Source organism: Cupressus sempervirens, chromosome 4 (genome assembly GCF_028749045.1).
Source record: "Cupressus sempervirens isolate cs-2001-9-10 chromosome 4, ASM2874904v1, whole genome shotgun sequence".
Taxonomy (NCBI): domain Eukaryota; kingdom Viridiplantae; phylum Streptophyta; class Pinopsida; order Cupressales; family Cupressaceae; genus Cupressus; species Cupressus sempervirens.
In genome coordinates, this window is record NC_143121.1 from 850,666,365 (window position 1) to 850,738,453 (window position 72,089).

The 72,089-nt window shown below is 35.0% G+C and overlaps 1 protein-coding gene across 10 annotated transcripts; it reads left to right on the forward strand.

Moving 5' to 3' along the window:
• The first annotated feature begins 11,472 nt into the window (after positions 1-11,472).
• Positions 11,473-48,691, forward strand: LOC149564049 (F-box/LRR-repeat protein At1g67190-like). Of its 10 annotated transcripts, none has more exons than XR_016364153.1 (5): positions 11,473-11,699; positions 12,513-13,988; positions 14,123-14,194; positions 16,199-16,372; positions 47,577-48,691. XR_016364153.1 is itself a non-coding variant. In XM_089827145.1 (3 exons), the coding sequence occupies exons 1-3, from the start codon at positions 11,792-11,794 to the stop codon at positions 13,793-13,795; spliced, it is 1,146 nt and encodes a 381-aa protein (XP_089683271.1). In that variant the 5' UTR covers positions 11,763-11,791; the 3' UTR covers positions 13,796-14,405. The 10 variants fall into 10 exon arrangements, 4 of the variants coding, with proteins under 4 accessions (XP_089683269.1, XP_089683271.1, XP_089683267.1 ...); XR_016364151.1 differs by lacking the exon at positions 11,473-11,699 and adding an exon at positions 11,767-11,849; XR_016364150.1 differs by lacking the exon at positions 11,473-11,699 and adding an exon at positions 11,767-11,849 and having other exon boundaries at positions 12,513-14,194.
• Positions 48,692-72,089: the final 23,398 nt, after the last annotated feature.

Genomic DNA, 72,089 nt, shown 5'->3' on the forward strand with positions numbered 1-72,089 from the left:
TAAGTAGATTAGTAAAATCCTTTTACAAGGTAGACCTAATAGTCTTTTATAAATCTCTTTACTGAGTGCATACTTAATTGTATGTTTGTAAATCCTTTCACAAGGTGGACCTAGCAGTCCTTATTACTCCTAATAGGGAAGATCATCATAAGTGATCAATGTAAACTTTAATAGGATAACTTTATACTATGGTACTAAATTTTGTGGGTATCATCCCCACCCTAGTTTTACTTTCTATTTGGAAGGTTTTTGGGTCACCAAATCTTTGTGTCATAGTGTTATGAATGCTTTCATGTTTTCAGTTTCTTATGCATGCAATTAGATCAGATTATAAGTGATGGATTATATGCTAATTGGATTATTGGATTAAGAGTTGAAATTGTTGAAATTCTAGAAGTTACTAATTCACCCCTCCCCTCTCAATAAATTAGCATAGTCTTGAATATTTCCAACATATTCCCTCCTTGTGTCATTTCTATTCAAGAGGTTGTGTCTTCCTTGTCCCCACCTCCTAGAAGCATTATGGATGTTTCGAGAACTTGTAAGAAAAAGGTGCATCAAAAAACCTACAATCCCTCACAATTCTTTTGATAAATCTTGAAAGTCTGAGTGTCATATAAAGGTCCTAGATAAAAATAAAAATGACCCACCTACCCAATTGAAATATAAGGCTACCAAAAAGGCCAAGTTTAATATCCAACACATCAATTTAGATGTAGAAATTACAGAGAAAACTACCACTCATTGTCACTTCACATTGATGTTGTTGAACCTTAGGGAAAGGGTAAAAATATAAAAGAGGACTTTGTAGAGGACACAAATTCTAGCAAGTCAAAACCCCATGAGGAAAAGGATACCAGAAAGGAAACTGAACAAATTGGTAATGGATCTTTACATGTCTCTAAGAGCATTAAGACTAAATCTTCATACCTCAACCTAAAAACTGAGCTATCTAGAAAGGTTAACTCCCTAATTGACAACACCTCCCTTGGTGAAATTACCCCTTAGAATGCCAAGGCTACTATGATTGGCAACCATGGTGATGGTGGGATTATCTAGGGAAAATCTGTTAAAATAAAAAAATGATATAAGAAGTCTAGAGAATACGCTCCTTGAGCTATCAAAATTCACCCTCAAGATGATGCATCCCTTGGCCAACACCCTTTATTTATTACAAGAGGAAAATATTGGAGCAAAGGACTCAAAGAACAATGACTTCAAGGTTCTTTTTAAATCATCACTCAGGAATGATCTTGAACGATGCTTTCCAAGCCCAGTTGTTAGAAAAGAAAGCTTAATCCTGTAAGCCACATTTGGTTCCAATTTTTTTCTTGTTTGTGGTTGTGGAAACTCTTCTCCTTTTTGGTTGATAGCTATGGTAGTTTTTAGGATTTTGTATCTTTGCTAGGTTAGCCTTGCTTTACAAATAAATAAGAACTTATAACTATTTTATAATGGTGAAGACTTTAATGGTTTGTAGTGATATCTTAGTTTATATTATTATGGTCATGTATTTTATGTCTTTGAAGGTGTTAGCTATGGACCATTGTTTTGTCACTAACACCTAATTTTTGGGTCTTTATTCTTTTGTATTAAGTAGATGATGTTCTGTTTGTTTTTCTATTATTTATTATTAGTGTGTTGATAATGTTCTATCAAATTCAATGTAATAGATTGATTAGTTTATGCTCATGTGAAAGTTGAAGCAAATCTTTAAAAAAATAAAATATTGAAATAAAAATTAATTCTAAAGTAGTCAAGAAAATGAAATAGAATAACAAAATAATACATATCTTTGATCACCTTTGAGTGTTTTTTTTTTTTTTGGTCAGTAATAATACTTTTATTAATATGAAACAACTTTTACATAAATACATATGTTGGCCATCTTAGTTAGCCTTTTCACCTCTATTACAACTTAAGATATCACCCACTTCCAATATATCCTTTTAACCTATACATCTCTTACCCTTTGTCAAAGGGCAATACATCATTTACATAAAAAAATTGTCCTAAATAGGATTACACATAAAACCTTATATCATTTCTCCCATCTATCTTTTTGCTCATGTTTGACAGCTGCAACCATTTATCTTCTTTACTTGATAACCACTTTAACCTTGGCATATGCTCCTCATTTTCCTATGTAGCTTTGTCCTCTACAAAACACAACCAAACCTCAACTCTTCAATTTTCCCTAATTTTGCCAATTACCCATCTTCATCCCCAAAAAGGCATCCTTTGACTTTCATTACTAGGTTTTTCCTTTGAATCCTTTATGTAAGTTTCAAAATTTTAGCACCTTTCTCTGGTTGTAAGTGGCAAAAAGAAAAAAAGAAAAAAACCTTCATTCAACATGTTATTCTTCCATGTTTACTAGGAATCAAACCCTCACCACCTGATAGTTTTTCCTATTTCTAGCAGTCTTTTGGCATTTTGGATGGAAGACCACAAACCCCATCACCTTTTGTCCCTTCCACTCTATAAAGATGGGAATTTCCTCCACCATTAGCAATGATTCCAATTTAATTTGTTCCTTATAAGCTTCTTTATCCACCACTATTGCCCACTAGATAAAACCAAATTTTCCTTGAGCATAACCTTCCTTTTCATTTCAAAACACTCTCTGTAATTGAACCCCTACCTCAGCCATGCCCATTCCAATAGATATTTTATCCCCACAATCAAGTCCTTTGGGAATACTCTTTTCATCACCCATTCCACCTCTTCTTTTGGAAATGCCAATTCTAGTCCCCATGCCATCACCATTGTAGCTATGTCTACATTGATTTTCTAGTGGTGGATCAAATTTTAGAACAATTCCCTCATTGTTCCCTTCACTACCTCCAAGACTCCTTGTGATGGGCACTTCAAAAACAACCTCAACCTCTAATTTGAAATCAGGTTGTAAAGCATCTTCTATTGTCTTGGCATCCTAAAAGTAAAGGTATCTTCCATCTTCCCTCTCTTTTCTTCCTATCACTTTCACCAAATCTAAATTTACTATTCTGAAATGTTAAAATTTCCTTTTCAGCTATGATATTTATAACATGTTGATATACTCCCATTTTACACTATTTTCCATTCACCAAGAAGCTAAACCATTTCACCTTCTTTTTGTGCATCTTTTCATCATGTGAACATTTATTACAAATCACACAAATCTTACAACCTTACTTTTACTAACAATCCTTTTCCACTTTAAACTTGACTTAATCATTTACACCTTTTTGAAACTCATTTCACTTTTACATCAATCATCCACCAACACTCCCTCCCAATGGCTACACCATTCAAAACATTCTGAACCTTCTACCAAACAATTTGTCACCCACTTTGATAATTGATCTACTTCCCTATTTTCTTCTCAAAAAACATGACAGACTTTAAAGTCCTACAACAATTTTAGCTCCTCATTAAAACAAAAAATAAATTTCCTAAGTGTGAAACCGAGATCAAGTTGCTTCTTAAAGCTTGTACCATTTCCATAGAGTCACCTTCCAACACTACTTTAACTCCTCCCACTTTCTTGGCACATTGAATTGCCAAGAGTGCAACTTGGAATTCAACTTCATTATTAGTGCCATTAGGTAAACCTTTTCCCGCTATTGTCATTGTCTTTCCAACATGATCTCTCACTATGCATCCCATGCCTAATTTTCTTGGATTCTTGTAGGCCCATCAAAATTAACTTTGACCCACCCTTCCTCTGAAGCTTCCCATTTTGCCATTTCTCTCTATTTTAGCTTTGCAAAGCTCTTTCCCTTTGCTCTAGCCTATCTAATTTTAATCCCAGGCCATTCCTTTTAGATAGCTCTATTAATTCCCATAAACACACTTTTTAGAAAATCCTTCTTGAACACTAATGTACTTACTACTTCTTCTATCGAGTGATCAATCCTCCACACAAGTTGTTCCACCATTTTAGTCACCTTTTCAAAAATTCTCCTATTCCTCTCCTTCCACACCTCCCAAATAACAATTGAAGGGCTTACCCTCCATACACATTCCAACATATTTTGTTTACTCATTCTTGGCCATGTAATGAAGAAGTCCATTAGAGAGGAGCTTCATGGTCCTATCCAACCCAGCTTACCTTGAACATGACTCCATCATTTTGTTTCTATCTCAAAATTTAACAAAAGATGATCCACAACTTCTTCCTCTTTACCACATATTACATGTTAGGAATAAGGTGTCTCAACCTTGTATAATTCCTATTTATATTATTTGTTATGTAAATGTATTTTTTGCAAATAATGTAATTAATTGTGAGTGTACATGTCTAGTTGGCATGTTGATGTGTCACTCCACTTGTATGTGTCGGCATCTTGAATTGTGTATAAGGAGATCATGGCTGAAATGGTTATGACAGATTCCTATGATGTGTAAGAGCTATCTCTGGAAGATTTTATGATGGGTGAAGACATGAAGACATGTGGCAATTGATCATTGAGTACTATACACTTGAGTCTCCATCTAGCGCATGGGGTTTGGGGCATCGGCTCAAAAAAAAATTGGGTTCCTACTTTTTTGGATAATGGTAAAACCCTAATATGGTTGTTCTTTGGAAGTTGCCCTAAAAATGGAAAGCACATGGTATAAACATTTTAAAGGGTTGCAGATAGGTGATAGTGAAAAGTGTATTGTTGGTTGCTACTGGATTGGTCTTCTGTGTCCTAAAAGAACTTGCACTACAAGTGTTTTGTAACCTTTGAGTTGAAGATAACACAATCTGTAGGTTTTGGAGGGGTAGGGTTGTTTTACCGAAAGGTTTTTCCCACTGGCATATCTTTTTGTTTATGCATTTTTTCTTTCTCTATCTATTTTATGTATTCATGGTTGACTGCAATATTATTGCTTACATAATAGTGAATCTAAAATTGTAAGGATTTATTAGGAATTTGCACAATACTTTCCTTAAGGGATTACTTAGGAAGTTGTTTCCACACCTGAGTTTCCTTACATTACACATTTTGTTGGTCCTTGAAATCCTAATTTCCTCCTTTCACCAATCAGGATTCTGCCCTAGATCACTAACCATGAGAATGTTCCAGCCTTTGGAAAATTTTCTTTATTCTGACATAAATCACCAGATTCAAAACAAGCATCTTCTTTATTTTCTATTAATTCATAGCCATGTTTAACTGAGAACTTACCTGAAGCTGCAACACACTAATTTATCTTATCCCTTCTTGCAATAATACAAACTTTCCTTCGAGTGAAAATATCTTTAAGAGATTGTTGCTACCTTTGAGACAAACCCTCCACCCTCTATTGGAATTAACAAGTGGGAAGATTTACTTCTGAGAGGGGGAGTGAATCAGAAGTAACTAACTTTAACCTTTTCAAATCCTTTCAACTAATATTATCCACATGCATCTAACTCATCTAATAAACATGAAAGTAAAATACATGCATGAAAATAGATAACACACAAATTTGGTAACCTAGAAACCCTCCAAAATGAGAAGGTAAAACTAGGGTGGGGATGACACCCACAAAATATCACTGCAGCAATGTGTAACTGTTCAAGGTTACAATATTTGACCACTTCCAATGGTCTGCCCTGTGAAAGGCCTATCCTGTTAAAGACTTTACACCTTATTAAAAGTGACCTAGTTAAAGGATTTCACTACCCTACTAAAAGTAGGCCCGGTTAAAGGACTTTAGTACATTCACTTGGAATGACACCATGTTAAAGGATTTACAAATGATTACTAAGCCAACCTAAGTCCATAGGATTTCTATATCTAATAAAATTTCTAGAAAGTATTAGAAGATTTTGACTTGATAACTTACAATCCTTAATTGTTGATCAAAGATCCTTGTTCTGCTCTAATTGACCCGATCCTTACTTGATCTAATAAGTCACTCTTTGAAGTTTTGATACTCTGTTCTTAGTCAATAGAATTCTGTAATGCTACTCTGTTCTTCACTAAGTCTTTTAAACTCCCCTCTGAATTTCCCTATAGTTCACCCATACACTTCTCTCATCTACACATACAATGGAGTTTCATCCTCCTTTTAAAGATTTCAAAGACTTAGGGTTAGGTATGAATCTATGATCCATATTGGTTCTTCAATACCTGCTCATTTCTTGCACTTTTCCTATTGGTTGCATGCCTTCTCCATTTTTCTTATTGGTTGCATGTTGATTACATAGGTAATGTAAAAGATTTTTTCTTATCTTCAAGATCCTTTGAGATTCATCCTATGTCAGCTCCAAAAATGGTTTACATCCGAGTTTGTGAGGATATAAACTCATATGCTGATTCTATGTTACTCGACACTTACTAGTTGCTGATGCTTGAGACATATAGGAAAATTGGCTCACTCAGCTCCTATAGTAATTCCGTTTCACTTGGTATCTATAGTGACTTGACATCTATACTTTGCTCGACACCTAAAGATTGCTCAGCACTTGAAGTTCACTCGGCACCTATTGAATTCTCTAGTTCGACATACACTATAGCTTGACTTCTGTATTATACTCAACATCATCTTGAGAATTTGGTTAAGTGTATTGACACTCAAATGTCAAAACCAATCTGAGACTAGAACACCCTCCAATACTTCCATTCCCACACCTTACCTAGGATTCCTTCCTTCTCAATTACATAATCACTAACTTTCCTTCCCCATAGACAACATAATTTTTGTTTCATATCTCTATCCTAACATTTCTCATCTAAAGTTTTATAGCCATTCCAAGAATCCTCCCAAAACTTTTCTTGATTTCCATCTCCAATCACCCACGAAATGTGTTCAATTATAAATGTCTACAAGATAAAATGAAGTTCCAAATAGTTGACCCCTTCATAGGATTTTGGATTGTTAAAATCCTTGTTTCTTCATTTGAGTCCAAATATTTTTCCCTTATAATTTTTGTCCAAATCTAGTCAGCATCTGTCAGCATCTGCCATACTAATTTAACTCCCCGGGCAATATTCATAAGATTCTAGTCTCTAATTCCAGCTCCCCCATATTTTTTTGGTCTTCATATTTTTTTCCCATTTTAACAAAGGTCATTTCTTACTTTCCCCTACTCTACTCCAAAAGAACCTCCACATTTGAACTTTTCCACACTATTGATTACCTATTTTGGGATTTTAAGGCACATCATTGAGAAAATTGGAACTGTAGACACCATTGATTTTAACATTAAATTTTTTCCTGCTGATGACAACCATTTACCCTTCCTGCCCTCCATTTTTTTAAAAAACTTTTCTGCTAAACCATTCCACACATCACTTTTATTTCTACCTTGAAACAATGAGATCCCCAAATATCTACTCAGAAGTAAACCTTGCTTTATATTAAGAATTTTGCAAATTGCCACTTTTTTACTAACATGGGTAATTAAAGAAGAAGATTTCTATTTTTCCCAATTAATCTTCTACCCTAAAACTTTTCCATATCTCTCCAAAGTTCTTTTCATCATTCTGGCTTCCTACTCTAAGGCTTCCCCTATTAAAAAAGTGACATCCACAAACTACAGATGATAAATAACATCCACTCCCCTTGCTACTTTCACCCCTTTCCACACCTCTCAGATTCTTTTTTCTCTAATCAATCTCTCCAATGCTTTTGCTAAAATGATAAACAGAAAGGGGGACAATGGGTCTCCTTGTCTTATTCCTTTTTTCTAACTCAAAGAAGCCTTGAGGGCTACCATTTACTAAAACCACGAATCTAAGAGAGTTCAAACAACCTTTAACCTAGCTAATGCATTCTTCATTGAAACCAAACTTATTCAAAACTTTGAACAAAAACCCCCTATTCACCTCATCATAAGCTCTCCTTATATCTAGTTTCACAATCATTTTACTTAGCTTCTTTTCTCTTATAGAATGCATCATTTCATGGGCTATTATCACACCTTCAAAAATGGATCTTCCTAGAGAAAATCTACTCTGTTCCTTTGAGATTACTTCATTTAGAACCATCTTTAACCGGTTTGCAATCAATTTGGAGATGATTTTATATAAAGTGTTGCATAAAGCAATCAGCCTGAAATCCTCAAAAGTCCTACAAGCTTCTTTCTTTGGCACTAAGGATATGAATGTATTGTTTAGGTCTTTTAAAACAAACCCTCCTCTCCTAGATTCCTCTACTGCTTCCCAAACTTCATCCCCCAAGTAGTCCCAAATATATCTAAAAAAACTTCTTGTAAAGCCATCTAGACCTAGGCTTTTATCCTTGCGTAACCCCTAAAGAGCCCTTTTTACCTCTTATTTAGTAACTTCTGCACATAACATTAAATTATGCATCTCTGAAACACACTTTGGAATACACTCCAAAACTTCACCTTCTAAAATCCCACCCTTCATCCTCTAGCTTATCTCTATCTTTGAAGAAATCTATGGCCTCCTTCTTAATCTCCTTTGGGTCATTTACCAATCTTCCCGCTAAGTTTTCAATGGAGAAAATCTTATTATGTGCTCTTCGCATTTTGACATAATTATGGAAGAACTTGGTACTTCTGTCACCTTCTTTTAGCCATGTTTCTCTCAATTTCTGCCTCTAATACGTCTCTTCTCTTAATAGGATTTTTTCATACTCCTTTTTAAACTTGTTTTCTTCTAGGAAGTCCGTCTTGCTCATTCCTTGCCTCAATATTCCTTCATTTAAATTTTTTAGAGATAGTTCCAACTATGCTTTCCTCTTGAAAATATTTTAGAAGGATTCTCTATTCCAAACCTTCAACTTCCCTTTGATATGTTGTAGCTTTTTAAATATTTATTCCCTTCCCAAAAAGGGGCATTTTTCCACCATTATTCTACTAGCTCTTTAAAACCATTCATCCTCAACCGCATTGCTTCAAATTTGAAAGGGAATTTATCTAGGGAACACTCTTCATGAATTCTCAAACTTACTAGAAAATGATCTAAATCATGGATAGGTAAAATTTCAGCTTCTACCATCCAATCCAACTATGTCCAGTTGTCTCCTAAGAGAAACCTATGCAACTTCTCTACAATATTCACAAACCCCAATCTTCTGTTATTCCATGTGAATTCACCTTGCTTGAAAGGAATGTTCACTAACCCATTCTAGGTCACAAAGGTTGAGAAGTCTTCTTGCTTTGTCGATCTCTAACCATTCCCCCTTTTTTTCTCCCTAGAATAGAGAATGACATTGTAATCCCCTCCCAAGATTGTGATTTCATCTTGCAAAATCCTTAAAACCTCTCTTAAAGATTTTCACCCTGCACTGAACAAACCCATATACATTGATCACATTGAATTTTGTCCCTAATTGTTTTGAACTTACCTTGATCCATTTCCAATTTTTCTCCTTCTGCATCATTACACCTATCACTGAGTTTCCATTCCATAACACACTAATTCCACTTGAAGCTCCTTCTGTAGCTACCCAGCCACTTTGCCATTTCCCAAATTTCCTTTTAATACCTACCACATCATTTACTTTTATCTTTGTTTCTTGAAATAGAACCACATCTGGTCTTGCTTGATCAAGGCCTATCTTGATCAAGCGAAGCTTGTCAAGGGCATTACAACCCCTGACATTCCATGATAGGATCTTCATCCCTTTCGGGAGGGGTCATTCCCCCTTCCCGATTTTAGCTTACTTTGGCCTCTTGCACTCCTTGCAATTTGGATCAAAGCATTTATTTGTCTCCTAAGAGAGATGATTATTTGAGTCAAAATCAACAAACCAATGATTTTGATACAAGCTACAAGAACCTATGGACCAAGTACCATTGTAAAATAATATAATCTTTCTCCTCCTTAACAAAGAAGAAAACAATGAAAAAAATCTCTTCTTGCACATAAAAATATTAATGTATGTATGAATAGTTGATCTCTATTTTTCCTGCCTAGGTTTTAAATTTTTTACAAAGGTACATAAACTAATAAAAAATTTGATGTCTTAACCTTCTAAGCCTTGTTCATGAATACTTAAAAGTGAATTTGTAGTCTTCCCAAAGTGGATACTTACTATAGGTCCACAATATATTAGTTAACAATTTGAAGTTTTCCAAAAACATTAAAATTATAAATATTCTTAGTGATGTAGGAAGTCAATAGCTTAGAAAGATTTAACCCCTTACCTAATCCAAGAACAACGTAGTTTGTCTATGGAACCATTAGGGTGAAGAAGGTTAACAAAAAATACAACATACTAAGTAGTTTGAATATAAACAAGAAGATATTGCTATAAGATAGTGAGAGTTATTCATAGCTACCAGACAACAACAAAGGAAAGATAATTCAATAAAAAAAATTGCGGCCTCCTCAAAGAGAATATTAATAATAAGTATAATATTCTAGTAGTTAACCATTTGAAGTTTTCTAAAGTTATCAAGATTGTGAATATCCTCAACAATAAAAGGAAGCTAACTTCATAGAAGGATCCAACTACTTATCTTATCCTCTAACAACATAGTTTGATTCTAGAGCCACAAGGCATATAAGATTAAAATAAAATACAACACTAAGGTAGTTCATGGAAAATAGAAGAACCCATTAATTTTTTTAATTGAATAAAGGTGAAAATTTTATTATATAAGAACCCACTCTTAGAAGGTGGGAATAAGTACTAAAAACAACCGTAGGCTTGGGCATGGAATTATGCTCATGTAGAAACCTCCACTTCTCACAATCTCATCAGTCATAATTCTAGGTAGGTGATTATCAAATTTATTTGGAAGTTTCACTACTTCAAAGTCTTCTCCAACACATTCTTTAGATCAAGTCCATTCTAATTTGATTATTAAGACCATTTTGGAGCTAATAATCAGTTGCCAGTCTAGACATTAGTTCTGTGTAAGTTTATAATTGATTCCCAATTTGACACATAAGATGTTTCTTCTTAATATTTATTTTGGTGAGACAATTATCTTTAAATGTAGATATATATAAATAGAAGTGAAGGCTTATAATAAAATGATTGAAAATAAAAGATATCTTATAAAATCATAAATAAAAATTTATGTTAATAAATAAATAATAAATATTTTATAAAATTACTTTTTCATACTAAACTATCTTTATTCATGTGTTATTTATATGTAATATTTAACAATGAATATAAACACATTATTTTATCTTAATAATTAATATATAACAAATTGTAAACTTTAATATATATAATAAACATTAATTTTTTAAAACTTATTTCCACACATAAAAAAATCTCACACTACAAAACAAAATTATCAACAAACAAAATACTATTTTCTAGAATATAATACTTAGAAGATGTGAATTATAATCTTTTAATCTATGAGAGGATAATCACAATATATTAAAAATAAATAAATTTGCAATAAAAATGGCATAGCCCTTGAGAAATAGGAAGATTTGTTGTAGAAGTATCATGTTATTGATAAAATTTGTGAGAGCCAAGACAAAGAGTCAAATAAAAGCTTAGGAAACAATATTGCATTGATGCTTTCCATGCCAAATTCAAATTAAATACAGATTAAAATTTGTGTGGATTGATGAGAGGGTCCCGTGGACCAATTCTTTTATTTTCGTTAATTACAAATTATTTCCCTACATCTCGTTGTCGCATTCAGCTTGGGTTTTTGGTGAGTTTTCATCCAATTTGGTTGACAAAATGCTCCTCAGATGAAAGACGGTTGCTTCTCTCTCGATCTTATTGGCCATCACTTCGCAATTTCGAATCTGTCGATTAAAGTTATCCATCTGCAGATTTATGGTTACTCGGTAAAGTAGTTTCCAAATCTCTTCTTCTTTTATTTCCTTTTTTGAATTGAAGTCAGTATCTGCAGAATTTGAATGTTCTACGACACGATTTGATGGTATCAATGTTTTTCGGCAGCGCCCATTTGAATATATTCTTTCCTTATAGTTGGAGTAAATGTCGATTGCCGCAACTTCTGTGATCCCTCTAAAATCTTCTCTCGTATTGATCTGTGTGATTTTTGTTTATGTCAGTTGGGAGGGATTTTACTTTTCTAATTTTGGTGAATACATCAGATATATGTATATTGTATTTATCAAATTCGCAGGATGTAGCTGTACTAATCATCATAGCATCAGTATATCTGTGATGTTCGGTATTTCTGAAGGTTTAATCGGTGCACTTTTTGTATCTTTATAAAATTGTCCATGAAACCAGATGCGTGAAGATCCATAGAATTTGTGATTTCTGTGTTTTGGGATTTTAGATTTCAACGCTTGCTGAAGCTCTGTTAGGGTTTTTCCCCTCATTTGCCCTAGGTATTGATAAGTATTTGTGTACTTCTTTGTGTTGATTTTCCTTTTTGGCTTGGATAATATCTTTTCGTTTAGACTGCCTCTGTTGACTGCTGTATTTGTTGAGTGTAATCCCTTCCCGTCGACCTGATTTGGTCATTTGTGTTCATCAGTAGAGATTTCATTTCATTTAATTCCAAAACGCACCATTTTGGTGTATGGTAGAGATCAATTCTGATTTCATTTCCTTTCCTTGCATTGTTTTTATCTGGTTACTAGTGGACATTAATAGTTATTGATATCGTCTCTGTATTTTCTCAGAGTGGCGAAGACAAAGGAAAGCTATGGAAGCCCTTCCTGTTGAAGTCATAGGGAATATTCTTTCTCACCTTGCTGCTGCGAAGGATGTTATGGTAGCTTCTGCAACTTGCAGAAAATGGAGAGAAGCAACCAAAAAACATTTACATACTCTTACATTTGACATGACCGACTGGCCCATCTATGGTGAACTTACTACTAGCAGGTTAGAAATTCTTATTACTCAAACAATTTTTCAGACAACTGGTTTGCAAAACCTACATATTTGCATGAGTGAGGGTGGTGAATTTTCTGCAGCCTCGGTCATTGCATGGCTCATGTATACAAGAGATACCCTAAAGAGTCTCTTGTATATGATGCATACAAACCCCAACGTAAACATATTTGAGAAATGTGGCAGGCAAAAGTTGGAAGTTTTGGTTTCGGGCTATACTTCAATAAGTGGTGTGGATCCTAGCTACCAACGGTTTCCATGCTTGAAATCCCTTACCCTTCACAGTGTGAATATTTCTGCATTGGATTTGAGCCTTATGCTGACTGCATGCCCCAAGCTTGAATCTTTCTCACTTGTAAATCCGGAGATTGCCATGTCAGATTCTCAAGCTGTGATGGAGTTGACCAGCCCAACTTTGAAACAGCTTTATGTGAAAGAAATAAGTCTGGACAAATTTGTTCTGGAAGCTGATAACTTAGAGAGTCTTCACTTGAAAGACTCAACAGTGGAACTTTTTGAGCTCATAAGTAAGGGAAGCCTGAAACACATTAGAATGGATGATGTGAGTATAATTCATCTTGATATTGGGGAGAGCACCGATCTCTTAGAGGTTGTGGATGTAAGCGATTTCACAATCATGTGGCCAAAATTTTACCAGATGATATCAAGAGCAACTAAACTGAGAAGATTGCGTCTATGGGGTATAGTATTTGATGCAGAGGATGAGATAATGGATTTGGAGACCATAGCAGTGTGCTTTCCTAAACTAAACCATCTCTCTCTGAGCTATGACTTGAGAGATGGATTACTTCAGCATGTATTAAGAGGATCATCCTTGTTGGAGAATGTTGTCCAGCTGAAGTTGGGATCAGCTTTGATTAATGATATATTTGCACAGTGGATAGGAGGTTTGCTTGAAAGGTGCCCAAATCTCAAGCGGCTTATTATTCATGGATGTGTCTCTGAGACAAAAACTCGAGATGAATGTGCATCTTTGGCAAGGTTTACCTCTTCTATTGTAAGTCTTATGAGAAAATTTATGCATGTTGATGTGCAATTTGATTTTCAGTGACATTTTGTCAGCTTTTATCGGCTGAGATTTGATCTAGATTCCAGTCCTCGTATGGACTGTACAACCATGAAAGCCAACATGAATTGCTCACAGCTCGATACCACACGATAGCATCTAGAAACCCATCTACAAAATGAAGAACTACGGAAGGCTTGGATCTCTGCAAAATCTTTGAAGAGGAGTTTTAATTAGGGTATGTCAAATGTTATATGTATTTTATTTTATTGTTGTACCATATCTTTATGATCTGATGATGGTTGATCAAATTTATTTAAATGGATTTGCAAAAGATTCTGTTCCATGATCCACCTAAAATCTTCTGATCAGGATACTCTGGATGGTGGGGTAAGAAGATGGGTTGAGACTTAAATAATTGTAGAGAACGTTGATAAGCTTCAGGTGGAGTATTCATTGTTTTGTTCCATGTTGTACTGTTAAACATTTTCATATTTGGTAAACTGAGTTTGGGCTCAGTTTGTATTCATGTATTTCATGCTGGGAAGCAGGTCATGGACCTTTTAATGTTGATTTTTGTAGACAACTTGTAGAATATTGTTAATTCTTATTGCTGTATTGCTGGAATTATCCAGAAGGTCATTTTTTTGTTTTAGTTTTGTCTCCATTTCCTTTCTTGCATTCAATTTTTTCAATAAAAAATGTTTTGTGAGAAATTGCTTCCAGAAAACTTGATTAAGAGCTCATCCAAATTTATCCCCTCTATTATGTTCTTTGTGTTTGCCTATATGTTTAAGTGTTTGATATTCAGCCTTAAGAATAAACTTCAAGGCCCAAATTTATGTTTTTGCAGGTTTTCAAACGTGGTTTGTGAATATGAAAATATAAGATCTTTTTACAAAAGAAGTCACATGATATTCATTCAAGAATGTAAAGAAAAAGAACCATGATAGCTCTGCTTAATAAAAGTAATACATATACCATCTGTAACAATAACAGAATAAATCACACCAGCATTTTTTTGGTTTTCCCTATAACAAAAACCTAATTGTTTTGCAATACAATAATATCTCTCTCCTTTTTCATCTTTAAGCATGTGCATATATAAATAGGCACATCAAACTGGTTGCATACATCATACGAAACATGCAAAGGAAACAAGAGCGTTTAAAGCATTGGCAAAAATAGATAAAACTCAAAATACTACTGCAAGGATTTCTCTTCACAATTTTTTGATTGCTAGGTGTTAACCTGTTTGAACTTTTAAACATCAAAAGTATACAAGATCTATCCAACAAAATATAATTTTAAGAGTCACGCTGATATGAGCATCTCCAGTATCACACAGCCTAACCATTAGCCTATAGACTATTGAATTAGGACTTAACAACAATCAGACCCTTAATAATTTGAATAAATTTTTCCAGTAAACAAATGCACAACTATTTTACTTTGCTTGCATTTCTTGTAATGTTGATCTTGTACAACTACGTTTGCATCATCCAAGCAGCTATGATATTTAGTTTTAGATGAATCTGGGCTAAGAACAATATTACATAAACATTCAATAAGAGAAGCTATTGAATTTGAGAAAAGCCTGCTGAATTGAGCTAGGTGGCTGGTTTGGGGTCAAAATTACATTAAAGCTTGTAAAATTGTTCCATTAATATTGTAAGACCGTCAATTAAGGAGAGCGGACACATATTTATTGTGCTAAATTTGGATCTTTACAAATCCATTCTAAGAGAAATGACAGATAAGTCAAATCTGGCCAAAACAGAAGGTATGCAGCCGTTTCTTGAGAAATGTAAAATGATTTACTGTGGAAAAATGTAGCTATTTTTTTCTTCCCATTAATTTGTTTTTATATGTTTTTCTTTTATTTTTTATTTTTTATTTTTTATTTTACTTATATTGAAACAAAGCAGATTACAGTGAATATGAGGTGCAAACAGGTAGCTGAATGAAGTAACTATTCAGCCATAAATTCAGAATGACAAGAAGGTTGAAAGAAACCTTCATTAAAGAACAAAGTTACTGGAAGACTGAAAAGGTCAATAATTACATGAATTGAACAATTTTATTTATAAGGCAATTATTTTCTGGATTCGATTGTGTGTTTTTTAGCATCAATAATAATTGCTTTACAAATGGATTGTGGAAATCTGATAATGTTAACTTTATTTGTATTAACATAGGTATTTGATTGAAATCATGTCACTTACTCTTTGATTTGTTGAAGCTGAACCATGACCTTCATATTCTTCTTGCTAAATACCTAGAGCTATGAATGTGGGAGCTAAGATTGTCAAAATTAGGTGCATATGCAACTTTGATGCAGGTTCCAGGACTTTAGTAATGTTTATTTTTTAATAATTTATCGATTTCCCTGGCATTCAAAATCTGTACTTAGAGGTATACTAACCCTGGCATTATTATGCATCCCAGGTAATGCTGTTTCGATTGGTTTAAAAAGAAATGCAGTTCTGAAATTAAAAAATGTATGGTGTGTTACACTGGTGAAGATGTTCCTCTCTTTATTTAGCAAGTCTGATGACTTTGTGCCGTCCATGCCACTAAAATTCAACTGGACCCCTATGTTGGCAGCTTTGCTATGTTCAGGTGAGGCCTATCAGCCAACAGTTTTTTTAAACCGTAGGACTGGTGCCATTTGCTCAAACTACAGATCTCAAATTCAGGGATTAAAATATTTTGGAATGTTGCTTCATAATGCATTTACTCCATTAGATTCTAAAAACAAAGAAAAAAAATAGTCCATAACTTTTTACATAAGTCATGTTTTTTAACTGAGTCAAAGTAAGAGTACAAAGAATAACAGCTATTTTAAAGTAGCTGAAAGAGAAAACATCACAACATAAAGGGATCACAGTTTTCCATCAAAGGGCAGCACTAACAGCAAGCAGTTGAAGGGATATAAAACATCATAATTATAAAATTTAACAAATGGCGACAGAGGAGGCATTACATAACTTGAACCTTGCAAAAATCTATATTGCATCTGTTATAAAGTTGTTTACCCTAATCCTGAATTTGTCGAAGTCGTGCCATATACAGCACATTTCTCCTGGCTAAGCCTGGAAGCTGTGAAAACAAAAAAGTAACCTGAAAAACTATGTTAGAATAAAGCACTAAAACACTAGTTTCCTGAAAGCAATTGCATTAGGACACAGAGAGCACCTGGCTTTCTGTCAAATCAATCACCTTCAACAAAACATCTAACCTTGATGGCCTAGAGCTCAAACAATAGTTTTAAAAACTCGAGCTGTGAAGCAAGGTAGTGAAAGTTTGAGAGTCGTTCACTTTACCATGCATGAGCTTGAGATTTGCAAAGTTAATCGTAGTAATTACTAGAACTCTCCCATATTATTTAAACAAAAATGTTTCTTGAGCTAAGTCATTTTAATTTTAATTTAAAAAAAATTTCATGACTATATGCATATACAACAATAAGACATGACTTAATAGAACTTTTTTAACTCAGTCATGTCTTTTTGGTGCGTAAGTGCAGTCATGGAATTTAAACAAAATGACTTATCTTAAGAAATATTTTTGTTCATATAATATGGCAGAGGACCTAGTAGTTATTAGGGTTAACTTTGCACCCATCAAGCTCATGCATATTAAATTGGACAACCCTCAAAGTTTCACTGCCTTGTTTGACAGTTTGAGTTTCTAAAACTATTGCTTGAGGTCTAGATCATTAACATTAGTTGTTTTGTTGAAGGTGGTGGATTTGACTGGTTGTCCATTTAATCCATGGGGCAGGTCAAAAAGTTAAATTTGAACTTCCTAATACTTGATTGCTTTCCCGCCCATACCAGTGAGGGCTGATACCCTCACAAATAACTTTCCCCTTGTCGTTGCATAGTATGTAATTTCTCTAATTTGAAGTGGAGTTTTCATGTAGTTTGTATAGGAAAAGTAATCATAACTTTGCTAGGTTTTTAATTTTTTGTCTATTTATTTAATGTTGCAGATCTTGAATCTTTGCAACTTGTTATAAAATATTAGCAAAATTTTAAAAGATATGGGAAATGTGGTTTATGCGGATTTTTGGTTGTCACTTTATTTTAAGATTATCCTTTTTATTTATATTTATAAATAACAATGCACATTTTTTGAACAAAATGGGTATTCATTTAAGCCTATGTAGTGTTGGGTGTTCATTCTCAATCTTGTTACAAGAGTGTTGCTAACAACCATGGTGGTTACAATATTAAATATTGGATATAAGATTATGTCAAATTGTTTGCATATTTTTTATTAAGGTAAAAATAGGGTTTGAAGGGACCTGAAACCTTTTACAATGAGATTACATAAAGATAAATATTAGAGAAACAAGAATGACACTAAGACCAAGAGTTTACAAAGCATAATGTTGGCAATGTGGACAAAAAGCCAACACAAAATCCAAAACCAATTTAAAACTAGCAAAAAGACACAGACATAGCAACATCAAAAACAATCTTAAGAAAAGATTTTTAGAAGCCTTGGTCAAGATCCTTTACCCTCTTACTAAGCCACTAAATATGTGTAGGATATCAGTTGTATTTTTGAACCACCCTTTGTCAATTTGGGAGGCTTTATGTTACGAGGCCATAGGCAACTCTATTAGCGACTTCTTGAAAGTTGATGATTCTACTTCCTACATTGGGAACCATATTGTTGGATGTATTTTGTTTGATATTGACATCTCTAAGCCTTACCATATAGATGTGCTTTTGATAGTTAGGGAAAGGCCTTTGACTCAACCTCTTGATAATGAGTGCACCCTGTTCAAATGTCATGATGCTTCTCCATTGGTCACCTAACTACAAATTGTCCTTTCCTCGTGTCTTAAGGGCTCTACTACATGGTGGAAGGATACTATCAAAATTACCTAGAAATTCATGCTTCTACCTCTTAGTTAGATGACTTCTCTCAAGATGAAAATAGGTCTCTTACTTTTGGCATGACACTATCTTGTCTCTTAGACCATTTTGAGGAACCTCTTGCCTTCGTTAAATTTGTGTAGTTGTGAGAAAGATCTTAGAATTATAATTGTTCATATAATGTGGATGCTTCTTTATGGTTTTGGTTATGTGCTGCCACGAAAATGATATTGTCTTCTATTTCATTGTTTCTTATTGGGAGAGGCTTGTCATTCTTTTGTTATTGGTTCTATCTAGCTGTGAGACATTACATGTCTTTCTTATTGTATTCAAGCTATTTTTTTTTTTTAAGGTTGGTAATAGTTTTTAATTTTATTAAAAGAACATTTTTACATCATTACAACTAGGCTTTTAAAGGTTAGCCTTTCCTTCACATACACATATTTCATCACAAAAAACCTCCTTTCTAAGCTTTCTAAAGCTTTACATCTTTCCCCACTAAGACATACTTCCTATACAAATTTATCACATACAACTTTGCTTTACATAGAAGGAAAACATCAAAAACAACTTATCCGCCACCTGTCCTTCTATTCTTTCACCTTTCTTCCACTTGCAACTTGCACGCATGGCCTTTACGATCATGAGACATCTGTGCATCTTCTTGAGTTTTTGCTTCTTCTACCTCGGCACAAAAAACAACCAAAAATGCCTTCTTCTTGATCACTGAATTGAGTTGCAATAGATATATATTTACGCTTTCCCTTAATCGAAATCCATGTCAACATTTTCATGCTTTGAAGCCAAAATTTAAACCAGACAAAAATTATCTCCTTTACTGTCCTCTTCATTCTTCACTCCTTCACCCTTATAGGAAATTTGACCCGCACCACCCTCCTTTTCCTCCTCCCTACCACACTTCTCCACTGCCTCAGATGGGCAATAAAGAAGCCCAAAACTGTCCTTCCCTTCCTTTCAATAAAATCTTTAATTTCTGCCACCAACTTGGGCCAACCCACTTTTATCTTTGCTTTATAGACATCTTTGTCCACCCCTGTTGGCCACCAAATAAACCCAACTCTACCAAGTTTCTTGCCCTCCTCTATGTTCTCATAACATTCGTTGTAATCAAAACCTTTACCTGGCCATGCCCACTCTAACAGGGAATCAATTCCCACAATTAAGTGCTCTGGAAACAAACTCTTCATAACTCATTCCACTTCTTCCATTGGGCATGCTATCTCCAACCCCCATGCCATTACATTTATCTTCCAGTGGTGAAAGGAGTTTCAAAACAACTACCCCACTGTCTCCTTCATGACATCAATCACACCTAGCGATGGGCAATTTAGCAACAGTTTCAACCGCTTGTCTTGCACCACTCTGAACAAAGCTTTCTGTTGCCTATTTGTTTTAAAGGTAATTGCCGCTTCCATTCTTCCTTTCTATTGAATCACTTTCAATTCTATAAGATGTATTGCTTAGATGTTTAGAAAAAGCCTTTTTTAACTCTTCTATGTAAAGACTTACGATAGTCTCCTAACTTGTAGAAACGTCCCATCAACACTCCTAAAAAATCATGCCTTTCTTGCTTTCGCATCTTGTCATGATGAACACATTTATTACAACTTTTCCAAATCTGTTCATCTTGCTTTTCTGACAATCCTTTATGACCTCAGTCACCTTCCAATCACCTCTTTGTTAAAGAACTCAAAAAACACATCAACTAATAAATGCTTAAATCATCTTCACTAATTCCCTCCCAACGGCTACATAATTCAAAAACTGATCTTTCATCCTCCCTTATACCAACTGCCCATTTTGAAAGGGTGTCCAGTTCTCTATTTGCTCGTCTAAAGATATGATGAATTTGAAATTCCTCAAAGTCATTTAACTCTTCATTTATACACAACAACAATTTTTTTAAGTGCCGTGTTGAGATCGAATTATTTCTAACAACTTTCACTACCACCATCAAATCCCCTTCTAAAATTATTTTACCTCCATATCTTTTTGTGCATTTTAGTGCCAACAATGCAGCCTAGAACTCTGCTTCATTATTTGTTCCATCTGGTAACCTTAAAGCTTCAAAGGCCATAGTCACCCCTAAATGATCCCTAATAATGCAACCTTCTCTTGATTTTCCAAGGTTTCCCTTCAATGCTCCATCGAAATTATTTTTTATCCAACCTTCTACCAAAGCTTCCCACTTTGCATCTTCTCTCTTATTTGTTTTGAAAGTAGATTTTCCTTTTGCTCCTGCAATTCCTATTTTTATCCTTGGCGACATTTTCTGAATAGCTCTATCATAATTAATAAACACATATTTTGACATATTTTTCCTAAACACTATAGCATTAACAACTTCTTCAATAGAATGATCAATCCTTTCTAAAAGCTGGTCAATTGTCTTTGACAATTTTTGAAAAATCCTTCTATTCCTTCCCTTCCAAGCCTCACAAATGACAATTGAGGGGCTCATTCCCATATACGTTCAAATAAAATTCTCCTTCCCAATATTGGCCATGAAATAAAGAAGGCCTTAAAAGGACTCCAAGGTCCAGACCAACCCAATTTGCCCTGAAGACATCTCCAACACTTAGCTACAATGTCACAATTTAACAACAGATGATCAACACTTTCCTCCTCCCTTACACACACAACACATTTTGTAGGACCCTAGAAGCTCATTTTCTTTCTTCTATCCCCTATTTGGATTCGACCTTGTATTGCTAGCCATGAGAAAGTTCTTTCCTTTGGAAGTATTTCTTTACTCCAATACAAATCCCTAGCTTCAAAACACTCTTCCTTCTTATTATCTATAATTTCATATCCAAGTTTAACTGAAAACTTACTAGAAGTAGCCACACACCAGCTTATCCTATCTTCTCTATTAATTATACACACATTTCTTCTTTTAAAGATCTCTCTTAGAGATTGTTGTTGTCCTTTAGAGAGACCTTTCACTCTCCAATCTTTCCACTCCCACCTTTTCCCAAAGATTCCCTCACTTTCCACAACATAGTTTCTTTCTTGCCCTACAAATCACACAATTTCTATTTCAGCTCTCTATCCCCTACCTCCTCATCTGAGGATTTGTTACCATTCCATGAGTCATCCCAAAACTTTGCCCTATTACCATTGTATATGAGAAATATGTTAGCAAGTAATACTAATCTATCAAGAGAACAAAGCATTAACTAGCATAAAAGACATAACATATATGAGAGACAAAGTGAAACCCTCAAATGAGAATATGAGTCATGGAATGGCTCTCCCAATGAGGATAGTCACTTGATTTAGGGATGAGTCTATTTGATAGGATTTGGAATGTATGCTCAAGCTTCAAACTAGCTTCAATGGAGATTTTTGGAATTTTTGGTGTGGATGTATGCAAAAGTATAGATTTGGCTTCAAAATGGCATTATAAATTTACTTGATGGATTGTGATTGAAATGGCTTGGGAGGGGATTCAATTTATAGGCTAAGGACTTGAAGGATGGAGGGCTAAGATGGAAGGAAAGATGAAAGCTTAAGGAGGGCTAGGATGCACTCAAAATGGAGCACATGGATTGTGCTTGTTTAACACCAATCAGGGAGTGACACATGTCACAAGGTGAGTGGATGGAGGAAAGGGGAAGGATGAGTCAACAAAGGAGGCTCAAAGGATAATATCTTCATAAAGACTCTTCATTATGGCTTGTAAGAGCTTGTAAGAGTCTTTATGGCTTTTGTAAGAGCATTCATTGTTGGGTGGTTGGGATATTTTGGAGGGAGTTGAGATTGTTGACTTTCCTTGGCTTAAGAAAGTCTTAAGCTTGCTTAGGGAATGTGATAACATTAGGGGGTGGATTAGGCTTGGGTTTAGGATTAGATTAGGGATGTTAGAGATTTGCAAGTGGATGGCATTCATGAGGGTGGGTGAATTAGTGACTAAGCTTAGTTAGTATGGGTGGATGGGGTGGATTAGGCTAAAAAGAGGGTTTAGGAATAAGTTAAGGGTTATTAGATTTGAGGGTTTTATTTATCAAATAGGTTTATTTAATAAATGAGGATTTTGGATTTAGATAGAAGAATAGGATTTAATTGATAAATAATATGTTATTTGATTTATCAATTAGGACTATAGATGATTAATTAAATTAATCAGCTAGGGGATGGCAAAGGATTAATTAAATAGAAATTTAATTAATGATGTCTTTAGAGATAACTAAATAGGATTACCAAAGCAATGTAATCAAATTTAGGTGTCTACATTTTGCCCCTCTTTGACATAGTGTTGAGACAACACTATTTCAAAGAAGTTTGAATGAAGACGACACGAAAAAGATGTTTCAACAACAAGGTTGCCCCAGTCTCGGATAAGAAGAGGAGAGACTAGACTTAGATGATGCCCCCTCAAGAAGGCGGCAGGGAGAGAAATGAGGCTCGACGACTTCTTGAAAAGTACAAGAAATTGAGATGAGCTAAGACACATGTTGGCAAAGAGAAGGGGCTGAATTAGCTCAAACTCTCACTATGGGAGGATGATAAAGGGAAATCAAGGGCATAAGAGGAAACAAGCTTAAGACTCTTGGGATTGGGGGGAGGATGAAGGAGCAGAGCACTATAAAAGGAATCCAGGATGGAGAGATGGATTAGGGGATTAAAAAGCTAATGCAACAGGATTTCAAAGAGTTAGATTGGCAGAAGATGGGTTTTCGGAGATCCCTAGGACTAGGATTGTGGATCTCGAAAGATGAGGCTTGGTGGATTGATTTGATTGGTGGATCCCTAAGACTAGGATTGTGGATCCCTAAAGCTAAGAGTGATGATTGATTCAAAGAGATACGGTTGCACAAGTTGGGGTAGGAGAGATGGATGCTGGATACGGATGGGGGATAATGGAGATGAAGGGAATCTATTGAAGCTTTTTGAGCGGGGGGATACTTCAAAGAGAAGTACCACCATGTAGTTGAGCACTAGATTTGCTATAGGACTATTGGTTAATTGCCAAGGTTACCAAGAACATCAAGGCCTTTTCACCAACTGTCCAGAGGATTGACGAACTGACTCAAAACAAACACACAAGGATTGCCCCAACATCACACATGAATCCCAGAGGATGCAGTGCGGAACCGACACTGGGTAACCCACAAGCAGAAAACAAAAACAAATGAAAGACTTGATCAAGACCTTATGCTCTAATTGCCCCATTCGCAGCATACCATGATATGGAAGATCTTGGCAACCTTGAGGAGGGAACAATGAGATTGCTTGGAAAAGATACTTCAAGACCCAAAAGGGAATATTCCAAATCAAAAGAAAGTGAAAATTCAAAAGAGAGCCATTTGCCAACGAGATGGTTAGGACGAGGTACTAACGAACCAAGATTAGACATTAGGAAAGCTATATCCTGCAAGGACCTATCGGAGAGCACCTAAGCTGGTGGATCAGGATGAGTGATGCGTCTGGTAAGCTGAACTAAGAAGGATAACACTTTGGTGACAGGAGATCTAGCTAAAGGATGCATTGGAATAGCTAACCAAGGGTTGTGCGATGTGTGCAAGATGCTGATCAAGGACAAACTGACACGAATGCTGGATAGATACAATGGTACTAAGCTAAAGAGGATGTACAAGCTGATGAACCAAGATATTTACAAGCTGAAGCTGACCAAGATAGTTACAAGCAGGCAAAAGCTCAGGATGATAAGATAGCGGGATGGTGCGATGCTGTGCAAGAGGCAGAAGCTAAGGATGAGGTGATAACGAAAGATATGGATTTGGTAGGATGCATCCAATGATGATGATAGATATGTGACCAAGGATAGCTAGAGGAGCAGGATGAGATGGCTGGATAGGATGGTAGATAGCTAGGATTATGATGGATATAAAGAGATGACATTGGGTTTGCATGAGGATAGCCTAGAGCTAGATACCAATGACAAGGGAGGATGGACAAGACAAGATCTCCAAGAAATATAGTGCCTCCAATCAGAAGATAACATGCGAAAGGAGGTCTTATGATGGATGCGATAGGATTGAAGCTAGGATGGAAAAAGCTGAAGGGGCTAGGGAGATGGATGATAGCTGGGATGGTTGGTTGAAGCTGCAGGAGATAAGTGGATGGTGTGAGATGGAAGATGGAGGGTGGAGGATAGGTGGATAGATTGGGAGATGGAGCTGGATGACAAGATGTGACCAAAAGCATGAGGATGATACGCTAAGCTAGGGATGGCAAGATTACGCATGACGCTTGTTTGCCAAGTTTTCATCATGGTACTTGTCCAAGGTGCTTGAATTGCCAAGTTTTCACCAGTGGACGCTTTATTTTTCTTTACTTTTTTGACTTTTTGACTTTGGACTTAGCTGGAATGATTTTGGCTTTTTTCAGCTATTTTTGGCTTTTTCCTTGGGATTTTTCACTAGCTATTGGAATGTTCAATTTTGTTGCTAGCTTTTGGTACACTAGACGTGTGATTTATGCAATAGATTGGATTAGATGGGATTGATGGTAGGAGATGGAGGGGTGAAAAGGTCGGAAAGGAGCATGAGATGGGGATGCTTGCAGGATCAACATTGGCACATGTTGGGATAGGTGTGAAAAGAGCATATGGGGGATAGATGGTAGATGTGGGCTTGATGGTGGATTTGTGGAAGCGCGCTTGGGGATATAGGCACCCAAGATGGAGTTAGGAGATGAGGGACACAAAGCACTAGATGAGGGATTAGCAATGGTGGATGCCATTATGCATTGGGTTTCAACTTTTTTCTTTGGGATCCACATGGTTTTGGATTTTCTTTTCATAGGCTTTTGCATTGTTTTGCATTCTTTGATTGGATTTTTCCTTTTTGGAGTATGTCTTTTAGAATAGACATATGATTGCCTAGGATGTGGATTTTTAGCTTTATGCATTTTGAAGTTGGCATTTACATTGCTGTGGTAAGCTTTGGGAGGATGGTTAGGAGAAGCTTTGTGAGATGGAGAGGATATGGAAGAGCGTGTAGGGGGATGATGATGGATGATGTGCCCTGATATGTGCCTTTGTTGATCTTGCATAGGAATGGAGGGAATAGGATTTGAATGATGGCTGATAGGAGGATGGAGCATGGTATATTTTTGGGACATAGGGACCCAAAATGGATTTAGCAGATGAAGGGGGGATATGATAGGTTGTTTTGGGTTGCAAAGATGGTGGAGGGGGGATGACATAAGATTTCTTGAAAGAGTGATGGGAGGCTGGGATGGTGGGCTTGGAGATAGGCTTGGTTTGGGGGTGTGGTGTACCAACACCTTTAGATGGTGAGCCTTTGGATACAGATCCAAGACCATGAAATCCTAGATTTTTTTGTGCAATAATAGGCTTTCTAATTCCTTGCTCTTGTGGTCCTAAACCTTGACCTTGATAATGCCATCGATTGAGCATTTGAACTAGTTGAGGATACTTTTTGTTTGCAGAAAGTGGTGGAAGTGCTTTATCAGATGTACTACAATTGGGAGATACTGTTCTTAATTCTTCTGCTGAGAGAAGGCCACCATGGATGAATGTAAGTGAACCAAGAGGGTAGATTATAGATGGTGGAATAGCTTGGATAGGTGGTAAGATGGAAGCATGGAGGGGAGGAGATGGTAGGATAGGATCTTGATTTAGCTGATGGGATGAAAAGATATCCTTCAGTAGAGGAGGTATGGCTTGAGGTTTTGGAGATGGAGGGGATGATGACTGCACAATGGATGGAAGACATGATACGATGATATCTTCGTTTATGCTTTGGGAGATGTCAACATGCTTTTGGGAAAGATCTTGATAGGATTGGATTGGGACGGATGGTGCGATAGGAGGTGAAGGGATGGATTCTTCAAAGGCAACAGATGGATAGATGGGAGATTCAGTAGTGGAGATGGGTGAGTAGAAGATGGATGCATAAGAGTCATTATGGGAGATTTGGGAAATGCTTGGAGGTGATAGGATTTGAAGGGATTTGACAGGTGGTGGGATTTTGATGCTTGTGGGAAGTGGAAGGATTTTAAGCAATTTGATGGATGGTATGGGGATGATAGTTAGGGAGATGGAGATGACATTATGGATGGGGAAGCTTCATCACTGACTACTTCACATGGTTGGATTAGATGATATGGCTTATCGACTGCTGGAGGCTGCTTTTCTTGTATTTCCTCTGGGAGATTCCTTGGAGACTTGTGTGTCGGAGGTGGAGGTGAATTGACAGGAATAGCTAATGTGATGGGGGTGGAAGATTGGAAGCTTGGTTGATTGGGTGATGGAGAAGAAGCTGGGATATCAGATGACATGACTAGATAGTTTGGAATAACTCTTGGATTTTGGGGAATGGTTGGTGGAATGTTTCTAAGGCTCTCAAGATACCCTTCATAGTCAACAAGATCTTCATCAATATTCATGATAGGATTGGTACTTCATGCTTTGACAATGAGTTTGATGGGGATGGGGTCTTGCATATGGATGAACGCGGAAGCTCATGGTCGGATTTGGATTAAGCTCAGATTTTGGATTGGCTGATGAAAGATTTCCTAGGGAGAGTCAAAGCTGTATGACAGACCTAAGGAGGATTGGCTGGGGATTTTTGGCTTTCGTGTGGATGGAAGACTTTCAAGGGTATGCTGTCAAAAGGTGAGAGTTTTGCTTTCCTATGCGTAGGATTGGTGGAGATTGTGTCAACTTAAGGATAGACTAATGATCCTATGGGCATGACACGAGATTGACCACTTGTGGATCCCAACCTTTAGCTCAAGGTGATGAGGGATACAAGTAACAAAGCTGGGTTACCCTAGACAATGCTCTGTCCGAGGGATAACCTTGGTGAGATTGGTTGATTGGTAAGATTTGATTGGATAGCAAATTCTGGCAGAGTGACAACAATTCTCTAAAGGCTTGGGTGTGATTTTGGATTGGGTTGCTAGCTGGCTGGGGGGGATGATTTGGATGGACTTTGGATTTGAGATTGTTCTAAAGCAACGAACTAAGGGAGCTTGGATGATCTTTTGATGAGGCAGTGACTACGCTAAGTATGCCTTGAGCTGGGAGATTTATGCTTTTCTAGGATTTTGACCAAAGTTGGCAAACATTCATTCAAAAGCTATGAACAAACAAGCAGATAAAATTTTGGAGCAAGCACATCAAACATACCAACATCCTCGAAAGCTTTTTACAAGGATAAAATTTGGTTTAACTAGGGAGTCCTCGATACACGCAAGGTACGTGAGGCCCATATCCGTAGATGAAATAAAAAAGATGTCACACAGCCGAGAGGAGCGGTAACCCACTTCTCCTCTTTCACTTCTCAAGGGTATAAAGTTCCTTGAGGCTTATCCTGAGTGACAAAATCTTGATCCCAAGAGAGGTGTCTTTCGATTCACCTCCTGATTCTTATACTCCGCCGGAACGCTGGAGTTGAGGTCGTCCCAAGGGGTGATGAAATCCCCAAGCAGGCCTCCTAAAAAGAGAAAAAAAGGTTTTGGATCCTAGTCTTATGCACCCAAGATGGCCTGCAAAGGCGACAAGGGGAGAGAAGATTCAGATGACCTTGGGCTAAAAAGTAGAGTTCTTTTCCAATTGATGATTTAGATTTTGTAAGCTATGATTGAAGACACTCGTGATTATGGCATACAATGTTCATTCCAACTTGACAGCGTCGTCAACATAATGGAAATCAAGAATTCGTCAACGTAAGAAATGCGAGCGTCATTGAGATGCGTCAAAACCATGCAATGTTCATTGATTGTTAGGCATTCAAGATTGTGTTAGAGTGTTTTAAGCCCAAATTGGAAGTGTGAGATATTGCAATGGTTAATTGATCCTTGGCATTCAAGATTGGATTTGTTGTTTTAAGCATGCATTCCAATAAAAGGTTGATTTTAATCCATTGCATTCAAGAGTGTGTTTGAGCAACATTCATTCAATGAAAGATGTGTTTAAACATGCAAGTTCATTCTAAAAAAAATTGCAAAAAACATGATTAGGTTAGTAGGATGCTCCAACCTGCAATAGCTACAAAATAAAGTCAAGTTGATTAGTAATCCCAAAAATCTCAAAATTTGAAGCTTAATTATGGAAAAAATAAAATCAACTTTTTTTGCTATTTTTCCTATCCGTAAAAATGCTTAAAATGGTCTAAATCCTACGGAACCACTAAAAGTCAAATTTTGATTTATACCTTTTTTTTTTTTCTACAAAGTGCAAAAATAAAGATTTTAAAACAGAAATGCAACATAAACAGGCAGAGACGACAGTCTATCAAGCGGAGACGCCAGACAATGGAGATGCTGAAACGCGGAGATGCTAGTATTCAGAGACGACAGAGCGAAGACGACAGGTCAGATTTGCGGCGCAGAAAATAGGTGGCAAGCAGAGACGCTGATTTGCGCAGACGCGGATTTGGGTTGGCGGCAACAGAGACAATAGAATAGGTTGTGGAGACGACAGAGTAGCTGGCGGAGATGCGGATCTGAGGAGACGACAGTTGAGGATGTGCAGATGACAGTCTAGTGGTGGCGCCGATAACAGAAAACCAGGCGAAGACGCCAAACTGCAGAGACGTCGATTTGGTTGCGCAGACAACAAAGTAGCCGGCGAAGATGACAATTTGCAGGTGCAGATGCCAAACTGCGGAGACGACACTGCGCAAAAAAAGTTGAAAAATGCGAATTTCTTCCAATTTTTTTTTAATTTTTTGCTATTTTCAAATTTTTAGATGGTATTTCTTCTTCCTAAGTGCGTTCTTTAACCTGCAAAAATAAGCAAAACACCCTACAACACACTCAAACAACAACAAACATTAGATGGTTAGAAAAAACAACATATAGATGAAAATGGATGATTAAATGACCCATAGTGGGGTCCCACCGGGCATGCCAAAATGTATATGAGAAATATGTTAGCAAGTAATATTAATTTATTCAAAACAAAAGCATTAACTAGCATAAAAGACATAACATATATGAGAGACAAAGTGAAACCCTCAAATGAGAATATGAACCATGGAATGGCTCTCCCAATGAGGATAGTCACTTGATTTAGGGATGAGTCTATTTGATAGGATTTGGGATGTATGCTCAAGCTTCAAACTAGCTTCAATGGAGATTTTTGGGATTTTTGGTGTGGATGCATGCAAAAGTATGGATTTTGGCTTCAAAATGGCATTATAACTTTACTTGATGGATTGTTATTGAAATGGCTTGGGAGGGGATTCAATTTATAGGCTAAGGGCTTGAGGGATGGAGGGCTAAGATGGAAGGAAAGATGAAAGCTTAAGGAGGGCTAGGATGCACTCAAAAGAGAGCACATGGATTGTGCTTGTTTAGCACCAATCAGGGAGTGACACATGTCACAAGGTGAGTGGATGGAGGAAAGGGGAAGGATGAGTCAACAAAGGAGGCTCAAAGGATAATATCTTCATAAAGACTCTTCATTATGGCTTGTAAGAGCTTGTAAGAGTCTTTATGGCTTTTGTAAGAGCATTCATTGTTGGGTGGTTGGGATATTTTGGAGGGAGTTGAGATTGTTGACTTTCCTTGGCTTAAGAAAGTCTTAAGCTTGCTTAGGGAATGTGACAACATTAGGGGGTGGATTAGGCTTGGGTTTAGGATTATATTAGGGATGTTAGAGATTTGCAAGTGGATGGCATTCATGAGGGTGGGTGAGTTAGTGACTAAGCTTAGTTAGTATGGATGGATGGGGTGGATTAGGCTAAAAAGAGGGTTTAGGAATAAGTTAAGGGTTATTAGATTTGAGGGTTTTATTTATCAAATAGGTTTATTTAATAAATGGAGATTTTGGATTTAGATAGAAGAATAGGATTTAATTGATAAATAATAGGTTATTTGATTTATCAATTAGGACTATAGATGATTAATTAAATTAATCAGCTAGGGGATGGCAAAGGATTAATTAAATAGGAATTTAATTAATGATGCCTTTAGAGATAACTAAATAGGATTACCAAAGCAATGTAATTAAATTTAGGTGTCTACAACCATTACCTATGACCCATGAAATATGGTTTGTTATTACATGCCTGCATGAAAGAATAAAGTTCCAAATTGCTGAACCTCTAATCGAATTTTGAATTGTTAAAATCCTTATATTCTCATTAGATTGTAAATATTTTTCCTTGAGGATCCTAATCCACAATTGATCTTAATCATTTTCCATCTGCTAAACCAACTTTACCCCTAGGGGAATGTTCATTGTGTTCCAATCTCTAATACCAACACCTCCAAACTTAGGTTTGCAAAATTTTTCCTATTTAAGTAAAGGAAATTTTTTCTCTTCCCCCGCACCACTCCAAAAGAATTTCCTCATTTTCTTTTCCACTAAATTAACTACCTTTTTCCGGATTTTTAAACACATCATAGAGAAAATAGGCACCACTGAGACCACTGATTTTAGCATCATAATTCTTCCTATAGAAGACAACCATTTACCCTTCCATCCATCCATCCTCCTAAAACATTTTTCTACCAAACCCTTCCATACTTCACTTTTATTTTTCCCTTAAAATAAAGGGATCCCCAAATACTTGCTTTAAAGACATCCCTGCTTAATATTCATAATTCTCCCAATAGCTATTCTCCTATTATGAGGAGTGTTAAAAAAGAAAATTTCAGAGTTTGCCCAATTTATCTTTTGTCTTGAAACTTTTCCATAGATTTCCAAAGTCTTTTTCATCAATTTGGCTTCCTGCTCCGAAGCTTCATCAGTTAAAAATGTGTCATCCACAAATTGCAAATGTGAAATTGGATCCACTACCCTTGCCACTTGGTCCACCTCACAATAGGTATATGATAATCATGCCCAAAGCCTTACTTAGGAATAGTTTATTCAATCTAAGGATTACTTCTCCCACCACGAGGTGCATTTAATTTGTCAACTCAGGGACATGTAATTGATGGTCAACACAATATGTGCACTAGGTTTCTTAAGGAGTCATTATGCCTATGTTGTAGGAAAGTAAAATGCATACACAGAACCTACACTAGTGCTGCAAGAAAGTAACACACTTAACTCTTTACTAAAATGAATTCTAGAAATACAACTATACACTAGCTTATATTTCAACTCAAACCATCCACTATAACTACTCTTGCAGATGTTGTAGGAATATTTACAAAGTATGATGCTGTAGGAAGTAACTTATAGCCTCTACCAAAAGTACTGGAAATGCTGGAAGTAAATCTACACTATTCTAATTTAATCCACCTCCCAAGTGAGTCCCCTTGGTTGGCTTCTACTAATCTACTAACACAGAATGTAAACCAAGAATTACTTCATTATATTCCAAAATTCCTTACATAAGAACAATACCTAAAAACTGTAAAACAACTCACTACAAGAGTCAACAATGTTTTTTCATAAACTTTTCTCTAACACCAAAACTATTGATCCAATCCCTATAAATAGAGGATCGAAACTTGTTTTAAAATAGGAAAGAAAACAAACTAACTACAAATCTACCAGAGAAGAAGAAGGAAATATAATAGCTCATGATTTAAGCAATAAAGTTTGGGTAACCAATTCAACACAATAGTAAATGTAGAGGGAATATAGAAACACTTCATCCCTGCATTCCTAGAATAATAGCTCCATTTTAGCAGTTGTGTCTCCTGGTACCATTATGATTCTTCCACCGCGATTGGGCATTAACACTCCTCCTTGAATGCTGCCGACCATCCTCCAGCTTCTTCCCTAACAAGATAGTTATGATGTAGAAATATTTGCAAATAAGCATAATCAAATTAAATCCAAATATTAGAACACACATTCTGATGGTTATGTGAAATATTGCATTATATGTATAATATTGGCAAAATATGACATAACTATCTACCCATGGGTTAACGGTTCTATCTGGACTTTATCATAAGTTCAACTAAGCATAAGTTCACAAATGTCTTGACAGTATTAAAATTAACATAAAATAGAGGTAGTAATTAGCCTCATCTTCTGCCCCTTGGTAAGTTTAATGCTTGTCCTCAAGCATTGCATCTTCTGGCCATTGATCAAAAGTCTCAAACCTTAGTCCTCTCTCATCTATTACTCCTGCAAGTGTAGTAAAATCCTCTTGTTCTTTCCTAGACTTCTCGTCTATGATCCTCCTGCAACCTGTCAAGTTGTTTAGAGTTGATGTCATATAGGGGCCAAAGGAGCATAGGTGGTTGCATTATTAATGGACATCAAAGTTCTAGTCTAGTCTTCCTTCCTAGTTGTATGTATTTTGGAGCTCGGTGAAGGGATGCCTCTAGGTTGATAGGATATTGTGACTCTGATCTTCTGACTCCCTTAGGTAATCTACCCCACCTGCTTTTAACACCAGCCATGGCTCTTTGAAAGAAAAAGTAGGTCATGTTATCATATTCTGCATATACCTTTGTTTTGGCCTCAAAGATTTTATTTCTTATCTCCTTGTGAACATCTCCATAGGTTATCTTGAACCAATCCCTAAGGATTTTTTCTAGTTTATTACTCTCTGCTCTTAATGGAAGGGGTTCTATTCTCTCCTCATCTTTGTAATTGTTTAGTTGTCTATCATAATTAGCCTCATTGTGCATCCAAGAAATTAGAGCCCTAAGGTGTATATCCCCTATGTAAAGTAAAGGGTTCCATTGAGTTTCTATAGGAATAATGAAATTCTGTATATACAATTTATAGAGTAAATTGTGCTTCCACGATGGAAGAGTTTGGTACAAACCATAGAATTCTTGAGCTAACTTGAATTCTGTATTTATATCTTTGAGGGTCATCATCAACTGGAATAAAAGGAAATGCTCTTTTAAACAAATGGCATAGATCCTAGGTGGTGGCCTGCAACTAATTATTTGGTCAACCAATTTAAGAGCATCATCCATCTTTTTTGTTCGTCTCACCAATTGCTCTTTTAATTCTGCAATTTCTTCACCTTGGGATTTTATGACCTTCTTAATTTCCTTTTTCTCTTCTTCCCATAGAGTTGTTAACACATGCTTATTATATAATTAGAAAAGAAGCATTTGTAAGGTAATTGAGCCACTTTCCTCTTCCTAGTTATTTTTCTTCCTTTGTTCCCTCCATGACCATTCCAAGAAGCTTGTAAACCATGTTTTCTTATAGGGAACTAGGGAAGTTTTTGAGTAGGCTAACTAGTGTGTTATTGGAGCTTTTTCATCTTTATGGCCTGGGGTATCTTGTTGACTTGCTAGGGCATTATTTTGGCTTTCATTCATCTCAACCTTACATTCCTCATCAAGGTTTTGAGGAATGTCTAGAATTTCAGGTTGATTGGGGGAATCATCTAGGACAACTTGTACTGGGGATTCTTCATTAGATTGTTTGGGTGAAGTGGACTGGATTTCTATGGACACTTTACAAATTTTGCCTCTCATTCTAGGTCTTCTTTGCACAGGGGTTTCTTTGGGCACCACAACCTTTTTCCTACTAACCCTTTTTGGTGTCTCTACTACAGGAGTAACTACTGCAAGAACCGACTTTGTTTTCTTTTGCTTTGAGACTATAGGGTTTTATTTTTCTACTATTGGAGCCCACAAATTTTCATGTAACTTTTGTTTTCTCTTTTCTTGGGTAGAAGTAGGTAAATTGCTCATTTGAGCAGGTAAAGGCACATTTTCTTGCACATTTTTGGTTTCTGCACCTTGGGTGCTTTTCTCAATAGTTGTGTCAATGGGGACTGCATTATCTTTGCTGGGCTTTTCATTAGGGGTAGTTTGAGGTTGCAAGGTTTTATGCTAGATAAATTCTGCCCACGACATGGGAGAGACATCCCTAAGAGATATTTCTATAAGAAATTTGATTAGGGCATGGTGAGTAACAGAATTGTCCTTCCCTTTCTAGGTTTCCTTAGCACTAATGCATAACATATTGTACAAGAAATTGGGGCCATTCACTAGAAAATTATGTCTTACATAACTGAGTAACTTAAAATGATGTGCATACAAATTAGAAAATCTTCCTTCATAGGTAAAATACCTGATAATATGCATGGCTAACTCATTGTACGGTGGTGGAAGAGACATTCTTTTGTAACCCTGCTTAGTTATATCCAATGGAGGGTCACTTGGTATGAAAAAATGGGCCTTGGCTGATCTAACATCATGGCATCATGTGCATTGGGGTAATGTTCTCCTACTACTAGTAGCTCAGTTACTTTTGCTATTCATTCCTTTATGGAACCAACTATTAATCCCCATACTGTTGCTTTACCTTCCTCAAATGTATGTATAAATTTAGTAGTTGCTTCTTCAAAAAAGTTTGTTAGTTTCAAGAAATATCCTAGCCAACCACATGCATTAAATCTTCTTACTACTTCTACATCAGAAAGTAAAACACTATGTTCCACTAGTTCACGTCGCTGTAACTGTCCTCCCATTTGTGCTTAATAATTTCAACCTTTGCTTTGTTTGCAACAATTACCTTCTTCCCTTGTGAATTTTAGATTTTTTTTTTGAAAACCATAGACCTTTTTCACATTCTTTTTTGTGAATTTCTGTCATGAACAATATGTCATGAGCAATAATAATGTGGTTTTAATGGGAATAAATCATAGATATGTGAGAATCATTTCAAAATTAAATTTGGGTCACATCTTAGTCTAACAATGAGGAATTATTCGGGAATAAAGGTATGACACTTGACACTTGCCTTTATGGCAATTGGATTTTAATCAAACAAAGAGAGAGTACAAATTTGATGATCTTTAATGAATAAATAGAAATGCCATTGGGAATTAGTAACCTTCCCTAACCCCTACAAAACATGGACAAGTGCCCTCACTTTTCATACTTGGTACGAGGTACAAAAATGGCATAATGCTGCAACAATATATTTAATATAGTAATAGATATAACCAACAAAATCTATGCACTAAAAATGAATAAAATTTGAAAAGCTTATACCTACCAATTTGATCATTGCACATGCCAGATAAAGGTGGAGAGAGTCAAAGGTCAGTAGTGACAACATACGCCAGTGAACTCATCATTTTATTGAAAGCATTGTAAAATGATGATGTGGAAGATGGGTGGGTGGTAGAGAAAGAAATGAGATGAGTTGAAAAAGAAGAAATTAGAAAGTGAATGGAGAATTTGAATTTTATGTAGATATAAATTTTTTATTATGGGCATATGCTCAAATGAATTCTTCTTGAAGAGCTACAGGTAGAAGGTCATCACCTTCTGTTGCAGGAAGTGTTACCTGTTGTGCATTTGAAAGTGGCTATTGAAATTGTTGCAAGAAGTCTTCTTTTGTTTGGGGCTATTTATACAACTTTAGCTGATGTCCATTGACTAATAACTTGAAGTGTACTAGATCAATTATGGTTAACTAGACAACTCCATTTTCAAATGCATGATTTATTTCATAGGGACCCAACCATCGTGTCTACAACTTGCCTAGTATGTCTTTAAATCTGGAATCATAAAGTAATGTCTAGTCGCCAATTTAAAATTGCTTACTCTTAATGTGGGAGTTGTGCCATTATTTTATTTGCTTCTGTATGATTTCTGTGCATTCCATGGTAGACTTGTGCATTTCATCCAAAGAATTAAGATGCAATAAGTGCTCTCTCTATGCTGCAAGAAGATCAATGTTTAACTTCAGTGTTTTTCTTAAAGTTTTGTGTTCAAACTCAATGGGTAGCATTACTATTTTTCCATACAACAATATGAATGGTGTGAACCCTGTGGTAGTCTTCCATGTTGTTCGGTATGCCCAGACAACTTCTGGTAGTTTTTTGCTCTAATCTCCATGGTGCAAATGAATTGTCTTTGTCAAGATGGCTTCTATCTCCCGATTTGTAACTTCTTCTTGTCCATTAGTTTGAGGGTGATAGGGGTTTGATTTCCAGTGTCTGATATTATATTCCTTCATGAGTTTTATAATCAGATTAGAAGTGAATTGAGCACCCTGGTCAGTAACAAGTTCTCTAGGTATGCCATATCAAGTAAACATTTCTTCATACATAAATTTGACAACTTTATGGTCACAAACATGCTTCGTGGCTTTGACTTTGACCTGTCTTGTCAGGTAATCAATGCATACAAGGATATATGATTTCCCATTGGATGGATGATCTATTGGACCAATGAAGTCCATGCCCCATTTGTCAAATGGTGTTAACACCATTTGTGGATTGAGAGACATTTCATCTATTTTTGTTGGTTGGACCATCCTCTTACATTTATCACACTTTTGTGTATAATTGGTTGTATCCTTACAAAGTGTAGGCCAATATTAACAAACTGTTGAAATTTTCAACATTGTTCTTTTTGCTGCAAAGTGCCCCGCACATGGTTCACTATGACATGTATGTAGAATGTCATATCTCTCATCTTCTCGCACACATCTCCTCATAACTTGATCAGTTCTAGTGTAAAATAACATGTTATCAATCCAAGAGAAATGAAAATTTTTCTCTACAAATAGCCTCTTATCTTTGTAAGAGAAATGTGTTGGCATTTTATTAACTCAATGTACTTAGATATATCTACATACCATGGGGTTTGGAAAAAAATATGAAATAAATGCTCATTTGGAAATGTATGATCTATCAAAGTAGTATCTTCTTCATCATGGTGGATTTTGGATAGATAATTAGCTATTGCATTTTCTTTTCTAGGTTTGTAATGATTGTGATATCAAATTCCTACAAAAGAAGTAGCCATCTTGCTAACTTTCCTGTAGTGGTAGGTTTATTCATGAGATACTTGAGTTTTGCATGGTCAGTATGAACAAATATGGGATAAGCAGTTACATAATGCCATAATTTGTTCAGAGCATAAACTATTGCTAACAGTTCTTTTTCAATCACTATATAGTTCAACTCTGGTCCATGAAGGCTCTTACTAATATAGTAGATTGCACTTTCAAGATGTTGAGATTTTTGTCCTAGGACTGCACCTATGGTATAGTTAGAAGCATTTGTATGTACTTGAAAGGGAAAAGTTCAATCAAGACCCTTAAGTATGGGTGCAGTTGTCAACAGTGACTTGAGCCGTTGAAAGGAGTCATCATGTTCCTTTGTCTAGGAAAATTCAACCTCTTTGGTAAGCAAAGTATAAAGAGGGCTAGCTATCTAACTAATTGTTTTGATAAACCTCCTATAATAGCTAGCATGTCCTAGGAAAGATCTGAAATCTTTTTGCTTTGTGGAAGTAGAGAGTGTGAGAATTACCTCTACTTTCACAGGGTCTACCTGGATTTCAGCTTGAGAGATAAAATGTCTCAATACCACACCTTCTTGCATCATTAGAAAATATTTCTCACTATTGAGAGATAGGTTGTGATCTTCATGTTGGATTATTACTTTCTCCAAGTTTTCCAAAGATTCCTCAAATGTGACACCAAATTTAGTGAAGTCATCCACGTATATCTCCATGCAATCATGTGATATGTCGGAAAAGATGCTGATTATAGCTCTCTAGAAAGTAGTAGGTGCATTGCATAAGCCAAATGGTGATATAGAATAGGCATAGATACCCCAAGGACATGTAAATGTGGTCTTTTCTTGATCTTCTGGAGCAATACTTATCTGATTATATCCATTGTATCCATCCAGAAATGAAAAGTATTTCTTTCCAACTAAAGTATCCAAAACCTGATCAATAAAGGGTAATGGAAAGTGATCTTTCTTTGTGGCATTATTTAATTCTCTATAGTCTACACATATCTTCCACTTTCCTCCTTTCTTAGGTACAATAACTAATGGTGATACCCATTTTCTATCAGAGATTGGATAGATGAATCTAACATCCAACAACTTCTGTAACCCAGTCTTGACTATTTCATGCAATGCTGGATATATTCTCCTCTAAGGCTAATAGAGTGGCAAGCTTCCATCATTGATGTATATCTTATGGGTGCAAATTTTAGGTCTCAATCCTAAATTTTAGGTCTCAATCCTACCATATCATTATAATCCAAAGCAAAGGATTTTTCACGCTAATTGAGGAGCTTGGTTAACAATTCCAATTGTGATAGGGACAACTTGTTGTTTACATGAAGATTATGACTAGGAGAAAGTTCCACAGTAGTTTTTAATTCTATCATTGATACTTCTAGTACTGGACTTGTAGTTACTTCACTTGGTAGTTATTGGACAATTATTCTAGGGCTTGCTGGGTAGACACAGTCTTCATAGGTACATAGCTTTAAGATAGAACTTTCAATAATATCTCTGGCCACTATACACTCATTGGTAAGAATTCTCTAAACTACATCATCTTCTTCCTACATTTTTAGAAAAGATTGCCTATGCAACATCATGAGTTGAGCTACATAATTCAGTTCTTCCTCTTCATCTCCTAAATCTAGCCAAATAGGTTCTCCCAAGTTTGGTTGGGGTTGGGCAAGTGGACATATCTCTAGCTTGCTTATGGTTTGACCATTTGAAATTGTCATACTACCTAATCTACAACTAATTTTAGCATTGATAGTTGCCAAACAGGGTCTCCCTAATATGACAAGATAGCCAACAAGTTTTACTTTGGGTGATAAGATAAGAAAATCAGCAGGGTATTCCCATGAATTTAAAGTCACTATCACATCTTCTATGAGACCATCTAGAGTGACAGTTGAATTATCTACAAGCTGCAACACCGTGGGTGTTGTTCTTAAGCCTTCCATACATAACCTATACATTGTATCTTTACTCGTCACATTTATTGCTACCCCTAGATCAACTATAGCATTTTCATAGCCTATCCATTTATGATCAGAGTAACTACTGGACTACCAGGATATGAATACTTTGGTATCCCTATTTTTCCTAACATGATATCTACTAATTGCCTGAAAACATGGACTATTTGAGGATCTTTCTTCTTCTACCTCAACTTCTTAAGGCATGCTTCCTTAATAGCCTTTCCATAAAGAGGGACATCTTTGATAGATTGGAATAGAGGAATTTGGATGTGCATGTTTTTTAGCTATTCAATAATATCAAATGTCTCTTCCTCTTGGGATATGGATTTCTCTTTATTTAGCCTATGTGGGAAGGGAGAATTTATGGTGGTATGGTCAATAGTCTTGCTGGGTACATTAGTTGGTAGGTTGGTATTTGGAAATGTGGCTTCTAGAAGGGGTACTACAGGAGTGTCTGCAACTTCTGTGATAATAGGGTATTCTAGTGTAGGAAAGGTTGTACCCAATATTAAATAGATGTCAAATATCTCTAGTGAGTATGTAGGGCACTACCAAGTATCAGTAGTATACATTTGCTTTTGTTGTTGGTTGTTGTTTGGATTTGGTTGAGATTGAGAAGGCAATTGGGTTGACTTAGGATTAGTATTATTTTCTGAAGGAAGTGGCATCATTGTAGGTTGTTGGACTGGAGGTGGTGATTGTGGGTTACCAAGATTTTGGTTAGGCCATTGTGGAGGTCCCCTCCATTGGTTATTTTGCTTCGAATTTCCTTGTGGTGATTGCCATAGATTCTGCTAATTTTTCCACTAGTTATTTTGCTGATTAGGCCACTAGTTGTTTTGCTGGTTTTGCCAGGAAGGTTGGGAGTACTAAAAAAGATTCTGATAGCTTTAGTTTTGCCACTGATTATTGTAACGATTTTAAAATTGTAAAGGATCTTGAGGAATACCTTGTGTGAAGCCTATGGTCAATGTTGAGCAATGAAGAACGCTTGATCATTATCCCCATCTATCTTCATGTACTTAGTTAGAAAATGTTGATTCTCTAGGTTGGCTACTATCTTACATGCACATTCTTACTTCTATTTGCAATAGTGAGGACAATACTCTGCCAATCTTGATTCAACTTTTGCATACTTCTTCTTTGTAGCCATTGTGTCGAGATGTGTAGCGACATCATTCATGATGTCCTACTTGAAATTTGAGAGTAGATTAGATATCTCAAGCTTTGAAATACCTTGAATGATCCCTTTAGTGGTTCTAGACCGATATCTTCTACCTTTCTTCATAGTTGACTTTGAGTAGTTAAGACAAATTTTCTTAAGGTCATCCCAAGAAGATTGGTATACATCACCACCAACCATCAGGTCTAGTACTTTCAGACTATTATCATTTACCCCTCTCAAGAAGACTAATTTCTATGAATCCTCTGCTAGTACATGCTCGGGGTTTTTCTGCATTGTGTACAAAAAACGTGAAACATAGTCTTCCAATGTTTCATCCTCCTTTTGTGATATTCTAAAAATGTCATTTCCTCTTGGATCACTCCCCTTTTAGTAATATTTTCATTTTTCCAAAAATAGAGTTTTCATTTCATCCTAGGTACCTATTGCATTGGCTCCTAAGCCCATGAACCATTGTAAGGTTGATTCTTTCAATGTTGTTGGAAGCAACTTGTGCTTGTGGGCATCAGTGTTATAGTCAAACTTGTGATAGAGTATGTTGAACTCAAACAAGTAAGTATCAAGATCCTTAGTTGCAAGGCTATAAAACTTTGGAAGAGCATTTGTGGGTATATTTTTGAGATTAGCGTTAGTTATGAGGCTCGGAAGAGGAAATGGAAAAGTAGGGTATGCCATTACTGGAGGCATTTGATTATGAGGTTGCTGCTAAAAAGGGGCATTGACTAAAAGATTGTTAACAATAGGTGGATTTGGACTAGAATTATCAAGAAAGCTAGCCAAGATTTCAGCAAAAGGCTAAAGACTGCTTATATACAAAGATTCTACTCTAGAGGAAGATCCTGCAGGAAAATCAGGGCTTGCATCCTCAAAAGGAAACTCAACTTATTCAATTTTGTCGTTCAAATTAACAAGCTCTCATGGAAGAAATCTACTATATTCATCTCATTCTCTTCCTCTTTGATGCATGCAATTGAATTCTTCACAACTTTGAAGAAACTTTTAGGACTACAAATCTCTAAAAACCTAACTAAAAAAATTATGACCCAAAAAGATGTTCCTAGCTTGACATCATCCTCGACAATGATGCCAAAAATGGTCCGCCTCACAATAGGTATATGATAATCATGCCCAAAGCCTTACTTAGGAATAGTTTATTCAATCTAAGGATTACTTCTCCCACTATGAGGTACATTTAATTTGTCAACCAAGGGAAGTGTACTTGAAATGTTTGGCACAGTATGTGCACTAGGTTTCTTAAGGAGTCATTATGCCTATGCTATAGGAAAGTAAAATGCATACAAAGAACCTACACTAGTGCTATAGGAAAGTAACACACTTAACTCTTTATTGAAATTAATGCTAGAAATACAACTATACACTAACTTATATTTCAACTCAGACCATCCACTATAATTGCTCTTGTAGATGTTGCAGGAACATTCATAAAGTATGATGCTGTAGGAAGTAACTTATAACCTCTAACTAAAATAGTGGAAATGCTGGAAGTAAATCTACACTATTCTAATTTAATCCACCTCCCAAGTGGGCTCCCTTGGCTGGCTTCTGCTAATCTACTAACACATAATGTAAACCAAGAATTACTTCATTATATTCCAAAACTCCTTACATAAGAACAATACATAAGAACTATAAAATAACTCACTACAGGAGTAAAAAATGTTTTTCGATAAACTTTTCTCTAACACCAAAACTATCAATCTAATCCCTATAAATAGAGGATCGACACTTATTCTAAAATAGGAAAGAAAACAAATTGGCTACAAATCCGCTAGAGAAGAAGGAAATATAATAACACGTGGTATAAGAAATAAAGTTTGGGTAACCAATTCAACTCAATAGCAAACACAAAGGGAATATAGCAACACTTCATCCCTATATTTTTAGAATAATGAGTCCTTTGTAGCAGTCATGTCTCCTAGTACCATTATGATTCTTCCACCATGACTAGGCTTTAACACTCCTTGAATGTTCTTGACCATCCTCCAACTTCTTCCCTAACAAGTTAGTTATGATGCAAAAATATTTGCAAATAAGCATAATCAAATTAAATCCAAATATTAGAACACACATTCCAATGGTTATATGAAATACCACATTATATGTACACTAGTACATTTGGGTTCATTTTTCAACCTTTATTGGTCAAATTTTTGACCCAATTTTTGACCAACTTTTGACCAAATTTGACCAACCCATTGGTCGATATTTTTCTAGTCAAAATTTTGACCAACTTGCTGGTTGGTCAAAATCTTGATCAATCCATTAGTCAGAAACCTTCCAGAGGCATTAGACAAGTTCAATCAGACGTTGGTCGAAATTTTGACCAATGAAGGTGGAAATTTTGACCAAAAAAGGTAGAAAAAATTCAGGTGTTGGTCGAAATTTTGACCAATGAAGGTGGAAATTTTGACCAACAAATGTAGAAAAAAATTTAGGTGTTGGTGGAGATTTTGACCAATGAAGGTGGAAATTTCGACCAACAAAGGTAGAAACAAATTCAAACGTTGGTGGAAATTTTGACCAATGAAGGTGAAAATTTTGACCAACAAAGGTAGGAAAAAATCAAATGTTGGTAGAAATTTTGACCAATGAAGGTGGAAATTTCCACCAACAAAGGTGGAAAAAAATTAAGTGTTGGTGGAAATTTTGACCAATGAAGGTGGAAATTTCGACCAATAGCTAGGTGTAATTTTTTTTCAAGCATTCTATAAAATAGTTCACATGCCTTGCATATGATATGACATTTTGCATGCATCCTACACTCTCTCATCCGACTGATGATGGATTACGTAGAGTGATCTGAAACCATGATTCTAAAAAACACACACAATCAAATCCAAAATGAACTTGCACTACAAATGGATTGTGGAAATTTGATATTGTTAATTTTGCATGCATGTCTACTAGGACAAATATATTTTTAAGTTGTGATTGTCCTAGTAGACATGCATGCAAAATTACCAATATCAGATTTCCACAATCCATTTGTATTGCAAGTTCATTTTGGATTTGATTGTGTGTTTTTTAGCATCATGGTTTCATATCACTTTGCGTAATCCATCATCAGCCGGATGAGAGAGAGTGCAAGATGCATGCAAAATCTCATATCATACGCAAGGCATGTGAACTATTTTATAGAATGCCTGGAAAACACTGACAATAACTAATATGAAGAATATATAATTAGTTATATGATTGAGATAAATCATGTACATTGTATGAAGGCAGTCCATGGCTGACAAGGCCCACCAAAAGATAAAAACATATGATTAAAAGACTTATTTTCATATTTTGAACACATGAGGTACACATAACACGACTTATTAGTGCACAATTCAACTAAGTTTAGTTAATTTCCATAGGGATTGTCCCCATTTAATGGTGAACATTTTGCCACATTTCAAGCCTTTTGATTATATAAAGAAATGGATAGCATGAAAAGTTTAAGTAATGTCAAGCCATTTATTTACTTGATATATAATGTGAATAGAACTATTATGTTTCTCAACAACAACCACCAAATAAAATTATCATCATGTACCCAAAAAGGGATAGATGGAATGTCAAAACTGACCTCCAACTAACTACTATCACCATCCCACTATATTATAAGTTATAGTGGTGCTCTAGATTTTCTCTATTCCATCACACACTTACATATCATACACTTTACCATAGTCCATATCAACAAGGTCAGAGAGATCAATTTCATTTGACTGGTATGTGGAAGACCTTATGTTGAGAAGTTGTGTGATTCATGTGGAGTGGAAGGTGTTTTGGCCCCTTGGAAGGAAGCTTCATCTCTTTTATTGGCTTCTTTATTTTTACTTGGAGAAGCATATTGCTTTGAATTGTCCCCATGGCTCCTTGCAAATGATGCCAAAGCACATGATAATGTGCTGGTCTACTGGCCCCCTATAAATGATAAAAACCAGATTAGTTTTTGTTATAATACATGGCAAAGAAAGCATGACAAGTTGATTTAAGAAATATATATTATACCTGTATCCTAGTATGACTACAGAGATAAAAGTCAAATTACATGGGATGGAAAATTTTGGAATCAACCACAGTGCCTAAAAATATAGGAAACCCACATCAACGTTACAAATTGACACTTTTGAATAGAGAAGAATAGTACTATATAGCCTTATAGGACCTTCATACCTGGCAAGATGTTCCCGCTTCTGTCTATAGAATGCCTATCTGCATGGTTGTTCCTTGTCTTAGAGAAGAGTCTTAAAAGCATCAAGAATAAATCAAAGATAGAGCATTATATAGTTATTGGAAATGAATCATCATTTTCAACAAAAAATGTGAATGTTAACATGGCTTTAGATCATGAAAATCAAGCAAGGGATCAACTTGGAAGTTTTGTGTCAATTGAAAGACAATATCAACATAAAACTCTTTACCCAAATAATGTGTCAACCATTAGTGACTCTTCTTGGAATGAGGAAGATAACAGAAAATTGAGGAAGGACATTGAGATGATATTTAAGGAACATCACAATGCTTCTAAAAATGCTTCAGTAGTTTGGGCAAAGTATGACCAACTTACTACAAAGCTTTCAAAAGACTTGGCAGAGCAATTAAGATTGATCATCTAATTACATACAGGTAAGAGAGTATGATGGGTTAAAGGTGAATAATTAACAAATTCCAGGACGTAATAACAAAGAAATTAGATTATAAAAAACTACTTTCAAACTAATTAACTAATGGTATGGTCCACCTTAAGATCATAGACTGGTGGATACTAGTTAAGGTTTCATTTTCTAAATAACAGAGGTTATTAATAAGCTAATTAAAGGTCTAGAATTGGAAACAGGTGAATAATAAAAAATTCCATGAGGTAATAACAAAGAAATTAAATCATGGCAAACTACCTTCAAACAAGTTAACCAAAAGTTTGGTCCACTTAATGATCATATACTGGAAGATACTAGTAAAGGTTCCAATATCTAAATAATTGAAGAATGATAATGCACAATTCAGAGGTCCAATTATAGAACAAGTCATTGAGTTGTTGGCTAATCTATTCATTGTTTCCACCACCCTTTCTCAAAATGAAAGGAAGAATAGTGAAATAATCTCTGAATATGAAGCAACAATAAGTGTAATTTTTGTTAGGATCAAATTTTGTTAGGATTAGTAAAGAAGAGTGCCTCAGGAATTGCCAACTTAGTTGAGGGCTGTAGAGTCTTCCCACAAAGATACATATTAGTGACTCTTTCAAACAATTGTGAAACATTTCCAGAATCATACATACACAATTTACTATCCATATGCCATATAGTAATATGCACACTAAGCAATCTAGAAAATCAGAATATGTTAATAAAATCAAAGTCTCTACTCATCTATTTCATTTAGTCATTTCTAAAACAAAAATTGGAAAATATCGATTCATTATGCCTTCTACAAACTCATTTAATAGCCACTATAAAACACAATTACCTTACATATCAATGTTTTAAAAACATTTTCTTGTGCAAGGCTATGACAACAATTGGCATAAAAATTAGTGCAATCTTGGATGCCATACCTTTCTAGAAGACTTATTCATGATGATATTTAAGTGCATCCACAAGTTCTTCAGCCAAAGTTGTAGTTACCCAAATTTCCTATAAACAATTGAATAAGTAAAGTTAAAGAAATGGTAAGAGTATAAGTACACACTTTACTTTGAGAAAAAAATAATTAGTATCTCTAATGAGTTGTCTAGTCAATTTGCTTTTTTGGAAACTCAAAAGCTAATTTCTACTTTACTTTGAAATATGTAAGTATATGCAAGAAATCAATTATGCTGTAGTGTTATACTAAATGTACTCTTTGCAAAAGAAAAAACAGCATAGAAAGGACTCAAGGAGTAGTAAATGAATCCATTCACTTCCAAAAAGTAAATTTTATGAGTTTCCTAGCCAACTTCCATTTTTGGCAACTCAAAAGACAATTTCTACTTTTCAAAAGCAACGTTAAAGTTGAATGTACATTTTGAAAAAGAAAGATAGCATAGAAAAAGGACTCAAGGAATAGAAAATGAACCCATTCTCTTCGAAGAAGCGTCTTAATAAGTTTCCTAGCGAATTTAGGTTTTGGTAACTATAAGATAGTTTTCTTTAATTTGAAATCTGTAATTACATGCAAGAAATTAATTATGGTGTAGCATCCATCAAAGCTACCAAAATGAAGCAAGAGTAGATCATCTTGTCCAATAATTAATACTTCACTGTAAATGGATGAATTTTTCTTATTTTGTGAGCTTACTATGTGAAACAATCCTCAGTAGCTTCTTGAGTATTTAAGTCCCTGAAAAAAGCTTCAGAGAATTTCCTTCTATTAAAAATAGTCACATATGGCTCTCATTAATTGCTCAATTATATTCAATATGTCTTAATCACTACTCTTTCAAATTCGAACATTATTTTCATTTACTTCATCTTACAGAGGCAAAATATTGGTTTAAATATTTGTCGATTCAAGTTGTATACAGGAGATGCATGTTTTGTTTCATATATCTATCACATTTTCTCTTTTCTTGGGAGAATTCTCTGTTTGATGATTTTGCTAATAATAATGACCATGTCAATAACATCTACAACATTCCTCTTACTGCTTTGTCTTCCATTTCAGTTCTTCTATTTCCAACTTTTCTTGATACAAAATTTATAGTTGATATGGTTTGGACACATTTGATCTATCCCAATAAACTGAAAGTGAGAGCTAAGATGATAAGTAAAATATTGCCAACCAAAGTAAAACATTAGAAACAAAGAATCAAAGATGATGATACAACTTGTTTCTTTTAATGGAATATATTAATAGCTGCAATGATCAATAGAAAAGCAATAATCCATTTTTTTTGTATCAATGGCAATTCCATGTTTTCAAATTTTCATTGATATGCTTCAAATGGTAGCAGCAGTGTTGCCTAGATATTAAAAGTTGGTATCATGTCTAAGCATGTATCCTTATTTTAGATGTATACATTGCTTTAAACACTAGATATGGGAAATCTTTTCTACACAGAACAAAATGAAGCTTCGCTCAAAAATGAAATTTTTTCTAATTTTGTTGTAGGCATATGAGAGTATGATGGAGATTCCCAGTGTGGGAAAGATGGCAACGATTGGCAAGAGTCATGTTCTAGAAGGAGCTTGTTATTGCTTCTTGATTCTACTTATTTGGTTGATAAGTACTACACCTAAAAAGACAAGGAGAAGGTACATGAATAAGGTAGGAGTTTTGAAGTTTAGAGAGGCTACTAGGCAGATGGAAAAGAAGGGTCACACAACAACATTATGCAAGGGTACAAAAGCATGGAGTTCAAGGAACTTAGGAGGCATGGAGTGTCAAGAAGAAAAGCATGCAGCAGGGATGAAGTTGAGAGCTTTTCAAGCACATGAAAATGTTTTTCCTAATGTTTATTTTGCAGGTACACAGTTTCCCAGGGACTGGAAAACATTTGAAGTCAAGGAGTTTGGTGCAGGGGCACCCAATGGACACATGAACATATAGGGTACACCAGGAGTCATGAAGGAGATCATGAAGGTATAAGGGCAATCAATGCCTAATGAAGACATGTCAAGTCATTTGATGAAGGATTATGGGTATTGAAGCCATCAAAATGTAAGGAACTTCATAAAGTTGTCAAATTGTAATGTATTGCCAAGAATGGGGAAAATGGCATAAGTGAGGTGTCAAGAGTCAATCAATATGATGTAATGAGTCATTTGAAATCCCAAAATTTCCTAGGAATGTTTATAGGTTGCATAGGAATTGCTAGAAACACAATGTAATGGAAAAAGTTCAATATGTTGTAAAATTTTCAACATTGACAATGTAAGCCAAATATGGCACCCTAGAGGAAATTAAGGATAAAGGTGTAGTCTTTAGCTCACTTAGGTGTCATAAAGCCATTTATATAAAATAATAAATGTTGCCAAAGTCTTAAGCCAAGAAAGTGGCTAAGAGAAAACAAACAAGTCATGATTAAAGGAAAGGAGTTACAAAAACTATTGCTTACTGTCATGTGATAGTTATAAGGGAATTTGGTCAATGGGAGTGAGTTTATGGACAGTTAGAGGGCAAGAGGTCTTTAAAAAGAATGCATTTTGGATGTATGAAATAGTGGTGGTCAAGGAGAAAGTAGTTTGAGAGAAAGAATAAATAAAATCTCTGTCATTTCTGTATTATTTCTGATTGTCATAACAGTGCTATCCATTATTGTTTGTTTCAAAGTATTTACTAGTTTCTTTGCATGAAAAGTTTGGTGTTTTGTAAGATTTTAAGGTTGATAGAAGGCTATCAATCATTTATTAAAAGTCTCTTTAGCATTGGAGTCAAACATATTGTAAAAGTCTTATTGAAATAGTGCTAAACAATTACTGTCTGTCATAAACACGTGACAACAACATTGCAGTTTTGTAAACAAATGAAGTGAGGCCTCTCCCACTATCTGTTTAGTACTGTAAATTGTGGGAGAGGAGTCCAATGTTTTAATATGTATTTCTACTATGGAATAAGTGCAGGTTTATAAGAAGACAGAGAGAAGAATAGACTGACAGAGCAGTGTGACTGATGAACAAATAGTGAAGGTGCATTTGCAAGGCACCACATGGTGGATAAGATAAACTGAGGGTTGGAGTGGATGAATATTGATTGGAAACATTTGAGTGAGTAAATTGTAAGGTGTTTGAACCATTAGAAAGGTCTTGTAAGTCTGGGAAGGATATTTTCTAGGAAGCCCTAGGCTATAAACCCTTAAAATGAGGGTTTGATGAAAAAGTGTCTAGAAATGCATGGAGGGTCAGACAAATTGAGGAATCCTACTATGTAAGAGATTCCCTAAGACTGTGTCAAGGTTTGGAGTGTTGGGTATGAGTGCAAAGAGCAGTTTCTTTGGCTACTGATCTATAAAATTTGAGGCGCACATACTTGGTATAGTTCAGAGGAAGTATAAAGTATTGTTCATTTGAGATTTTTGTTGGGTTGTTTAAAAAGAACATTGTAGTTTTTGAGGATTTAGAATCTACAGTACGACATTGTAGGCAGAGGCAGAATAAGTGCATTTGAAGTTTTTCTAAAGCATGTATAATGGAGTACTTAATGGTGCATCCATTAATCAAGTATATGTTAAAAATATCAAGTTTAAAAACTCTGATTTTGCAATGAACATTCTCTCAAGTATAACTATGGATCAATTCATATTAAGAGACTTCATACTAATTTATAGCATAAAGGATAACAAATGATTTGTTGTATTAATATTCTCTAATCTGTTTTATCATGGAATTCTAATACAACTAGGATTTAAAAAGAAAAAAATGTATGCTAACCTCATCATCTTCATCTCTTCATTTTCTTTCTTTGATCTCTTCTTTTAGTTTCTTTAGTATTCCATTCCATCAGGGTTGTGCCTGTATTTCCAGTGAACAATTTTCAGCATCATTCACTTAAAATTTCACAGATGTGACTCACAATGTCAAGTTACAAAACTAAAACTATTATCAAAATGGGAGGACCAGAGAATGGAAATCTCTCTAAATGAAGAATCCAATAAGTGGGATGGAGGTATTACATCTCTTTCCAATTTAATTATGCAAACCTTTGAGTACTGTAAAGACCCATTAATAATATGCCAAGATTTTATGTCAAAGTAGGGTATGAGATGGAATAGGGTGACCCTATTTTGATAGGCTTATTTAACACAGTATTAAAAATATAAAGCAAATGTGTAAACACAAGATTATATAGAGGAGAAAGAACTATTTCAACTTATAAAGCACAAAACAATAATAGTTTAGACACAATATGTGGCTTAGATAATAGAAGAAAGAGCTATTTAAACTTATAGAGGACAAAATGATAATAGTTCATACACTGATGAAACACAACTCTGTTAAATAAAATTAGATTGCATACAACTGTTAAATATTAAGAACTTTTAGTGATGCAAAAATATTTGAAGAAAGTCGAAAGAAAAATCAATATTTCAAAGAATAGAAAATCTAATATGAAATTGGATATTATAGTAGAAAGCAAACAAAATTTCCATACTATTTACCAGTATTTAAAGTTTAAACAGAGCCACAACTACCATGAGTTGGTAACAAAAAATTTGGGTACAATTTTTACTGGCATTACTACTTTAGATACATACATCAGATATTTTAGGAGATTCTATGGATCTCAGAGAATAGGAAATTGAATGCTCCGCTTTTGATGAAAAAAATGACTTTATATGTTGTACAAGAATTATGTGCGGGATGTTTCTACGGATGGTAAAGTAAATGTTCCATTTTAAATTTCCTTGCAGACAAAGTTAACTAAAAAAGCTTTTATTTTCTTACTATGTGATATCAAGGACTTACATAATAGTCATCCAAGGATTTGCTCCTTAAATTATTTAGTTGGATTGATTAACTTGCTATTTTGTCTTTGGTTCTTGATCGTTTCCATTCTGTAAAGATCACCTTGTAATTGTTTATTTAAGGAGTATTCCCCTCCTTTATTTACTATTGAATATCTCAATCAATTATCATTTAAATTTCAAAGTAGTACACACTATTATTCTTTCATCCATGATCACACATTTGTGATTATAACTACCAATCTAATATTTTAATTGATTTACTTTATTCAACATGAAATTATTGACATTTAAAGAAATGGGTAAATAAGAACTAGTGGGATATCATTTTGCCCTTATTTTTTTGGGTTAGTACTTGACCTTGAGAATTCCAGTAGTAACACTTATTCACAAAACCATAGACCTTTATACAAAAAAAGTTAGCAGTAACAAGTTAGTTGGAATCCCAAATAGTTAAGCTACATTAACCTAGCAAGACAACTAGTAGGCCACATCAAGACATGCAGGTTTATGGATGGATTTATTTAGTTCTATCCTAACAAACCCCACTGAACTTGTTAAAATTAACATTGAAAGAACTATATCATCAACAGATGTTGATAGAAGTCGCTTTACACTGACCATACAAATGACATTCATTTCCAATTCAGTCTTCTAATTTCCTATGCTGCAATCCAATGCCTTTAGAAGGTTAAAGAATATATAGAGACTATTTAGAAACATGCCAACTACAACAAATAGTTCAGATCCATTCAACATATTGCATAATGAATAGAATGTCTCTTATTAATTTGAATTCTTTGAACTTGAAGTCATAAGAACTACTTAAACAATTATTAGTACAAAACAATTTAAAAGTCACAAAGATCATACATAAAATATCTTTTTTCCTAATGAAAATAATATTACCAAAGTCCTAGAGGAATAATATTAGCAAGCACACCTTCTCCTTTGTATCATCGAAACATTGAGTCAACCTTCCTATAATTTCATTTGTTTCTGGTGGAGAATACTTGAGATGGTAAATTTTTCCTATAATGGGATCAAGCCTCCTTCCCACAACTCTATCAATAAGGATTTCTTCAGGGACCTATACAAAAAGCATTGGGTATGATTTCCTTTGGTTTTGAAATAATAAGATGTTATTCCTTAAAAGAATTAAAGACATTTGAATGATTCTCTTTCTTGAAACCTAATTTCTTAAAGAACAGATTAGAAATTAAACTTATTCAATCTACACAAATAGTATAGAAAATGGACAAAAAAATTGACCCAAAATTGATCTATTTATAGAAAAATTAATAGGATAACTGTAAAATTAAGGTAGTACAAGGTAATGGTGGGAAGAACCATATGGATTTCCCACTATACCAAGGTAAAATGGACAGTGAAGAAGTACTAGGGTGGATAGAAGCCCTTGAAAACTACTTTAATCTTGAAGACATAGAGGCAGATAAGAAGGTGAAAATAGCAAAGGCAAGATTGAGAGAGACAACACTTACATGGTGGACTCGTGTTCAACAGGAAAGAGAGGAAAGAGGATTGAATAAGATCTTAGATTGGGATAGGATGAAGACCATGGTGAGAAGTTAGTTCTTACCATCAGATTTGGCCATTCAAATTAAGATGACAAGGAATAACTTAAATCAGAGAGACATGGATGTGATGACATATACTGAATAGTTTCATACAGATAATACTCATATTTCTGCTCGTAATTAGACAGTGACAGTACATGAAGTAATGACAACAAATGAGACAACAAATAAAATTATGACAGCAAAGGGAGTGATGGTAGGAAAGATAGGGTGTCCAATGGTGTTGAAAATGAATAAAGAAGTGAAAAAGGAAATGAAGACTACAGGACAGGGGCAGAAGGACCTTAGGTAGCAACATAGACAACCTTTATCAAAGATGAAACATGGCTATCCACAAGTAGTAGATAGTAAGGTTACCATGGAGGGTAAAAAACATCACAATGTTTTTGTTTCTAATGATTGTTATGTAGGAGCTTCTTATGTGCAGGATGAATACTTGCAGATAAAGAGTTGTAGGAGACCATCTAGAAGGATGGGAGGACATAGGACTATCCCACTTAACTCTTGGGACAAGAGTTACTTTGAAGGTGGGGTGTTTGGTGCAGGGGAACCTAACAAGACAACCAAGAGCACCATGGTACCATATGAAGACAATAGGGAAAAGGCATCTAGTCATGTCAATTGGAACATTTTAAGGCCAATAATGGCATATTGTAATGGACAAAGTACTTTGAAAGTTAAGAGTTATAAAGGTCCTATGGGCAACATGATGTAAAAATGGCACATGAGCCATGAAGGGTAGAATAGGAAGTAGTTTTATGTTTTGTTGCATTCAATAAGGTCATTGGATCATTCTTAAGTTAGTGGCATAGGTTAGGATGTCAGAATATGTATAGAAAGGAAAGTTTTTAATTTGAATTTGAATTCAAATGGTCACTTGGTATTTTAGAGGGAAAGTAGTAATTAGGTGTTTGTTTGTTTAAATAAACATTTCCAACAAACTTGGTCAGTTTGACAGGTGTAAATGCACCTATATAAGTTGTAACAACCATATGAAAGGCAGGAATCATTGTTTGGTATGGAAAAACTCAGAAATCTATATAGACAGGCAATGTTTGAATGAAAATCTGAAGTTTTCTTGCAATTTTGAAGGCTTTTTGAATGTAACAATCCTTCATTTATGTTGGTAAGGTATATTTGTGAAGTTTTGAATCAATTCTAGTTCATTGAATAACAAATCTCAGACTTTATTACTATTGTCACATTGAAATACACAGTTTGCATTGTTTTCCATGGAGAAATGAAGGTTCCATCCTATTTGTGTACAACTGATCCATGGGATGGAACCTATAGTGCTAACATGTCTAACTAACCTTTAATATGCAAGAAGAATGAAGATTTGCAGGCTAATATGAAGAATATGCAAGGTTGAGTGGTGGAAGGATTGATTTGGGTACCCAAATGAGTGCTAAATGTTACACAGCCGTACATCTGGCTAAATGAGGTATATATTTTATTTGATATTCTTTGTAGACATGATTAATTAATGGTGAATCCTGAATTTGGAGTTTTGGAAGTGAGTGATTGACCTAGATTGGTGATACCCTAGGATTTGAGGGTTTTGAAGCATGAAATTGGGGGTTTTGTATCTAAACACCTCATAGAGTGAAATTGATGAGCGATTTGTCTAATTGGGCATGAAATATGATGATTCAATGAATTTGGTGAAATTTGGAGATGTATTTTGCATAGTTTTTTTGTAAAACCTCATGTTTTACCCCTTAAAAATTGAGACAATCAAGATTGTGGGCACATTTTCCAAAGAAGACATTATTGATTTTTGAGTATGTTATAGAACTAGGAAAAGGGTATTTAGAAAGTTATTTTTTTTGTGAAGTCATTTGAAGAAAGTTGAGAAAACAACCACTGGAGGGCTAATTGGGGCTAAAAGGCCTAATTGGCAGTTTTGTTGAATTTACTTGTTGGGAGTTGCTTGAAAAATGAAAAGTGATTGAAACCTATTTGATTAACCTTCTTTACATATTTTTCATCCATCTTGAAGATTTGGAGGCAAGAGTTAGTGTTTTGTGGGTATTTGGCTTTGGAGTGCCTTAGAAACTAGTGTGAAACCTTGTGAAATTGAATAGAATTTTGTGTGAAACTACCACTTCTATATCAATAATCCTAAGAACATTAAGAAGAATTATGTCCATAAACAAAACTTTTCGAGATTCGACATCACCTAGAAATGAATGAAAGTTATATCTTTATTTTCAAATCTGAACCCCATCCTATAGGATGAAGGGAAGGTTAAGAGGGCATCAATAATAATAATAATAAATCATAGTTCATAGTTTAGCCTATGAATTATCTCTCATATTCTACATAAATAACAAGGAATATAAAAGATTTATGTTGTTCCCTATTCATATTTGAAAGACTGGGAGAGTTTCATTACGACCAGCTACCCCATAGTATTGGAAAGACTTGTAACATATTATTTATCAAGGTATTAGAAAAAAAATATGAATACCTCACATTGAGTATGAGTATCAAGACATTCATTCGCAAGTGGATATAATATATTAATCAAGATCAACATTTCCCCAATAAGTTTATCAACTATCAATTGATACTGTGGTATAAGTAGAGTTTTGGTTTAGAAGTATTCTCTTATAATCAAATCATGAGTGAATAGTCCCTTATTCTTAGAATATATATAGAGCAAGGACATTACAGGTATAAACTGCCACCATTACAAGTATCAGAGGAAGAGTCAGTAACTAATAGTTCCATCCATAGATATCTGAACGATTCTTTCCATAAAACATTATAAAGAGTCTAATCTATTAGTAAGACTAGAAGATTATATTTGAAGGAGAATCTAAAATAAGATTTAGTGATCAGATTATTATATAGTGACTACATCAAGTCCTTAGTCCTTATTATTCAGTCATTTAATCAGCTTAAACAAATATGCTCATATGCAAGGTTAGGCTGCAAAAAGACCTAGCACTTTCAATGCTAACTAAGAAAATGTAAATCATACAAAAAAAAATCAAATCCTCTAGGCCAACTCTAGTTCTCACCAAAACATAAAGGCACTCCAAGAATTTAGTCTTCTAACAACTTAAAACAACACCATATCTATTAGTTTCCACTTTCCATACTCTAAATATTTAATGTGCATGCAAATTGAATCAGAATACTACAACTTGAAATAAGCCTAATATAAAAGTCTACCAAGTTCATAGCATGTAAAAATGTAAATACAAAATACCTGATTGGCATATTATAAGAGATGTTGAGCTCTTCTTTTAACCAATCGACAACTAACTGCAAACATGAGATAGAGATCAAGAGGTCAAAAACACAACCAAAATGAAGCTTGGCATGCTCAAGAAAAGATTGAAATTCAATTATGCATTGAAAATAGCAAACAATAGTCCAACCTTTGAAAAATCTGGGGCTACATAAAGCCTTGAATAATGTTTACTAACAGATGCAAAGTCCCTTTCTACCTCAACAAGACTGTATGGCTCAATATAGACAACACAAAGATAAAAGTAATTAGACGATTAATTGCATTGGACTAGCAAAAATCATTGTTGGTAATGGACAAAATTGTGTAGGCACACAAAATACTAGTACTATAGAACTAGACATAACATTAACATTACATTGTATCACAGAAGAAGACAAAATACCAATGAACCTTAAAGCCAAGTTTGATGAGGTAACTAATTTGAATAAAGATTCCAAGACAAATAAGAAAAAAATGGATCCTTGTAGTGGTTGGGATGGAAATTTCAGCAATAAGAAGTTGCTTGGATCAGAGACAATAATGATGGAGGTGTTATTGATACTTGGTTTCTCACTTCAGCCATCATAATGAAAATGGTATTTTAGATTGATCTAGCAATCGGGTGATCCCACAATACTGGGTTCCACTTTTTGACCAATTTTGACTCTGAAATCAATATTTTTGCAACAAACGTCATGTTCAAGTGACTATATCTCCAAAACTATAAATAATTTCAAGATGACATAAACTAGTGATTTTGAGTACTTTGTTCCTACTTTGTAACTATATTTTTTAATCTAAAAAAAAAGTTTATTTATGTCAATTTTTTTTATCTCCTCCAAAAAGTGGTACATAATAAAATTCAATATTTTAAAAAGTGACAGTCCGTTTGACACACAACTTTTTTTTCTAGAAATGATAATGAAGTAATTCTTTCTGCGTTGGATTTGTAGCATCAATATCCAGTGTCTGCATTTGGTTTGATTTATTTTTGTTGAATATTGTATATTTTATGAAGTTTTGAAGTGAAATGAACCGTAATTCAGACATACGTTCCGTTTGACACAGATAATTTGAAGTCAATTTATCATAAACCATTTTTTTTTTTTTGAATAGAAAGGTATCTCAATAAGCCAGTGCCTCCATATTTTTCAAAATTTTTTTGACCTAATTTACTAATTTTCCCGAGGTGTCAAAGTCGGTTGATGTTCAATCGGTAATGAACCTATAATGAGTTAAACTCATATTTGAAAGTCTTAATGATTAAATTATGTAATAAAATTATAGTCATTGGAAAGCTTGCTCTGAGAAGCACATTTTGACATTTTTTATTTTACAGTAGGAGATCATTCTCCTACAATTATAGCAGTCAAAAGAGAAAAAAAAAGAAAAAAATAAAAAAAGGTTAAAATTTTTGTGATTTTGCATGTTCGTGCGAACATGGCGTTCGCACGAACACGTTTACCATGTTCGCGTGAACCTATGTTCACGCAAACATGCAAATTATGTTTGCGTGAACATATATATCACATATGTTTGCGCGAACATATGAATTTTTTTTTCATTTTTGTTTGTCCCACTAAAGTGGAACCCATTATTGTGGGTTCACCCAATCACAAGGTGAAGGAAAAAATGTGTGTAAAAGTTGAGGCCATTTCTAAACAACATTATATTGTATAGGGATCACGTGGCATGAGAATAAGTAGAAACAAGGTTTCATATGGTGCATATCTTAAAGATTACTATTCACGTATTATAAAATGTAATGAAGACTATGTTGGTGCCACATATTGAAAGTCATATCTATTTTCAACTTGTAAAGAGAGAAACAAAAGCTATGTGAATGCATATGAGAATATCAATTTGATTAGTTCAAGAAGAAATAGAAGCAATATGTATAAACGTGTACGGGAGATGCTACATAGAAAACAATCAAAAGAATATGCTTTAGATCTTATATTGATCTTGTTTGAAATAAAGGAAAGATTTCATCAAACATATGTTGAACAAGAGCAAATGGTAAAGCTTGGGAAGCATAGTTTGAGCTATTAATCAAATAATCAAAGGGCAAATAATCATAATGGAGCCTTAACTAGCAAAGGGAAAAATAGGTGAAATAAGAAATACCCAGATCCAGCTCGATGGCTACCTAAAGTTGTTCCAATGAAAGGGAAGATGAAGTCCTGTATCAAGTCATTTGAAGCAGCTATAAAACTCATAAAATATCTTATTGAAAAATTGTTATCTTTAATGGAGCCATGACTAATAGAAGATCAGATATTCAAAGATTTGTGTACTAAATCCATCAGAAGAACATATACCCAAATATATAAAATAAAAATAAAAACTATTTTGCATTGAGGATTTAGTTATCTACAAAAAAAAAATACAAACTCCAGCCATAGGGAAATGCATGGAAGAAATAAATATTGTGATCTTCATCAACAATTTTTTGCAGCTGTAGTAGAGATTGTGATATTGCTATCAGGATTTAATTGTGTGATTTTTGAGTCAAACTCATTGACCCATGTTTCATGAGTAGTGATTCAACATGAATCCATCTCTCATGAGAATAAATGGAACACTTAGCACTCATTGGATCTAGGTGATGCTCACAGGGGTGAAGCACCGGGACTTCCCAGGAGGTCACCCATCCCAGTACTACTCCAGCATGAGCGCACTTAACTACAGAGTTTCCTCCATGGTTAAACCCCTTTAAAAGAAAGATATCAATTAACATTTTGATTTTCAATGATAAAACATCCGACAAAAATCCCTATAGCAGCAGAAACAAAAAGAATACAAATTGACCACAATAAAAAAGAACGAGTAAATACAATGTTGAAAGAAAGGAATAACAACAAAACTTTTCCCCTCTTTTCATTCTAAGGATGTTAAAACATAATGCAGACATATTATTTGGTAATGATATAAAATTAATTATATAATAAATTACAATTACTATATCAATGTTGAATGTTTTGACAAGTAAATGATACAATGTTGAAAGAAAGGAACAACAAAACTTTGCCCCTCTTTTCATTCTAAAGATGTTAAAATGTAATACAGACATATTATTTGGTAATGATATAAAATTAATTATATAATAAATTACAATTACTATATTAATGTTGAATGCTGAATGTTTTAACAGAGATCACCAGTGAAATAGCATTAAGATGCAGTATTTTGGATTTGATTGTGTGCTACAACATTTGTGTATCAATGTTTCAATTGTGTGATTCAAAACATTGATACAAAAAAGTTTCAGCACACAATCAAATCCAGAATACTCCCATCTTCACACTAACTAGTGAAATAGTTTTAACTTTTCAAAACACAAACGTCATGACTAACAAGAGTTAAGGACTACCACCTATCAAACTTTCCAATAGCTTATTCATAGGGGAAAAAGGATAAATGAATTATTCTCTTTAAAAACTTACTTAAATTGGACATACGAAGCACATAAGAATTAAAACAACCAAAATAGTTGAATGGATAATGCCTAGTTATGGTGTGGAGTAAAGTTGCAAAATGGGGAATTGCTACTACTATTCCTTTTCACACCTTTTAGTGGTTTCTCATGTGATGGTTTTCTAATGGCTTAGTTCACTTATGTTTTTCTTTCTACCATGAAAGGCCTAGGGATTGATTATTTCTTGGACCAAACACTTTTCAAATTGCAACTAGTGCATTTCCAAATTCATATCATTCCACCATAGCACTAAAATGCCAATGCAAATCTATAGGACATTATGGAGCACTGTGAGAGAAGATGAGAATTGCGTAGAAGCCATAGGTCAACCCAAGATGGCATGAGAGGATGGAAGGTTGAGCTTCACATGCAAAGAGAAACGAGGCAACTACAAATCAAAGTCCCATTATTCATAACAAACTTTCAACCAAGATTACATTAACCAGATAAACACTCCTGTAAAAACCCTAATTCCTTGCACATTGAGAAATGAAATGTTTCCAATAGAGTATCAAATAACATTACTCAAATGGAGGAAGCCACATCTATTTGGGGAAGTAGTTTAAGTCAAAAAGAAGTGTCATCATGCATTTTTTTGGTTGTTTTGCTCTGATACTAATCTACCATATGGCAGTTAAAAACATAAAAGCCTTAAAATTGACCATCTGCACTAATCTATGCGCAAACTGTATAATATAGTTAGTGGTGATAAATCAGAACTTTATGAAGACTACTTCAAGATCTACAAAATGGACAAACAAATAAACTTCACGATGAGTATTGAGTAGATAGGAAAGAGAGCCCACGTTTTCCAAAAGAAGCTCGACCAGGGTGTAGGGTGCAGATTCACTTTCAAGACCAGCACACATTTTCTTGTAGCCATAGCAGGGGGCAGATTTGCTTTGAAGACCAACCCTACCCTTTGCAAAAACCATGTGAAAATTTAGAGAAAACCTGAAATGAAATCGGGCACGGGAAAGACATAAAAGGACAAATGTTTTTTTCCTTTACGGATGTATAAGCCCTATGTTGGTCGAAATTTCAACCAACACGAGTCTTATATTTTTTCCTTTACATTTCGACCACCCTAAATTTATTTAGTTCATGGTAAACAATTTTGGTAGAAAAATGATGTTAAATGTAGTAGTGGTATAATAATGGCAAAATATGACATGATTATCTACCCATGGGTTAACGGTTCTATCTAGACTTTATCATAAGTTCAACTAAGAATAAGTTCCCAAATGTCTTGGCAGTATCAAAACAAAGTATTAAAATTAACATAAAATAGAGTCAATAATTAGCCTCATCATCACCTTTACCCCTTTCCAAAGACCTTATACTTTTTTTCTTTAATCACCCTCCGTAAAACTTTGGCCAGAATTATAAATAGGAAACAAGATAAAAGGTCCCCTTTCCTAGTTCCTTTTTCTAATTCAAAAAAAAATTGGGGACTTCCATTAACCAACATAAAGAACCTTTAGAGGTTAAACAACCCTTAACCCATTTTATCCAATCCTCATTAAAACCAAACTTATTTAGAACTTTGAACAAAAAATTTCTATTTGCCTCATCACATGCTCACTTAATATCCAATTTTACCATCATTTTGTTGAGTTTGTTTGTTCTGATTGAGTGGATCATTTCATAGGAAATAATCCCTCCTTCAAAAATGGATCTTCTTGGAGCGAATCCACTTTGTTCCTCTAATATTACATCATTAAGCACCATCTTTAGCCTATTGGAAATCACCTTCAAAAATATTTTATATAGAGTGTTTCATAAAGAAATTGGTCTAAAATATTCAAAAGCTCTATTTTGTTCTTCTTTTGGAACTAACACAGTAAAAGTGTTATTGAAATCTTTTAGAACAAACCCCCCACACCTAGATTCTTCCACCACCCCCCAAATCTCCTCTTCTATACAATCCCAAAATAGTCTAAGAAAACTAGCTATAAAGCCATCTGGCCATGGACTTTTGTCTTTACCTAAACCCCATAAGGCTATTTTAACATCTTCTTTTGAGACTTCAACATTTAACATTATCTTGGAGTTCTTTCTGGTAAAGAACATATCAAGTATATTTAAACCTGATACCAAGAAACAAAGACTAGGGCAAGCCTAAGGATGAGCTAAATCCTATGTTTAGCAAGGCTAAATCTGAGTCCTGGACCAATTAACATAGTCATCCAGACTCACTTCAATTTAGGGTCTACTAAGCCAAGGCAGGAAAACCTAAGGGATCTATCTCATTAACATGATATTCTTCTATGCAAGATTGTCCCCTATAGCAGAAATGGTCAATATTCCTAATTGCAGTAGCTAATCACAACCAAGGAAAGTAATAGCAAACAAACCATGACCGACAATTCTAGTTATTTAATATATAAAAAGGGAAATTGAAGCTCATTAAAGCTTGATCTCTCAACATAACTCGGGTATGCAATAGTAGAGAAGATGTATCCTTCAAGATGACCAGTCACTTATCCATTGGGCATCAACTAAACCTTAACATGTAGATGGATACCTAAAGTATACTCATATATTTAGGCATATGATCTATCTATTTGACTTGCAAATAGACATCAATCTTCATAACAACTCTCATACTTATAATGAAATCCTCTTGGTGTAACCTACAACCCTATCAGTATAAACAAGTATTTACTTGGCTTTTTTGTTCCAATAACAAGTTTATCCTAACATACAACCTTTGAGGACTGCAAATGAATTCAAGCTCTTCGTTCTTAAACAAAAAACATTACAAGTAATAGAAGCAGGAGATGAGAATCAGAATGAAACTAAGGAAGGTGAAGCTCTTGTATTTATTTCATTGAAAGCAATACATCATCTACATATCAAAACTCAGAAAATACATGAAGAATGACTGTGTAATATAACAACTGCCTCAAAAGGAATACAATATGCTGTTCATAACAAAAGAACACTGAGAAAATGGTATCACAATTATGAGAAGATTTTTAGGAAATTAGAACCAGACTAGTCTCACAATTTTTAGAAAATCTTCAAAGAATTGGAACCCTCACAACAAATAGAATAGGAAGATATATACGAGAGAAGACATTTTAGAATCTGGTAGGTGAATTTGACATGTGTCCCACTGAAAGAGTCTTCAATATGAAGTTGTTGAAACTAAACTTCCCTCAACTACCTGCAACTAAGATCATAAATGATGCACAAATATTTAATATATCTTCCTTTAAAATAATCAACAAAATATCTCATGGAGAAATATCAAGAAACCATCACAAACTGTGCTAAAGCTTGAAACCTGATCAGAACATGTCACCTCTACTTTTGCCGGGCAATTCAATTGTGTTGGTGCCAAAAACATAATTGCTTCCAACTACATTAAAAACAATCAAACCATCCTCAAAGTTGCTGGAGAAGTCATACATGATGAAATTATGTATATATCTGATTGCAATTTCATCTGCAACATTAAATTTGCACTTTTCACTAAGAAGCCCCCAAAATTAGAAAACCTCCTGTAGCTGCTACCGGCTAATACCTGCTGAAAAATTGACTACAAAAATTGAAAATTCACTCTTTGCCAGTTCTGTTGGTATATTACACTATACATTTTGGACAAAAATCACCCCCCTAAGACCATTTCAAAAATCTGCGTCCCAGACTGAATAGAGCATGTAAAATGAAAAATTAAAAAAGTTATATAGTATGAACTATATAAAACTTTTAAAACTTTTAAAATGATTCAAATCTTTCATGCTAAAAATCTGAGGATTGAAATCATTTTTGAAATTTGATTTTATATTATATGTCACTTTCCCTTTCTCTCTAACCCCACAGTGCCAAGTGTTAATCTTCAATTCGACCATCATCATTTAGGCGGTCCCACACGCATCTTCCCATTTGAAATATTTAATTTTAAGCCTACGATATTATGATCAAATTGTAATATCGTAGCTCATGAATCCACCCTCCCCGATGATACAAAAATAGCTTTTGAAAACTTCACATAAACCTATTTAATATATAATTTATATATTAAAATCATTTTCAACACCCCATCGTAGCATCTCAGCGCTCAAATTGGACCCCTCTGACCATACGACAAGCTTGAATTCGTAACATTGCAAAACCTTTAATATCATTCCATGTTCTTACAATATGGGGGGAATCATAGCATTGTAGACCATTCAACCCCTCTGATCATACGACAAGCTTGAATTCGTAACATTGCAAAACCTTTAATATCATTCCATGTTCTTACAATATGAGGGGAATCATAGCATTGTAGACCATTCAACCCCTCTGACCATACGACAAGCTTGAATTCGTAACATTGCAAAATCTTTAATATCATTCCATGTTCTTACAATATGGGGGGAATCATAGCATTGTAGACCATTCAACTTTATCTCTATGATCTTACAGATTTCATAAGATCGTAGGCCTTTATCATGCCTCATCTGATCTCATGCCTAGGTCATGAAACTGCCACGTGGTACTCCTTCATTGGTTGAAGGTCAAAACTTTGATTGCCATCGCCCATCTTGGCGGCGTATGCGCCCGCCCACATAAGCCTCACACTGTCATTGAAAGGACGTGCCTTTGAAGACACCTAAGATTGGAGTGTTTGGATATTTAAAATTGTGCCAACTCTGCCTCATCCCCAATGTGGAATAAAATGCAACCTACGTGGTCTCCATTTATCCTGCAATCTTTATTTGTCTACAGATCATCCTCCCATTGTATGGATAGCATGGTGCTTTACCAAAATGTAGATCTTATTACAAAAATGTGGGTTGCTTTATCTCTGCCGTGGGCATCCTTTTTTCATTGCGTGGACAACTTCTTCATGTTGCAGCTGCCAGGGATGGCTCTTTCTTCAGGTGGAGTGCAGGCGTGGAGACCCCTTGCAATCTGCAATTTCAAATTTCTCAAACCTACGTAGGACTCCCTTTGAACATGGGTGCGTTATGCCAAAATGTGGTTGCTTTATTTCAAGACGTGGGGCTCCCTTCAACTTGCTGTGCACGTGGGCTTTGCCTTGGATATGAACTTAGCTTCCTGATGCTGTGAACAGCCTCCCTTATTGGACATGGACCTCCTGAAAATGTGGGAAGCCTGTTCATAATGCCTGGACTGCCCCATGATTTTAGCCTGTGATTTATCAGAGGTGGGATGCTATTTAATATGGGCATGAGAGCCCCCTTTGAACACCACATCCTCCCAATTCTGCCTTGTGATGGTCTTGCCTCCTTACAAGTAGTGTCCCTTATATATGGGCAGTTTTAAAGTGAAACTCTATTATTATTGGCATTTGAATTTGAAAATAAAGTTACCCTCTAGCATACGCGTGGGTTGTTCCAGCTCTTTCTGGCATCTTTATCCACAAACTACGGCTTTTTCTCCTTTTTAAAATCATGTGTTTCTTTGAATATTATAAATGTTGGCCCTCCACCTCATGCAATGGCCTGCAAGTTTGCTACAACCTCTTCTTGCTATGACACTTTGATGTGGAGCTGCCCATAGCGATGTGGACGTGGAATGCTGAAGCAAAACATAAGAATGAAATAAAATCTCATTCCATGACCACCGTTGCACAACCCTCTAATAAATGAACCATTTAATTGGAGTTTCTTGATAATAATATCATGGTGGCAGATATAAAGCTCTCAAAATCTATATAGATACTAGGTTGCCTACCATGGCAATATCTTAAAACAACCATAACATTATCAAACTTCCAAAAACTGCCATTTGACAAAAGATTATGATATTAAATCATTAAAAAGTGGATGTTTAGGTGGCTTTGAAAGCTGTGGTGCATCCATATGGTGAACATTGTAACAATAATAATCATTACCATTTCCCCTTCAAAAAATTCCACTTGCTTAGACTCTTCATTAATCTAATAGAATTAGTTGAACCCCAAGGTGGGTTTAGCTAATTTGTTTTTTGGTTTTTGAACAACTAATATGCAAACTGATTTGTTGACATCCTTGAATTGAATGGAAACCAATTTTAAAGCTGAATCATCACTTAAAACTCATTTTATAACTATTCTTTAAATTGTGATTCATTGATAGGAAGGCCTGATAACTGGCTTTAAAAACTGACATAAATACTTGGCCGGACTCTGAAACTCTGGATATCTCATCTCTCTGACACATTCAATAGACTTGCCAAATCTTGTCACATAACGACATTAGAGTCAAAAGATATTGACCTTCGAACATTCCTACTTAAATTTACCTTCAATTAACATGTTAGAAAGTTAGAAATTGCATTTTGAAATGGCTTCACAAATTAGGTAAACAAGCACTTAAGGTGATAAAAATTGAGGAATTTGTTCTTTTTCATGAGGAGAATATAATTCTATGATTTGGGCTCATGATGAATCACAAGACAGATTTGGGAAAGGTCTAAAGTTGGCTACCTGGATTTGCAGGACAATGAACATTGACAAGATAATGATTTTTTACAAATGGAAGGACCTTGGGAAAGTGTGCAGATAGATTCGTCAAGACTTGGAAACTGACACACTTGTAGTATTTTTAGTATAGAACATAGTGGTACAATCCATTTCATCCCACCAATCATGGACTCAAAGATATGGCATCCTAAACAGGGCACCCGATCAATTTGCACTTTTGATTAACAACATAACTCTTGAATTTGCAAATGGAATCGCGTTTGAAAACTAATCAAACGTATTCATCATAAGCTCAAATTTGGAGTGTGGAAAATCTCTAACCCCTAGAATATGATGCAACATGAGTTTTCTTATTTGGGTCAACTGGTCAAAAGATATAACTTGTCAAACAGGGCTACCCAGAAATATGAACAATATGTAGCTTTATAACAGAGGTAACTAACCAACTTTGAGGGATTCAAGACCTAGTCAAATGGATTTGAAATGACTTGAAACTTGAAATATAGTCTCTTTGGTATGCATACTATACATCCTCAAAGTGGCAAGTCATTAATCTTAACCAAGTACCAGATATTAAAATGCAAACATGCCCTTCTGTTGTTGTTTGACACTTAGGCAGAAAATGCAAAGCTAACAACTACTCAAAATGGGACCTTGCTAAATGATTCAGAATGTCAATTTATCAACATGAAACATATGCACAGGGTGAATGAAGGGTGTTAGAAACATAAAACACCTTATAGACCTTGATACGACAACCTGGTACATATGCATGGAAGGCACTCATAGGGGCTTAAACTGACTCAAAATTTGGAATAGGCACTCAAAGCGGGAATGCAATTTTGAGTGCCATTAGATTACATTCTATCTTTCTATAATACACCCCTGAATGCACTTCAGTACTTCCTCTACTAAAGCCTTCTCCCCTTCCTCCATTCTTCCTTGTTATTTGAAAAAATATACCACCTCTTTCTTTATCATCTTTAGATCACTAATCACTACTCCTTCCCCATTCTTAATAGAAATTTTTGTATTATGAGCTCTTCTTATTTTGACTAAATTATGGAAATTTTTTTTATTCCTATCCCTTTCTTTCAACCATGTTTCTCTTGATGTCTGTCTCTAGAATACTTCTTCTCTCATAAGGATTTCGTCATACTATTTTTTTAGCCACTTTTCTTCTTGGAATTCCTCCTCCTTCATCCCCTCCTAAATTATTCCTTCATTCAAAGTTTTAAGTGCTTCTTCCAGTTCACCTTTTATTTTAAAAATATTTTGGAAAGATTCTCTATTCCAGACTTTGAACTTCCCCTTTATATGCCGAAGCTTCTTAAAATTTTTAAAAGCCTGATTTCCTTCCTAGTTAGGGGCCTCAGTCCACCATATTTCCACCATCTCCTTAAACCCATCTACCCTAAGCCACATAGCTTCAAATTTGAAAGGACATTGATCAGGAGCACATTCTTTCTAAATTCTTAGGCTAATAGGGAAGTGATCCAAGCCATAAATAGGCAAAATTTTAGGTTCATAAAACTAGTCCACTTTTGTCCAGTCCCCCCTTAGAAGGAACCTATCAAGTTTTTCAACAATGTTAATAAACCTTGGCCTCCTATTGTTCCAAGTGAAATCCCCTTGTTTAAAGGGAATATTAATGAGACCATTTTTCATTACAAAGGTCAAGAAGTCCTCCTATTTAGTTTACCTCCAACCTTTTCCTCCCTTTTTTCCCTCTAGATAGAGGATAGCATTGAAATCTCCCCCTAAAATATTAATTTCATCTTGTAGGATTTCCAAAAACTCTATTAACGTCTTCCATAATTCTCTCTTCTCTCTACTTTGAATTGGACCATAAACATTCAGAACATTAAATTCATATCCTAACTGTTTTGAAGAAACTTTCATCCACTACCAATTCTTACCCATCCGCATTACAGTTCTGACCATTGTCTCTTGGTTCCATAAAACACACAGACCCCTTGAGGCTCCCTCAGCTACCACCCACTCACTATTCCATCTACTAAACTTCCTCTTCATCCCATCCAAACCATCCATCTTTATCTTTGTTTCTTGCACTAAAACCACGTCCTACTTTTCTTGATCAAGGCCTCTCTTCATCAAGCACATTTTCTTAGGGGCATTACATCCCCTAACAATCCATAAAAGGATTTTCATCCCTTTCAAGAGGGGTTCTTCCCACTTCCTATATTCAATTTACTTTGTCCTCTTACACTTCCTACAATTTGGATCAATGCATTAATGGTTATTCTTCCCCTTTTTTGGCTCTCCCCAATATGGGCATTATGTTTTTTACTTTATGTTTTTTGTATTGTTCTTTTTTCTTTAAGGGCCATAATTTCCTCCACCCCAAAGAAATATTCTTCTCCATCAGCATCCCTTTCATCATCTTCCACATTCAAGCTTTCCTTTGAGCTTGAATCTTCTAATCTACCTTTCAAGTTTTTGATAAGAGAGATTTCAATGTCCTTAAAACACTCTCCCATCCCACCTTCCATTTCTCCTTCCAAATGAGTCATATAGCCTTCATTTTCCTCCCATTCCCTCTGTGTTTCTTCTAGCCTTTTAGACATCACTACTTCCCTTCTTCCTTCCTCTTGGGATATTTAAGGTCCTTCTAGGTCCTTACATCCCATTTGTTCTCTCCAATCTAGAATCCTATAAACCACCCCATCCTCAATAACTGGCCCTTGCCTTTGTTCTACCCTTATTTCAACACTATCACTTAACAACCTCCTCTACTGAACCTCACCCCCATCCTTTTCTATTTTTACTGTCTTTTGTGAGCCCTTGCATCTTCCATCAAAAAGAGTTTTTTCTTGTGCCATTTCGTAGCTCTCAAATAACCCACACCCTTTTTCTTGACAGTTATTCGCTCTCATTTTTAACATCATTTCATTTTCCACCTCTGTATTATCCCTTTTCATGAGATTTTCAATTTCCTCCTACTCTTCTTCCCTTATCCTAGCCATCTCTATAATCTTCTAGAGTAAACCTTCCTCTTCTTTACCCTTATGACATCCTTCTTGCTTACAACTTTCTAAGTCATGTTCCTCACATAGACAGAACTTGTACACCTTCATCCCTTCCTCCAAAGACATTGGCTATCTCCAGACTCCCCCTTCAATGAAGATCTCAATCATTTTGAGGATTAGATGGTAGTCATTCCACATTATACATATTCTTGGGAACATTTGAAGAGTTTCTCTATCCACCATTTCAACCGTCTTAATGAATGTTCCTAACTTATTTCCAATCACTTTATAATAGTGTTCCTACCAATATTCCTAGGGCAGATTTCTAAAACCCACCCATAGAGGAAGTTCCTTTATTAATTCTTTTTTTGGATCAAAGTTTAGGACCCATTTTTTCATGTAAAAATTAAATCCATCCAAAAAATAAGGTCCACTATTCAAGATCCAATCCCTATCTTGCGCTATATTGACTGTAACCATGCAAAAGTCATTTTCTAATATTTTAAAGTCTTTCACCTCACCCCATTTCTCATCACACTAGGTTTTAATCTTACCTAGTGCTGGCCTTGGGCCTCCCCACTTCAAGATAAATGCATTATTCTTCAAAAGGTCTATCTTCTCCTTCATCAAGCCACTTTCTAGCACCACCCTTTCTACTATACATCGAGTCATCTATTATTCTTCAATCAGTATCTTCTCCTGGTTTTCCATGACCTATGATTTTCTCAGTCTTTTGGCTATATTTTCAAAAAATACTTTCCCTTTAACATTTATTGATGTGAATCTTTGCATAGGGTGGCCTCTCAAGCCATTTACACTTTGCCTCTCTCTTCCATTTTGCCATTTTTTGTCATTGTTTTGTCCCACTTTTTTCCATTTAAAGCTTTCTTGGTAGTTTTTATTCTCATCTTGCCATCTCCCATTCATATTCCCCCAGTAAGACCTTCCTTCATGTCTTCTAAATGGCTCTATGCCCCTTCCAAACTGCCCAAACCTCTCATTTTTCCTATTATCCTCTACAAACCCTCTCTGGAATCCATTTCTCCAGCACTCTACCATTTTTTTAGTTAATCTTCAAGCTATTCTTAAATCATGTTTGAGTTGCTCTATTTTTATTAAAGGACATATTAGATATGCCCCATTATGTGCTTGAATGGACCTTGCTTCATATGTGTTATGCTTGGCTCTAGGTTATGAGGTGGCTCATTGTTATGATGTATCAAAGGTTAGTTGGTTCCTTCTTATAACAATTATCATCTATAGAAATCTTGGTGTCAATTATTTCTCAGTGTCAATAGTTCATATGATTGGCAAATTAAAAAATGATTTGTGTAATTGTTGACAATAGTTTATGTATTATCATGTTATATTTAGTAAAAAGGAGAGGAGAATGTGTTGGCCTCATTTGAAGCAATTTATAAGAACACTAGCCATGACATGAAACAATAGTATTACCTTTATGATTGTTGTGATTCTATCAAAATTGTAGATTAGAGATAGTGTTGAAGAATATTGCTCTTTGATATAACATTATGTGCTATTATTATATGATAATTATTTTACATATGTTGGTGATTCAAAAGTGGATATATATATATATATATATATATATATACTTATGGTAGCTTTTATGTGATAACAATCTTGATGAAGAAGTCTACTGAAATCTGAGCTTGTGAAGATTTGGATTAAAAAAATTGATATTAATAAAGTGATCCATTTTTCAGGGGTCACTGGGTTTTTCCTTCAAGTAGGAACATTTTTTTAGGGTTAATTATTGTGTCATCTATTCTTATGATTTTTTTGGTTTATGTATATTGCATTTATATTATTATGATTCATGAAACATCAATATGGTGTTAGAGTGGGTCTACGAAAAAACATCCTTAAGTAGAATAGGCATTTGGATTCTTGAAGAATCAAGATGACTTATGGGTATTGAATATGTTTCTCCGTGCTTGTTATGGGAGCTTCTATCTCATCTATATAGGTTTCTAATGAAACTTTGCCCAAAGTTTCCATTCTTTTTATAATTGGTAGGATGGTGTCATGCCCATCCATGCTTTCACATTTGACATTAATGTCTTTAAGGATAGTAGTCATTCTTGGGTCTAAATTTACATTATTTTCTTGCACTATAATAGTGTGATAACAAAATATCATTTGATGGATTGTAAAGAAGATTAGACTATCTTGACATATGTTTATTTTATATATATTCTTGATTATTGATCTTGATTTTTTTAAAAATTCATGTTATATCACTAGGAATAGTGCATGATTTTAGCATTGGTCTATATATTTCTCTTCATGATAGGTTAATTCTATGAATTTTTATTAATCCCTCTTGGTTGTAGGATTGATTAGGAAGCAACAAGATGATGAGAGATTACATACAAAGTCATGAACTTGGGAACACTACTTGCACCCATGGGACTAAATTGGTTGTTCATAACTTCGTTAAAGACAAAGAATCTTTTTCAGATTATCATTGAAATTAGTTTCTTTGAAGAGGAATAAATGATTATTAGAGGGAGAATATTTATTTGCAAATATCATATCTAGAGGGAGCATGAGTGACAGATGTAGAATGTCAAGTCCTTTATAGAGCATTAACAAGCTTGTGTAGTAGTGTGACTACAAAAGCTCATTGTTGGAAAAATATATTGGAGCCAATTTCTCGGCATTGTGATAATCAAAGCTATGAGAATGTTGTCCCTGTTGAGAAGGCATCTTAGCTAAGAGGGAGTCTCAGCACTGAGATGATAGCTTATGTGCTTGAATGAGTTCTCTCATGGTGAAATACCTTGTTAATGAGTTCTTCTTTGTGAGAGAAGTTTGATATGCAATCCCTTGTTAATGAGTTATTTTTTGTGAGAGAAGTTCAAGGTGTGATCCCTTGTTAACGAGTTCTTCTATGTGAGAAGAGTTCAAGGTGAAATCCCATGTTAATGAGTTCTTTGTGAGAGAAGTTCAAGGTGAAATCTCTTGTTAATGTATTCTTCTTTGCGAGAGTAGTTTGAGATGAAAGTGCTTGTTCCACCCTCCAGGAGTAGCCATGGTAGACGTAATGTGAGAGAATCCATGTTTCAGTTTTCTATTATTTCACCCTCTAGGAGTAGCCATGGTGGATGATATGTGGGAGAATCCATGACTTAGTTTTCTATTATTTCACCCTTTGGGAGTAGCCACGATGAATGCCATACTGAGATGATAATATTATGTTGAAAATCTATGTGATGAGCTTTTTGTTACTAACTTTTTTTTATTGCATCATTATTATGCTTGTTAGGTTTAGACGCACCATGCTATATTAATGAGCTCTCTCTTGCTAAGAGGGAGTAGTAAAGTTGTGTAGCTACAAGAGATATCTTAGAATAATATTTGTTTATATAATACGGATGCTTCTCTATGGTTCTTGTTCTTTACTACTATGAAGATGATATCATCTTCTATTTCATTGTTTCTTATTGGGAGAGGCTCGTTA

Bases quoted from the DNA above. Each gene is read 5' to 3' on its own strand.
- LOC149564049 (XM_089827141.1), top strand. From the start codon at position 11,792: ATGGTATCAATGTTTTTCGGCAGCGCCCATTTGAATATATTCTTTCCT. The intron at 11,850-12,512 runs GTAAATGTCGAT...GTATTTTCTCAG, and splicing joins ATTCTTTCCTTATAGTTGGA to AGTGGCGAAGACAAAGGAAA.